The sequence below is a fragment of the Condylostylus longicornis genome, unplaced genomic scaffold, assembly GCF_029603195.1.
Source record: "Condylostylus longicornis isolate FDR11 unplaced genomic scaffold, ASM2960319v2 ptg000048l, whole genome shotgun sequence".
In the NCBI taxonomy this organism is placed as follows: domain Eukaryota; kingdom Metazoa; phylum Arthropoda; class Insecta; order Diptera; family Dolichopodidae; genus Condylostylus; species Condylostylus longicornis.
In genome coordinates, this window is record NW_026578017.1 from 5,173,521 (window position 1) to 5,245,609 (window position 72,089).

Sequence of the window (72,089 nt, forward strand, 5' to 3'; positions counted from 1 at the left end):
ACAAAAAAAATGGTAAACTTGTACTAGGTTTAAACTTTAAAATTAAATATTCAATTGTACAATTGTAGCAGTACAATTTGAGTTTCTAATACAACTTGGATTGCACTCCTATACAAAAGCATAGTCGAAAATTGAAAGAATATGTATGTATGTATATGTATATTAACCTAAGTAAAACATCCAACGCTTTCAAAGTGACCCAAAAAAACATGGCAAATTATAAAAAAAAATCTAGAATTTATTAGAAATATAGCTTTTAAAGAGATTTTTTAATAATTAATAGAACATAGAATTTATGAGAGCATATTTCGTTTTAGTAATGGCAGCTTAAACACAAAAATTTTGTCAAAATTTGTATAAAGCAGCGTTTTATTTTAATATTTTTTTTTTGTTTTAGTGACAATTTAAACAAATTTTCTTGTAATTAATTTTCTCTTACATTACACAATTTGCTAACTTTTTAAAATGTTGCAATATGCTGTGTATTATTGGTTTTTAAATTATTTAATTTTTCGATTGCCTTAATACCAAAAACGGATGCTCTGGTACCCTCAAACATGCTAGAAATTAAGATGAGCAAATAAATTAAAAATGAAGTTTTAATGAAATTGAGAATGTACAATTAATTATAATTAAACACGAAATTTAGGTATGAGATTAAAATTTTTGCAATTTTAAATATTTTATATATGTATATATGTAATTATATTTTATAACTTTACCATTTTCCAAATTATACGCATATATTTAATTATTTTTTAACTAATAACATTATGTTGCATAATTTTATGATTTTATATGGAAGTTCTTTTTCAATTATTTTTATAAATAATATATATTAGTATATTTTTATGTATATAGTAAATTTTTATTCATTTTTGAAACGTTTGTCTAAAACAGTTATACACATTCAACATTAAACTTTTAACCAGTTTTTGTTTTCATAATTTTTGCTGTATAAGAATAATATTTGATTTAATTTAATATTTTTTTAAATGTGATACATATTGTTATATAATACATATCTATATGTATAAATATATATATAACATGTATTACTTAGTATAAACTTTTTCTTTATTTTGTTTATTTCTTTTAGTACTAATAATATATTTTTTTTGTTTTAAAAATCATCTAAAAATTAATTGTAAAATTCTCTTTTTTAATTATTTTATATAATAATGATATGGTGTCTCTATATAGAACATTTTTTTTTGTTGTATATAATATCTAAGTATTTTAATTCTACATAATTAATTTATTTTATTTTCTTTTAATTTAATTTATTTATTTAGTTTCTAATTTTAACTGAAATGATTGATTTTTAATTTTGTTCTATATAATATTATTTATATATGGATATACTTATACAAGTTTATTTATATACGTATGCATGTGCTCATTGTGATCGTATACACACAAACATATATATATAATATATAATATATGTATATGTATATTCATTTATTGTATACAAAAGAATGTGAATATATTCTGGATCAGATATGTATTTAGTTATTAGTCTTATAATATGTATTTAATTTTTCTAGTATAATGCAAATTAATTTTGAAGGGCATGATCGTGCATCTAATTTTTATTTTATCCGTCATGTGTTCAGATATTGAGTTACTATCAAATATTTGTATAATGTGATTTTCGAGCGAGAGCCATTTTCTCGTATTTTATATCTCATTTTTTTCTAAAATTACACAAAGTTCAATTATTATTGGTTTAATTTGTTTTTGCAGGTGATAGGTTGACTCTAGAAGAGAAACAACATCAAAAATTTAGAAAAAACGGATTTTAGATAACGGTAAATTTGAACGGCCATTTTGTTTTTCTAAAGTTTAACTATATGCCACGATAGCAGAAGCAAAACACTGCCTTTCTGCGTTTGAAAAATTTAAAAAATGCTTATGGTTTCACTGCAACAAATAGTTAAAAAATGGCATAGGATTTTGGGAATATAACTTCGAGATGAGGGGAGATAGGTAAAAATTATGTTCTACGAAAATTAGTTTCTGGCAAAGATCTATGTACATATAATTTCAGTTTTCTATCTTCAAGGGTATAGAAGTTTTGTAAACATTAGCTAATAAAATAAACTAATAAGCACTTTTTTTCAAAAATTTTTTGAAAAAGCGCTAAAAATGAGTAATCTTAGTGGAAAAAGGGCATGTCCGAAAAATTATTATTTAAAAGTGAATAAAAAACGAGGCGAAAAAAGCGATTTTGGCAAAATTGTTATGTCAATTATGATTATTTTTCATTTTTATGAAATTCAAATTTCTTTAAATTATGACGGTGGTATATGGCTCCTAACTTGTAGCTGAAACTTGGTATAAATATATACACAGGGTGATTCTGGAAGTTATAAAACAACATATACCATTGGCTAGAAGATCGAAAATGGGTAAAACTTTTGTTCCGGACTAAGTGTCAAATATAAAGGGTTTCCGAGTTCCAGGAATTTTAACGAATTTTCACGAAATTCTCACTTGTCCAGGTTTTTTTGATTGTAATTTCGGTGCTGAAAAAGATAGGAACTTCAAACAAACAGTTTCAGAAAGGATTGCTTGATTCTGTATTTTAGATACCTTCGGAATGCCAAGTATTCGAACTTTGAAAATAAAATTTTTCCCTTGATTTTTTCAGTTTTTTCTAACTAGATAATTTCGTAAAAAATTTTTTAAAACCTTGAAATTTTTTTATAGAATTATGCCCAGCTGCTTAAGCTTTAATTTAAGTCCTCAAACATTAAAAAAACTTTACAGAAGATGTAGCACAAAAACCATTTCTAAGTGAAGATTTTAAAGGCTCTATTTTTCACAATTTTTGATTTTTATTGATTTTAAGCGCTGTAATTATCAACTATCATTAATTAAGAGCCATTATGTTCTAAAAATTACAAACCGCCTGAATTTTAATGCTTTTATTTAAATGTAACAAATAATAACAAAATTGAAACGAAATTTTATACAAACTTTTAATTCGAAAAACAAAAATTGAATTTAAAAAATTTGAAATTTTTGAAAAAAAAAATTAGAATTTTGTGTTACGAAAAACAAAAAAAATCTAGTAATCAAAAAATTTTTTTCGAAACTTTTCTTGGTAAATAAAATTGATTTGTTTTTTATTTTTGCCAGTTTTTATAAGAAATGGTACCTATATGGTTTGAAATTTTTAAATGCATTTTTCTCACATTGGGTGCAATTTAAAAATTTGAAAAAAATATTTTTAAAATCTAGACACCATTTGGCATATAAAGTTATTGAAATCAACCAGATGGAACGAATTTTTAAAGGCATGCCATATAAATTTTGACATTTATTTTAATTGAAAAAACAATTTTTTAGTAGGAAAATTTAGTTTTTTTGAACAAAATGGAGTATGTGGTATTTACATTATGTAGCTAATAAATAATAAATATATAATTTAATGCGATTAATAAATTTCAAACATATTTCTACAAAAGCTGAACTTGGTGTACGGTTGATGCAACTAAAGAGGTGTTCCAGTAAAGCAATCAATTTAAAACATGCGATTGAATTGAAATAGATTTGAAAGAAGAAAAACATAAATTTTTGCCGAATTAGGTGAATTTCATAGGAGAATTCGGTGTTTGTTTTGGGAAATTTGTAAATTTTTTAATAAAGGATTATTAAATTCAATTTAATTTTAGTTTCATTAACATCTGGTCTGATTTTAATTGAATTTGTGGCTCACAATATTTGTGGTTTTTTTACTATATCTTCTGTAACATAAATTTTTTTTTAATTTTTGGGGATTATTGTGAAATTAGGATTTAAAAAAAATTTTTAAATTTTTGTAATATTAAAAATTTACAAAAAAATCCTGTTATCAGTTTGTATGTATAATATTTGTATTAATAATGGTTGATTTTTGTCTTATTTTGTTTTTAGTTCCAATTCAATTATGCTAAATAAAGTAAATTTAAAAAATAATTTTGGATTTACGACCATCGGCCATTTTTGTGCGATTATACAATAATACGGTTAAACCAGACAACACTAAAGGATAATTTGTGCATTTAAATTTTCTTTAGGGATCTACATAAATGGAGTGGTTTAGTCAAAATGTTCTCATATTTGTACATTTTAAATCAAGTGATCTAAATGAGCTCTGCGCCTACGAGGCATATTGGAATTTTTGATTTTTTCATCGCACAGGTACATTTTACTTCTGTATTTTTGATTGTTTTTTTATATGTCAAGCTGACCTGTTTATTGTCAATGCATATAATATAAAGGCGGAACTTGAAATTTATCAAAATATAAAGTACTTTTGGAAAATCAATATCAGAAAATGCACTGTTCAATTCACTAAACACACATTTAGGCAGATCCCTTTATGACATATTATTTTTTAAAATTTGTTCGTATATATATATATGTGTATGTATATTTAGATTCACGCACAATATAGAAATATGTAAATATTATAGATATACATTAAAATTTTATATATATTTGTAAAATTCCTTATTTATATATTATTTTGAGTACATATTTACACATCTATACTTATATAAAAATTAAACATAATTTTTTATTTATCTTAAAGTTAAAGCTAAGCGTTTATTTTTAGTTTCTTTTTTTGTTTTCTTTGTAGTGATAAAATATGATTATGTAATAATAGTAATAAAAAACTATAATTTTTTTTATGATTTTCATTTTTATATAAAATAAAAATTTTTTTTGCATTATTATTAATTTTATTTATTTTTATCATTTATTTTTTTTTCTCTGATAAAAAGATACACTGATTTATCCTATTACATGTAGGTATAATTTATAATTTATTATCTTCAGTTTTTATCATAATGTATAGGTATAATAATTATGTATGTATGTATTACAAAATTATATTATTTTAATCAGATTACAAATCTCAAATAAAAAACATTAATTTTCTTTTAATTGTATAATTTTTTTTTTATGTAAGGAAAGATATTTATTAAATATCCTATGTGCGTTTCATTTACAAATGACATGTAAAGAAATATCCCTTTCTTATATATAATCTCAAATTTATTTTCTATATTTATATACATATATGTATAGTTCAAATTTATGCAATATAATTTATAATAGACTTAATATATGTATAGGTACAATATCCAAATGTAAAAATATACATTATAAATGTACAATATTTTTATGTATGTGTATATAGAAAAGTATTAAGAATATGTATAGAGTTTATTAAATTTTCATATTGTCAAATTCTCTTTGATTATTTCCAGTTTTAAAACTGAATCATTATAAAATAATTTTTGTGTTATTAACTACATACATATATAGAGTTATATTATATAAGCAGTATATGTGCAGTATAAATTTATGCATATATATATATATATATGTATATATATATATATATATATACACTATATATATATACTAATAAAATATATATACATATATATATATATATATATATATATATATATATATATATATATATATATATATATGTATATATAATATATACGTTTAGGGGTGTTCCTTATTTGGGTACATTGTCATATTATAACATAAAGATTATTGTTTTGAACAAGAAAACATTGTTTCGAAATTGGCCTCCATCAGGTTTAGCAGTGGGGGCTTTAAAAGGGCAACATGTTTTTTATTTTTTTCTTATTGGTAGATTTTTTTGAAAGTAGATTTTATTGAAAATGAGGCTAGAAAGTATATGTTTTAATGCCTTTGTACCATTTATAACACCACCATTTAAAAAATAAATTTTAAAAATTTTTTGGTTTAATTTTCAAATAGCCGGTTGTTCAAGGTGATACATTATTGCACCTTTTCGAAATTTTCTCCAAAATAGATTCTCCATGTTTTAAGCTTTTAGAGTTATACACTATGGTATAATATGTTAACACACTTTTACAAGGAACACCATATTTATTTGTATAATGTGGGAATAATTTTGGTTTGCATTTTCACAATGCTGTTTATATTAAATACTAAGTTTTTTTTTTATGAAACTCTTCATTTTTAATTTTTCGTTTTTATTTTAATAATATTGTCCTTCTTTGCAACCGTTTAATATAATTTTTAACATAAGTAATTAACAACAAATATTTTATATGAACAAAGCTTTTAAAAGCGTATGTTACATTATACAGCTATGCAATATATTTATGTACAAATATTATATATTATTATTTAGCAATATAATATGTATATATATATATATATATATATTATATACAATGATTATAATAAAATGTTCTGGAAAACTAAAAATTTCTTTTAAAAACCTATACGTGAAAGTTGCATATATTTTATTCTCAATCAACTTAATTATTTATTAATATCGTATATTATTGTAATTTTGAATTCAAGTATGTTTAAACTATTCAGCATTTTTTGTATGTCAAACAGATATTAGGCCATTATAAGAAATATTATTTGGAAGCTGGTTGCAAATGCGTCCTATTTTGGAATATAGTCTACTGTGATTTAAAAACAATTATATTGACTGCTTTTGAAAACTACGTTACGACTTACGGCTTAAATATTTATGAAGATTAATTTCAGATAAATTAGATATTTTTAAATTTTGTCATATCAAAATTTTTTATTAATTTATTTGAACAACAATTTTTCATATTTTTTGTAAAAAAAAACTTAATACATAATAGTTTTGCTAAGTCCAACAGTTATAATTGTTATGAAATTTAATTTTCGAGGAAAACGAAAAATATGTTGGATTTTGTTGGGAATGTTTATTTAATTAATCAAAAAAATAAAGGAAAAGTGAATACAATTTGTTTTGATTTTATAATGCAGTAACAGTTAAAAAAGGTAAATTATTTTTATAACTTATTTAATTAATTCAAACTTTATTTAAATTTCTATTTCTGTTGATGAAAATAGAACTAGATCCATAAATGAAAGTGATGCAATTTTTTATTGCAAAGTTTTGTGGATCAGAAAACAGACATATAAAAATTAAATAAATAATTTCCCATTTCCTGGTACATTTAATGAAATTCTGCACAAAGGTCAAATCATTGAACATAATAACAAATGTCTGAGCTGCGTGTGTATTAGTTTTTTTTGTTGTTATTTACTTTTTACTTTCTGTTCTGTTGATTAGTTTTTGCTATAAATCTGGGAGTTTATTTATTTTGCTTTTTTAACTTTGTATGAGAACTTTATTTTTTTAGGCCTTGTGTGAAACTTTTAGCTTTTTTTTATATTAGATGTAATTTTTTAATTTTTTCTATAACTTTTATCGTTTATTGGGATTTGATAAATAAAAATCAGTTTCGTTTATACAATGTAAATACAGCCATGCCTTCCAAGATCTTTTGGGTACCCTGTATAATGCTTTGTTTTTCCAAAAATTGAAAAATTATATTCAAAGGATTCCCTCATTTTAAGCGACCATTAACCGTCGATAATTTCCGTTAAGGTTTTCAGACACAATGTCCACGTTCAACGAATTTTCTTCACACCGCACACGATACAATTTTTATTTTGCTTTAAAGCTTTACTGCTTTAAAATTAAAGGTGCGCACTCTTAAATTTATTTAATTTTTAAAATTGAGGGCCGAATTATTGGTTTAACTTAAACTTAAAAAATGAACGTTAAACTTAAAAAATGAATTATTGGTTTAACTTTAAAAAATGAACGTCACTGAAAATTAGCGTACTCCAAAATACTCCTTAACGGATGAAAAACAACATTGTTCTTCAAATACGTTTGTAATTCTTGTGTTGTCTATAATTTCAAAATAAATAAGATAAAAATTTTAGTAAATGAAATTTACTAAATCGGTAAATAGACGCAATAAACGAATAATCAGTTAAAGGCTATTCTTAAATGTATGCTGTTTACAATTCCTAGGAATTAAACTGTGTAGTCATATACATTTGTTTATAAGTTCGAATGTACACATATTTAATATTGGGACATTTACTTCGTTTATATGGGCTGCAGAGTACTTGACTTGAAATTTTAATTTGTGTATAGTTTTACTGCACAAATTGAAATAAAATTGCTTGAAATCGACTTTAGTTTGACATTAGTTCACAAGCATTATATATTAATTTGTCACTTTCAATCCTTCGATCTGCGTATTTGCAGTCAATTTTTGAGTCAAGCTAACAATTTTATTTGATAGACTTGATTTGAAAATTTCAAGTCACGTAGCGAAATCGGCTTGAAGCAGGCTTCAATTTCCATACAAATGTATAAAGACAAATTTGAATCCGTAATTCCATAATAGTCATTCTTTCATCATTTGAACTTTTTGCTCTTTCGAAATTGAAAAAATTGAAAAAATAATTTCTAATTTTGTATTAATAAAATTTTTGTCTTTTTTTTTTGAATTGATTTTTTAAGGTGAACGTTTGAATCTACTAACACAAAAAAAAAATTTTTCTGCTTTTGTTTTCTTTTTTGTTATTAATTTTTTGGATTTTGAACGATTCACATCTAATTAATTTGCAATATCAAGCGGAAAAGCATATATTTTTTATAACAATACAAAGAATAATACCTATAAAAAAGAAATTGATTTTTAAGAATACAAAATTTGCTTTAACTTAGCTAATTTACTGGGAAATCTAGAAAATAGCCAGTAAGAAAAAAAAATTAAACGCTGATGCTTACTAGCGAACTACAAAAATATTGAATGCAATATAATTCTTTAGATCAAAATTAAGAGACCAAAAAAATGATGCATACATTTGTAATAGAAGAAATATGTATTGATCCTACTTTTCAAATACACGTACATACATAAAAGAATTTACATTTTAATGAATAGCGTGGAAATAAAACAGATTCAAAAATAAAAATTTGAGTGGAAAAAGCAAATTTGAAATTCAAATTCAAAATTATTGCGGTTACGTAAAATATGTACATATGTATGTACATCCAATTTCTATTTTTGACAACGACATGCATTTAAAGAACAGGCCTTAACAATTACGATCCAAAATAATTATGATACATTAATAACAATTTTTGCAAACGAATCTTGGAATTTTTGGATAAACATATTAATTTGACAGTTATTATTTATTAAATTCCTTTCATAAATAATAAAAGTCTTTTAAATTTTAATTTTTTTAAATTCTTTTGTTTATAAAGATTTTTGTTCATATACAAAATAATCACATAATTATATTTCATAACATTATGATATAAATTTTTTACTTAAGTAGTAAATAATATTTTAAAAAGTACTTAATATAATATGTAGATATATATATATATATATATATATATGTATATATATATATAAATAAATACATTAATACATGTGTTAAAATTTTAATATTTTATTTATAATGAAATTTGAAATTCTTTAAAGCTGAAACCCATGCACTTTTATCATTTTTATTGTCACATTTATTATTTTCTTCTGTAATTTTTATTATAATTTTGTCATAATTACTTTTTATTCACATCACATTCTACATTTATTTGTCAATATTATGTGAATAGAATCAAGTTTCTAGTATTACAAGGATTTTTCTTAGTGATATTCATGCATATTTTTATTAAAACAAAAATTCACATTTATTACATAAATATATTATGTATGTATGTATATGTATCTACTTATTGCTAATATTTTAATATGAAACAATAGCGCAAGTATATTTTAGAAATATTATTTTTAGTAAGCTCAACCACAGCATTGATTTCGCATCTGAACTAAATAATTCAATCTTTTTTGAATTCCATTGTAACTCAATTACTATTACTCATATTTAATTAAAATAAATTAGTAATGTTTTTAATTTTTAAAAGTATTTAAACTACATATAATATTTAGTTGGAAAAATTAGATTTTAGTTTGAAGAAACGGATGAAAATTTTTCTAATAAAATTCTCTATTTGATTTTGACATTCCATAACTTCAAAATTGTAGTAATAGTGTACCACAATTCAACATATACAACTGTTAACTGCTTACTTTGACTTTGCAATAGAATTAATTGGAAGCCGGATTCGATCAAATAAAAATTGACGTGAGAAGCGCAGTGGCAAAGCGACTTTAAAATATACTAAAACAATGCTCTAGTTTTGTCTTTTGACAATGGAATTTTATAAATTTTGAAGCTTTTTTATATGAGATTTTTTTTAATTAAAAATATTAAAAAATTAGAAAAAATACTTCTTGAAAAAGTTTATTCAATAATTTTAGAAAAATTGATTTCAACGAAATTTTTTAAGTTTATTATTTAAAATGCCACTTTATATGCACAACCAAAAAATTCGATTTGAAGAATAAACAAAATCGAAGGGACACTATATTCCATTACATCATAATTATGATCCGTTTTATAATTATACAAGTGTTTAATTATTAGAAGTGAAACAAACATTTCGCCATAATCTTTAAGCTGATTTCAAATACCGTATTACTGCCACTTTGAAGTCCGATATTTTTTTATTATAGTTAAATGTTTGTGCATTGAAAGAATAAAATTTACTAGAAAAAACAAAATTTGGCATTTAGGCGCAGATTCAGTGTTCGGAGTGGGATACAAGAAGTAGTGGAGATGTACATATAATTGAGAGAAGATGGATTAGAAACTTAAATAATCAAAGTTATACTTGAATAATAAAAAATTTCAAAAAATATTTTAATTGAACTTAAAATAAAAATATTAAATAAAATATTGTTGAATATTATAAAAAATTTCATAATTTATCCGAAACTATTAGTGAACTAATTTTTAATAAATTAATTTTTAATATTCCGCGCATTTGGTTTTGTCAAATTGATCGCCAAGGTGCAATTCACTAACGCCTTCAAACTTATAATACTAAAATTTTTGCAATCCTTTGATACAGGTTATTATCAAACAATTATTAATTACTCTTCTTTTTTTTCTTTTTTTGAAGCTTGATCATTAAATTTGAAAATTTTAAGCTTGATCAAAACTGAAAGTATATTCAAAATCAACCTCAAAAACTTGATGTCCACATAAAATGACGTTAAATTTAATAAAATATAATATGCATTTTTCTTTTTATTAACATGATATGAAATAAATACATATATTATTTAAATATACATACATACTCGTATAATATGTATATTAGGAATTAAAATTTAAATACGTCGTTGTCATCTATTGACAGTACTAATTTAATGCTATCCATCCGCACAAAATAAATTTTAAATTTTTTTTATTTTGATATTACAAAACAAAAAAATACCGAACACTAGAGTCTTATCAATTGAAATGTATCTAATATAGTTGAGAAAATCGACCTTCTTGTATTTTTTGCATAAACCGACACACATGAAAGCAGATGATGTCAAAATAAATCGCTAGTCATAACATAGGATTTTAAGTTTAATTCGTTTCTCTTTTTCTATTTTCACCTTAATTCATAAATAAAAACCATGACTTCCAAAACGGAGCATAAAAAGTTTCAATACAATTTAAAATATCATCTAAATAACTACATACAGTTTTACAAAAATGTGTTAAATATTATACAATATTTATGTACTTAATTAAACATTGTTTGTTTTTTAAATTTGCTTGTAAAAATCTTTGTTACAAAAAATATTATTTTTGTATTTAAAATTTTTGAAATAAGTCATAAATACGAGTAATAATAATAAAAAAAAAGTTCTAAAAGATAAAAGATTTTCTAAAACTAATTTATTGTCCTTGGCTTTGTTTCCTCGCATTTCCTCGTTGTTTTAAGAAATATTTTAAAATATTTTACTAATCTCAAAATTATTCTTAGAAGAACATATTTTTCTGAAAAATGTATTAATTTGGGAGTTAATAATCCCGGCAAATATTTTTAATGCATGTCTACAAAATACAGTCTCAATTTTTTCGCGGCACACTCTGCTTTTCTTTTACGTTCTCACTGCATATTTAATATATTTTAGAATAGTGTGCAATGTCAAGAGCTTTTAATATACATTTTCAAATATGACACATTGTAAATTGTAACCCTTTGACTGCGTTTTGGAAGTCAAAGAAACTGTAAAAATTATTATGTTATCAGAACTTTATATGTATAACAAAACAATGGAACTCCGTATCACTCCACTTCACTTTGAACTTTTTAAATATTTAAAATTTAGATGTCTTATTTAAACTTATTTTATTTATTTAATTTATTCATTTATTTGGTTTTATTAGTGTATTTAACTGTAAAATTCATATAAAAACTTTTATTTTACTTTATAATACTATATGAAATGTATAAATAGCATTACTGACAAAATATAAATATATACATATGTATAGTATTATTCAATTAAATTTATTTTATATATAGTTATTTTTTATAGTACATAGAAAATATTTTTAGTATTTTTCTTTTCATTTAATTAAGGTATTTTAATTATTGAAATTATTATTAAATTAATTATTATTTTTAAACGATTTCTTTTTCTTTTGTTGAGTATAAAAATAAATTTTTAATATATGTATTTATACGTACATTGTACATTAAAAGCTATATATTAGGTAGGTATATATATGTATATCATGCATTTACAATAATTTTGAATTTATTTCATATAACATATATTCATATAACATTTTAACTAATTTTTTTTTTTGTATTAATATAATAACTTATTTACATATTATTATAATTCATAAATATATATTTATTATATTATTATGATTTCTTAAAAAGCTATATCTACATACATATATATATTCTTTTGTTTTATAACTTTTATATTCATAATCCTACATACATATATATTTTTTATATGCCTACCATGTTTGAATGCAGTATAATAGTTTATATTTTGTTGATACTATGGGTTGTATCACTATTTTTTTTATTGTATGAACACCTACATTTTGAGTACTAAGAATATAATTTGTGTATATATAGAAAAATTATCTATTATATTTGTATATAATTCATATGTATGTATATGCATGTAATAATGCAACCTTAACTTCAATTGTACAGAATATATGCGTTTTAACTGCAACACTTCCTTTTTTGGCTGCAATCTTAATGTATTGTTGCTTGACTTACGAAGTGCAGTGATACGGTATTAATACACAATCCAGTTTATAAATGTGAATTACTGAATTGTGTAGTAGTACCGTATTATTGCATTTCGGAAGTCAACGATTGTAATATGCGGACACGACAAAAAAATTATATTGTTATACAGTTCTCCAGAAAAAATTCTGTTTTGTACTGATTTTTTTACTTTTGTATATTTAAGTTACTGTGACATCAGAGCTGTGCCAATGCAAAAAATTAACATGTATAAATTTTTGTCTACGCTCAAAATACTCGTTATTTGCACATTTTATACGCATAATGAACAACATTGAACTTTGGACTTTGCAGATTTTTGTGCTTATAATATGTGTATGTTGAACTGTAGACTTTGTTGTATTGTGATATACCTGCACAATTGAAGTCACTTTGACCGTTTTTAAAATAATTTGTTTTGTTATATAAATTATTCTTTTTAATTTTAATTTTATATTGTTTTTATGAATTTTCTGTCTCTATATTTTAAAATAAAAATGAAAATACCCAGGCGTTAAAGAATATAACAATAGTTTTTTTAGATATGATTGCAACAATTAATAATTTTTTATAAAAATTAATTAATTAATTTTATTTATATAATATAGCGTCGTAGTTTTTCTTCCTTTGTTCAAATATAAATAATAAACAATTAGTTTTATAAATATGTATTTGTATATATTGTAAATACGTATGAATATTATAATTAGTTTTTTTTGTTTTTATATAAAGCAACATTATATAACCTATGATTTATTGTCAATTTTATTTTAATTTCCTTGCTTTGTGTTTTAGTTTTCTAAATTTCATGAAATATAATTGATTTTTCTTTTCTTTTCTTATATTTTACTATAATAATTAAAATATTTAATATTTTTATTATATTTTTAGATTGTGTATTGTCTTAATAATTTTTATTTTTATTTATTTTCATTTCTTAATATTGTTTTAGTTTTCTATTTTTAATAATAAATTGTACAAATTTACAAAATAATAAAGGGTTGTTTTAAGAAATCAGTTTTTATTCTACTTACATATATGTACATATACATTTTATATATGTATGTACTTTTTTTTTGGTTTCTAATTTTCTATAATTTAATTTTTGATTTAACTCTAAAGTTTCATTAATATTTTTTAAACTTTAAAAGGTAAATATATTTAATTTGTTATTTATTTTTTGTGTAAAAAAATTATTATAAAGTACGTATATAGTTTAGATATACTTTTCTAAATAATTTTATATTTTCTTATTTATATTATTTTAAATTATGTATGTATATTGTCATTTTGTAATTTTAAAAATTCCATTCCAAAATTTTGATTTTTTAAATTTTAAACTTTCATTTATATTATTCCTGATACAAATATATGCATATATATACATGTCGACGGTTCCGCATACAACTATTATATTTAGGTTTCGAGGAGAGCAAATAAACTTAGCTTTTTGTTATAAACAAAAATATCGTTAAGAAATAAGAGGCAAAACATTTATAAAAATTCTTAATAGATTTTATAATATTTTTCTTAATAGATTTTATAAATTTTTTTTATTCCAATTATAAACTATTTAGAATTAGAATTTTCTTCTTATAATAAACAAAATATGGCAATTTTTACTGTAAGTTTATATTTACAATAAAGAACATTCCTGTACTGCGTGTGAAACTAATTCTAATTTGTATGAATTTGCAACATTTGTTATAAATTGCTTATTACCATTTTGTAAAATATTATGGAAAGCAATGTTTTCAAATAGGAGAAAAGTTGGAACAAACGCATGAAAATATCGCAATTTTTATAAAAACTTAATGTTTTTAATAGATTATTATTGCAATCTTAGTTAAATTATAATTTTTTTCACGCATTGTAAATGTAAGCTAGAGAATATTAAAAGTTTTACTAAATATGTAAATCACTTTAAAATAATATATAAATTTGTGTAAAAAATTTAAAAGTACATGGTTTAGAGCAAGGAAAAATTTTTTTGTAAGTCTATACTTACAGAATAGTTTTTTTTGGAACCGCTGAAATTTATTTGTAATGTATATATTTCATTTAATCTTCTCTCTCTTATGTATTATGTAATTCTGTGCTAAATTGACATAATATTGATTGACAAATGTTAGATCAAAGGTAGACATTTTTTTTTTTAATAATTTCAATTACTTATGTTTAATTATTGTATATAATTAACATATTTTTGCATTTCACATAATTATTATTTATGTATATGTAACTATCAAACGTCATCATAGCTATATTTTATTGAAACATTCATGTTTATAATTTAATTTTTTCTTAACTGTATATCATTAGTACGTAACATTCATATAAGTACATTGATTTATGTATATACGTAATATATGTAAAGATATACATACATAATATATATACATAAATAATATATATATATATATATATATATATATATATATATATTGTTTTTTATATAAAATTCCAGCTAGTATATTTCCAAAGAACTGAAAACTAGAACATATTTAAGATTTTTTTTCATTCTATTTTCTTACTAGCTAATAAAATATTTTTTATACTTTATTTTTTTCGTTTAATGCTAAATATAATATTAAAATATTTTCAAAAAATTTTCTTTTATAGTGATATTTTCATTTCTTTTTGGGTTTTAAATCCTCCGTATAAAATTTATTGTTCACAATTTTTTTATTTATTGTGTTATTTTATAACACATTTTGTTTTATTGTCTTTTTTCGTACTTTATTTCAAAAATACAGAATAACATTTTATTGTCAAATATCAATAATTAAATTAGAAAAATAAAAACATGTAATATAAAATTTTTAGACTAAAAAAAGTGTTGTGCATAACTTGTTCTATAAGTTATTCACATACATATGTATATATAGATTATATAATATTTTGATTTTTTTACATTATTTGTCATTATTATAGATCATTTTGTATCAAATCAAAAATTGTAAATTTAATTTATAAAATAAATTTTCTATTTTTTTTTTTTTGCTTTACTATAGTTTTTTAATATTTTTCTTATTTCATAAAATAATTGTAAAATAAAATTCATAATATGTTCTTAAAAACTAGTTATACTCAGATTCCATATCATTATTACTTCTTCTAGCATTATTATTATTGTTATTATTATTGTCATTGTTGTAAATTGTACTGTTAGAAGAATACTTTGTGTTTCCATTATTATAATTATTACTATTACCATTTTTAATATAAATATTATTTTTATTATAATTATTACTATTATTATTATTAAGGAATTTATTACTACCATTATTGTTATTATTGCTGTTATAATTTATATTAATGTTATTATTATTATTCTTTCTATTTCCACTATTAATATTTTTGTAATTATTATTATTATCATTTATATTATTATCGTTATGATTAGAGATATTTCTATTATTATAATACTTATTATCATTATTATTGTAACTGTTGGTATTCTTATTATTATTATTATTGAAATTATTACTATTATTTTTATTATTCATAAAATTTTTATTATTACTATTGTTATAATAACCATTATTGTTATTGTAATTTTTGTCATTCCTGCTACTATTATTATTGTTATTGCTATTATTATTATTATTATTTTGCCTGTATTTATTGTCATTTTGTTGTTGCTGCCTCCTATGTGGATATTTATTTCCATTATGGTTATAATTAAATGTATCACTTGAAGATCTTTTTGTATATTTAGCTATTTCACTTCTAATCCATGGTATATATTTTGGAACATTTGCATAAACTCCAGGTAATTTAGGATGTGCACACATTATGCCCCATGAAACAATACCTCCAACAAACCATTTATCACGTTCTCCAGGATACGGACATAATAGTGGACCGCCAGAATCTCCCTATAAAAAATTATAAAAAATTAATAATCAACTATTAGAAAGTTTAGAACATTATGCAGCACGGTGTCTCGTATCTAAGTGCGCAGTCGATATTGACTTTAAGTTTCTGTAATTCGAAAACTTTTGGCATGTAGCGATCAGTGTTCCCACTCAATAAAAACAAAATGTATCCAATTTCAAGAAAAAAATGTATCCAAAATGTATCCAGCCTCCTAAAGTAGAATTATTATACTAAATCGCCTTATTTTATACCAATAAACTCATAAATAATATTAATTTGCTTTATTCAACAATGTAAGTTTCGTTATTTATAGTAAATTCTTTTAAAAATCACACGCAATTTCTATTACATTTTAAAATTTAAGGTCAGAAAATATATGTTCTGTAGCTGTTGAACTATGCGGTAAAAACTATTCAGCACGAAAACGGGCAAATTTTATTTAGTCAGCAAATAACATTTTTTGGAAGATAATGCACTTAAAAGTTACAGCACTTTAAAAGTTTTCTAACATTTATTTAGTGTTCGAGAAAGATATGTATCCATATTTCAGATTTGAGTATCTTTGTATCCAAGCTAAATTTTAAAGCAAAAATGTATCCAAATGGATACAATTGTATCCAAGTGGGAACGCTGGTAGCGATGCACTTAAATATGTGATTTTCTCTATATATTGTACTACTAAATTCTATTGAATTATTGTATTCAATTAATTTTATTTTATTCAAAAAGTTATGTAAAGTTTGTCCAACTTTTTTGAGTTACAAGAGCGGTACAAGAAATTTTATTATATATTGTCCAACTTTGAAAACTTAAAATTTTTAAAAAATAACGTTACTTTGATATTATTAAAAAAATGTGAGGAATTTGTGCTACAAATTTAGTTTTTTCTCAATTTTATATTTGATTGGTGATTTGAAACTCACCTGACAAGCATCTTTTCCACCCTCTTCGTAACCAGCGCAAATCATACCATCAGTTACGTTTAATGATTCAAGCCATTCATCACATTTCTCTCGTTTTACCACAGGAACTTTAACTTCATTTACAGACAGTTCATATGAAGCTGTAATGGCGCTTTGATTTTTGCTTACTATAATGAAAAATTAAAATATACCACAATTTTTTAAGATTTGTATTATATTAAATTTACTACCATTTTTATCTTCACGTTTTCCCCAACCAATAACTGTACAAACTGTTCCAGCTTTTAATTCTTGTAAATGAGTCGGAGGTAAACATACTGGCAGTAAATGCTCATGAAAGGCTACCCGTTTTGAAAGCTTTTATTTTTTTAATAATGTGGAAAGAGATAAGTCGTATTATCAATAATCTATTAAGGAAAAAACAAATACCTGAAAAAGAGCAATATCATTATCATGCGCCACTTCCGTATTGTACTGTGGGTGAGGAATAACAGTTTTAACTTTTAATTTTTGTCCATAATAAGTATGAGAGTTTCGTCTTGTAACACCGAGTTGAATGGTCCAATCATTTATGTCTCGCAACGTATGACTTTACAAAAAAAAACAGTAATTGTAAATATTAACTCACAAGAGTGATAGGAATTCAAATAAAACTTACTTTCCAATGCAGTGTGAAGCTGTTAAGACCCACTGGTCAGCAATTAATACCCCGGCACAATAAAATATTTCCTCTGGGCCACCTAAAATTGCTGCCAGAAAAGGCCAATCGCCAGGATTTGAAGGCTCTCCACCAACAATTCTTTTTGAAATTCTATGCTTCTTATTTTTCACTTTTCCACAATCTGAATTTACATTAAGTAAAAGTATAAAATAAGTTTTTTAAAATGAATATGTTTTTTTACCGAAATTGCTACACTGTAGTTCTAACTTTGGATAATTTCCTTCAGTTTGACATTTGGAAAATTCTTTAATTAAATTAACATTTGGGCTTTTATTATATCGTCGATAAAATTCAGGAGATGCAGATCTCGTTCCATTTGCACCAATAACCGGTTTTGTGATTTTATGTCCATTTACAGAATCATATCCTAGCATCGAACATACCGTAGGAGGAGATACGGTTGAATCCCAATTTGATATGCACGCTGGAACCCATTGTTTTTTTGTTCCATTAACTTTATAAATTTCTAAAAATCCTCTTCCTATATCACCATTGCGTTCACTTAGACGTACTACAATAAATTTTTATTTACCACTTTACAACATAATTTACTTTTTATCGTTTTAACATATAAAATACTTACTACAACTTCTCTCGTCTTGCGCATAGGGACAATCGACTGTACCATCACACATTTGTTTTTGGCTCATACATCGATTTTCACCGCAATAAATTGAATTTTCATCACAAAAATCACAATTTAATTCGTCAGTTTGGTCCATACAATCAACATGACCATCGCATCGCCAATCATTTGGTATACATCGTGTTTGATCGCATAAAAATCCATGACACACTAAATTAAAGGTATATATATGTGCATACAAGTGTAGTGAAATATTTAAAAATATCTTACCAGGATTTACAGCATCTTCATATACTTTTCTTACTTGGCTATAGCCAACACATTCTTCTGGATTTTTGCTATCAGTAAATAAATTGCAGTTTAGATAATCTGGCAACTGTAATCCAAAAACATCAAAAAAGAATCCACAACGTCTCATTGTTTCCATGCATAAAGATTTACAAGGAGGTACCGTTGTGCCAGTAGACCCGCATTTTGGTACAAATAGTGTACATAAGAATAACGACACCAATTCGTAACACCGAACATCCACTAAAGCATCATATGCCTCCAAATCCTATTGCATTTTGAAAAATGTTTTATTATTAACGTAATTAATTACGAAGGATTTCTTGATTTACTTAAACGATTGCATAATAAATTTTAATCGATCATTTTTTTGACGCTTATGTTAATTAAAGTAATCAAATTTTCTTAATTACTCGTAAATGTTAAAACTCGTTGTAAATTAATTTAGCCCTTGAGAGATAATAAACATCATTAAATATTAAGAACTGTAAGCATGGTAATCAAGACTTCATTTTATTACTCAGACTAAATAAAATTGGAAAATGTTTTCTTTTTTCGATTCATATAGGCATTATTTGATATGATTATAAAAGTAAAAATAGCGGGTTAGCGTAAGTAAGGACTACTCAAAGCCATGGTTACAGAAAAAATATTTAAAATATGAAAGCGTTTTTGACAGCAAAAAAAAATTAAGTTGGGTTAAATCAATGGTTTATATTGTAGCACTTTTCCCTTGAACAACAAGTGAAAACACTGCTTTTAAAAACAATCTAAGTATACCTCATTATACCCGTACGAACGTATGTTCGAAGGGTATACTAAATTTGCCTTACCGTTTGTAACGCTAATTGGATATGATCGGGGTACCGGTTCGGGTAGCTGCCATACAACTTCAAAATTTATTTGGCTATATCTCAGAAACTATAAAAGTTGTGATATTGAAATTTCACACAAACGAATATATTAGTAGGGCCAATGTGTCTCATAAAAGCCGTTGAAATTACTTGGCTCCTTCTGGTACCTGCCATGCAACTCCAAAAGTTATTTGGCTATATCTCAGAAACTATATAAGCTTTGGTATTGAAATTTCACACAAACGAATATATTAGTAGGGCCAATATGTCCTATAAAAGTCGATGAAATTACTTGGCTCCTTCTGGTACCTGCCATACAACTTCAAAAGTTATTTGACTATATCTCAGAAACTAAATAAGCTATGGTATTGAAATTTCACACAAACAAATATACTAGTAGGGCCAATGTGTTTGATAAAAGTTGTTAAAATTTCTTGGCTCCTTCTGGTACCTGCCACACAACTTCAAAATTTATTTGGCTATACCTCAGAAACTATAAAAGTTATGGTATTGAAATTTCATACAAACGAATATATTACTAGGACCAATGTGTATGATAAAATTTCTTTGCTCTTTGTGGTAGCTGCCGTACAACTTAAAGTATTCAACTTGGCACACACAGTATTTTGAAAAACTCACAGTACTGAAATTTTACATAAATTAATATGGTAATACTGCAACTTCAAGTCATAGTCTGTCCCATAGTCAGTTATGGCATCTTTATTCGCACATAGGATAACAAATTCGTACGGGTATCACAGAGTTGACAAGGTCAACTCTATTTTTTTTCTCATATAGTATTAAAATTATTATCATTCATGTATGAAACTATTTCTAGGATCGCATAAATTTGGGATGAAAAGTTTATGCAGTTTTTGACAAAAACAAGAATTAATTTAAAGTGAGTTTGCCATAATGCTCGATTTTAAAGATTAGATGCGTGAGTTAAGAAAAATAATTATATTTTTTAATGTCATGAAATTTACCGTTGAAATTTACCGTACCGCTTTCTGCGTTCATAGAGATTTAATAAAGCTGGCGTTTTTGCAAATTATAAGGTGCCAAATATTCAAATTTTACACATTTCAAAAATAAAGCGGTCTAGAACAAAAACGGCATCAAAAATTTGCAAAAATCGGGTTTGAGATAACTGTAAATGTTAACTGCCATTTTGTCTTTTTAAAATTTAAATATTGAATGCCGTTGTACAAAAAACCATCCACTATATTCCTGCGTTTTCTAAAGTTTGAAAAATATTACGATTTCACTTTAATTAATAGTTAAAAAATGCCGTTTTTAAGGTTGGTTTTAGGGGGGTATGGCTTTATAGAGGGGGAGGAGATAGGTAAAACTTTTCTTGTAAGCAAATAAGTTTCCAGTAAAGGTCTATGAACACAAAAAATTTCAGCTTTCTATCATCAAGGGTGTAAAAGTTTTGTAAACATGTCGAAGGCCGGACGGACGACAAAGTGAAACTAACAAGCACTGTTTTTCAAAATTTTTTTGGAAAAGTGCTAAAAGAAGACCAAAATTAAATAAATATGAAAAGCAGGGCGAAAAAAGAAAGTATCAATTTTTTTTTCATTTGCGTCAACTCTACCAATTTAGATCAATAGCTCATAGTGAAAATACCTCTAGAGAACAGAAGCGCATTGTGCAAAAGAAGCAGAATATAAGGGCACAAGAAGTCCCTAAGTAAATCCACTTTCTAAACTTCATACAATTTTTTTCTGCTTTTCCACGAATTTGGGAAGTTACTTATTTTTTTATACTCCCTAGGTTTTTGAGAGTTTTGTATTATGATTAGAATCGATATCCTAAAATTTGTTCGAGTATAACTTCAAAATTAGTCCCAATACATTATATCTTAACAATAAGTTTTATTTAAAGTTTTATTCATTTTGGAAAAACTTATTGTACAAATTGCTAAAATCTTTTTTATAGAAAATTTTTTATAGAAAATCATGTCACGGATATTTTATTGATTCTTACTTTTTCCCAAATCATTTATGAGTGAAAATGTAAAGCCATTCGAGATCATATTAATGGTACCTCATACGATAATATTTGATTTACTTTTTTTAACGCCTCTTTTGAAGAAGATTTCCAAACATTTCTTTGTAATAATATAGGGTAATTAAAATTTTAGGAAGTTGCATAATGAGAAAGTTTTTAGTATTAGACAGGCGAAATGAGTTAAATATCAAGTTAACTGTCTAATTTTTACTTTAATTAACACTTCTATTAATAGTATCATTTGTCCACAAAAGACAAAAAAAAATGTAATGGTTTTGTACATTTAAATATAATACATATACATACATATGGTATAATATAACAAACATACATATATAATGGTACTCGTATATTGGGCTTTAGAAGTTTTAATAAATAATTTTACTTACAACTTGGGTTTCAAGTTGGCCAAAGTGTCCAATGTAATTTGGAAATACGGTGTAATTGTACGGTATATGAGTTGTTTGACAAAATTTAACTATTATTGGTAAACATATGCCAGGTGCTGGGTTCTTTCCTAAAACTATGAATGAGTGTATTTAAATTATTATAAAAATATTTTGTTAAATATATCGATTCCAATATTCTATTAAGTTTTATTTAATTGATAAATTATAGTTATTTACCTGATACCATATCAACATCCTTTGGAATTGCAGGCGAATATATAATGGTTTTGTTGACAAATTTTATTGTTGGATATGCGTTAAAGTATGCCACAAGACCGCCTAATTATTTTAAATTATTAAAATAATTGTCAAAAATATTAAACTAAAAATTCGTTAATATTAATTTACCAGCTATTGCAAGGAGAGCTAAGGCATTGACAAAAAGTTGTAATAGACGAAACTTTGTCCGATTACTCTGATTTGGATATGGTAATGCTGAGCTTTTTCGGCGGCTAATAATCTAAACAAAAATAAAGTAGGAGGGATATGAGTAGAATTAAAAAAATAATTAAGACTAGAAAAGTTTTGCATTCATTTCAGGAGCACTGTGTAAACGTTAATGTCCTTTTACTAAAGACAATGTGAAAGTTTTCTTTAATGAGCATGCTAAAATAGTATCATAAACAAATCCCTTTCTTAAAATATCAATTATTTAATGAATTTGAAATCTAAATCGAAGTTAAAATTTGGTTTTCCAAGTTCGTTATAAAATTTAATTTTATGGAACGTAGTGTAATATCTAATAAAACATTTTCAGTAACACAGAAGCACCTGAAACGTTTTCATTCATATATAAAACACGTCTTTTAGAAGAAGATATTAAACACGTCCTTCTTTTAAATGATTTAATCTAGACTTGTTCAATCGACAATGTCTTTTGTATAAATCACTTAAATCAATTTTGAGTGTAACATAGGTGAGTTATTTTGAAAGGGACGTGAATCCATTTACAATTTCAAAACTCTTTTATTTCCAAAGTAATGATAATGTCAATATTTGGAGTTGAAACTAATGTTTTCGGACAACAAAATAAATATTCTTCAATGTAATTAACCAGTTAACCGAATTTTTGATTTCTTTAAACCCAAACGGAGCAATTTTTTTAATTGAAATAGGTTAGCGTCACTTTCCAAATAAACCATCCATATGCTCATTATCATCCATAAAACATTGTTATACTCGTAGCCTATTAAAATATTAACAAATAAATCTTACAAAAATGTTCTTACATCTGCACTTGCAGAAATTTTTGAAAGGGTTTTATATTAAATTTAAATACCATGTTACTACCCCTGTATTAATGAAGAATTCAGCTAATGGATGTCAGACAATGGCAGAATTTTGTTGAGAAAGCAATGTCACCTATATTACCTTCACTACCAATTTCAAGTTTTCTATTTTTGTTGCCATACATATTATTTTTATTTGTCATGTTTTATCTTTAATTTAAAACATTTCAAAGCTTACCTTATGCTGAAGCGACATATTTGAAGTACCATTTTGAAATTTAACAACTGTCTGAAGACTTGCTGGTGTTGATGTACTTTTTGTTATTGGTGAATTAGGTACTGACATTTGATCTTGTTGTTCTTGAATTGTGTCGTTCGGAATTTTGAATGTTTGTTTATCTAAAATATTATGAAATATGACGTAACTATAAAATCGAACAATTGAGTAATAATAAAGATGAAAGAAACATATCGTAAAATATTTTTAATGGTAAAAATCGCATTTTAGTTTTATTTCTACTTTTTTACATTTATTTTTCGTACACAAGAACTCTTTGTTCAAGGTCAATGCATAAAAGAGTAAAATGCTGAAAGTTTGGATTAAAAGTAGGACAACAATAAATAAGTACAAAATTGAATATGATTGGCAGAAGATGGCACTAGTATTAAAAACAAAAAGCCTTCATTTCTGTTTTTACTATTTAAGCATTTTACTAACACTAATCTTGTCAACAATGTTTTATTGTTGTTAATGGTGAAATATTTTTCGGCTTCTTTCACCCTAAACTTGTTGAAAACAACTGTCTACATCTTCAACTATGGAAATTTTAATCTATACACCTTTAATTATCAAAAATCTTTTTTATTGATAATGTAAAGTAAGGAGCTAGCTATATGAAGCTATCAGAAAAATTCGTACGAAAAATGAGTATTAGTTGAATTTTTTTTAAACTAGTTGAAATGACCATATAATTCCACCAGAGGCAAATAAAATATTTCATGTTCCTTTTTCCGACAGCTTTAATTAGCGTCGAGGAAATGGTATGAGTTTTCAAATTTTTACAATTGTTGCGTAATACTTCAAGTTATTACGATTTAAATTTAAATAAATAGCTTGCTAGTAGGATTTGTAGTTCAGTATACTCACTTTTTAGTAATTTTTTCATTGTTGGAATCAAAGGAGCCTCCATAATTTTCGAGTTATATCCTGGACTAGAGGTTTGACTAAAACTATCACTCGATATTGTTGAATCTTGTCTGGTTGTAATGCGATTCGCTGGTGGTGGTGATGATATATTTGATGTAGATTTATTATTATTAAGTTTTGTTGACAATGTTCCACCAGACATGGATGATGATGAAGATAATGAAGAACCTGACGTTGCTGTTTTATGTCTTTCTGGAATAACAAAAGTGCTATCGATTTCCTCTTTACCATTATTATGCCGAATATCACTTTTCTTGATTTTCGATGCGTTTTGAATTAAAGGAGTTTCCATACTTTTAGAATTATAGCCGGGACTTGAAGTCATGGAGAAACTATCACTTGATATGCTTGAGTCTTGTCGCTGATGAATTTTTGGATATGCAATGGGGGGTGGTCTAGTTTTTGTTAATTTTTTGCGAAATGATAAATTATTATTTGTTTCAGTTGACGAATTTGTACTACTTGAACCGATATTTGAGATTGATGGAAGTTTACGACCACTACCTATCAAATTTGGTACATTTTGGTAATTTCCAATATCGTTTGATGGTTGCTGTCGTGTTGGTGGCGTAGGTGGAGTGGGGCGTAATTTACTCTTGTTATGGGCATCTTTATTGACATTTTCATTATTTGAAATTGGCGGTGAAATTTTAGGGGGTTGCTGATTTGAATTTTGTTGCTTAGATCCATTTCCACGCATGGGTACAATTGGTAGATTGCGATTTTGATTTTTATTAAAATTATAGTTTGTATTAGTCAAATGAGTTGGAGATGTAGATGCAGATTGTTCAATGCGAAAAGATTCTTTTGAAAGTGGTGAATCAATAGTTTTTTCTGTTAGACAACTATCTAATGAAGATTGTGTATCAACAGATGAAAATCGACTCCGGAAATCTCCATTGTTCCCACCATTTGCTGAAAAATTAATAGTAGTCAATTTTTAATTTCATAATCAAATATATTTATACAATATTAAAATTACCATTTGGCGAAGTTCTAACTGCACCTGAATCAACAGAAGCCAAATTTTTTTCACTGCCGTTATTTGATGATATATAACCGGTATCAATAGTCAATTGAGATTTATTTGAATCACTTGATGAACGATTGGAATATCTTGAATTGTTCATAATATTTTTACTCATTGTTGTAGGAGACGGTGATGGGGTTGCTGCAGTTGTGGTTATATCTAAACTATTCATTAATATCATATCATTTTGAATCATTTCATTACAGTTACGGCCGTTTGTTGTTGCGTTATTTCCGGATGACATAGATGATTGAGATGTATACAAATCATTAGTGACTTCTAATAAATTATTACTGCTGCCATTACTACTGCTGTGATTATTACGACTAGATGATTGTTTTGGAGAAATTGATGATAGTATTGAACGTGGTGATGGTGCCGTATTTATTGATGGTTCATCAAAAACGGAATTATTATCTAAACTCATATGATCATCATAATCATCCATATCAACATTACCATCGTCATCAATGCCGGTTTCATCATTATCATCAAACAATTCTGCTTGGTTACTCTTTTCATCTTCATCGTCAGCGCAATTGTCGTTATCATCATCAACATCAACTACATTATTTTGAATACTATTAAAATTTTGCATTTTATTGTTGTAATTTTTATTTTGGTGTAACTGGTACTGCCTCTTTATTAAGTTAATGCTATTCACTAAATTAATATCTTTTTTTGTGGATTGTTGCTGTTCATTATATAGTTGTTTAGGTTCTTGATTTTTTTGTGACACATTATAATGACCAAGGCAATCAATACTATTGTCATGATGATTAACAATTATTTTATTTGTTGAATTTGATTTTATTGCTGATGACATAGATGATGAAGAATTATTATTTTTTAAAACGTTTTGTTGCTGTTTTTGTTGTTGCTGTTGTTGAGTATTAAAAAACTTTGTTAATGGTTTTGTTACAATAGACGTTTCTGCACCTGAATTCATGTAATTATTTATTATTGATTGCTGTGGTTGATTTTGTTTCTGTGGTTGTTCCACTTGTTGTTGTTTTCTATCATTTATATTATTATGTCCAAGTCCATTATTTGTTTTGAGGGTAACTACGGAATTATATTTTGTTGTGTTACAATTTTGTTCTGAATTTCCATTAGGTAATATATTTTTGGGATTAAATGACAATTTATTGGAATGGTTTCCAATGTAATAATGATGTCTATGATCTGATGTTTCATCAATTGAATTATAGGGATAATCCATTTCTCTTGTTTTACCGCGATGATTAATTGAATGTTGATAGCTTTGACTTTGATTTTCACCACCTAAATCGAATACTTAAATTTAATTTTAATGGTTTTAGTATTAAACTTGAAACTTTTATAAATGAATTTATATTTAATATATGAAATATTTAATATTATGTGCGTTAATAACATATAGACTAAGACCAAGTTATAAAAGGTTTTCAAATTATTCAAAGTATATTATTAACTTTATTTAGCAGCTACATATGTAAGTAATTTAACACCCATTATAATTTGATAAAATCCATAAAATTTAATAAGTACTTACGATTTAAAAATTTTCCACGATTAAATGTTCTCTTTGGGATGGGAGGAGGTGGAATAGAACTCACAGCAGCAACTGCTTTTGCTGCTATTGATTGTACTATATTTACAGCAACTTGTGTTTTTGATTGTTGATTGTTATTCATAAGTGTTGGTGGGGTTTTCTGTTTTGATTAAATAATAAATAAAAAACAAATCCTTTTTCTTTATTTCTTCGGTAAAAATTTATTTGGAAAGGAGTTGCAAAGCGGCAAAATAGGTTTTTTAAATAAGTTCCCCAAGAAATTGAAAGTTTAAATTGCAAAACGGATATTGAAAAAATAAATTTTTCTTACTTAAAGGTAATTATTAAAAAATGAAGGTCAAGAAAAGTGGACTTTAATATTTATTTAACTTATAATTTTAAAGCTATTTATTGTGTCTTTACTAAGCTATTTCGAAATGAGAATTTAAACTATTCACGAGAATATGTATGAACTAATTTAGGGAAAATATAGTATGTATCCCGATTCTCTGCTCTCTCTTAAGTTACTGCCTTTTGAAATTTGTAAAATCTTAATTTTCCGCAACTTATACTTTCAAAACTGCAACCTTTTTCATATTTCCATAAATAGAGAAATCTAACGGTAAATGTCGTACCATCAAAAAATATAATTATTTTTTTTTAACTGACACAATTGACTTTTAAATTTGAGCTTTATTTTAACGCCCCTTCACTTTTTTTTCTCATCCTTAATGTATGCAATCTTTGAAGTATTTTAAATGATATATGAATGAAAGTAATTTTAAATATAGATTATTTGAAGAGCAGTATTTTTACTAGTTGAGGTGAAAAGTTCTACTTTATAAAACATTGGTTTCACCCAACTTTTTTTATGAAACATTTATTGGTTTTGCCGAAAAACACGGCAAATAACAGGACGACTAGAAAAAATTTCCTTGCTAGGGTATAATTTACTGCACGAGCCTGTAATATTTTTATATATATTTTATATATATGTATATATATATTATGTATGTATATATGTATTTGCATCTATAGATCTACACTTTCGTTTTTTATGAAGAGAAGAGAAGATGTAGGTCGTAAGTAACGATCTTTTTTAAAACCGAACATGCGATTTTTAAAAATTTACTTGCATTTAGTTTTTCAGCCTTTCGGTTTCAGATCTTTGAGATCTGATCTTTGAGGCTTTTAAGATTTGAAGGTGAAATAAAAAATTAAACGTTAAACGTACATGTTTTCTTTGAAATAAAATATTAAAATTCAATGACTTGCCTTCGGCTCCATCGAAATTGAATTATTCGATTTCAATTGAGTACCTTCTGATATTGTTGATGATGAAGGTGTTGTTTGTTCTCTTTGAATTTTCAAATGATTTTGATGGTGATATTGTTGACTTTGCTGATAATTAGGCGGTTTTTCTTTTCCAGAAAAAATATTCGGTTGATATTGTGACTGAGTTTGCTGCATCTGTTTTGATTCGTGATACATTTCTGGTTGTCGTAGTTTTGGTGTTTGAAAATTTATTATTTTTGATTGAGTTCCTTCTTGTAATTTTGCATTTTGATTTTGAATGTGATTTGAAAGTGATTGTTGCTTATTTTGCTCTTGTTTTTGATGGTATTTATAATTTCTTTCGTCTAATGTGGGATAACAATGAGCTGAATGCCTTCTAATAATGTTTGGGTTCGGTGTTGGCAAAAGAGTTGCTGAACAACACTCTTTTTGTTGCTTATCGTAGAAATCCAATAAAGAACTATTTGGTAATGCCAAACTTCCAGCACGGTTAGCTCTTTTATATTTAATTATAGGAAAAAAAATTATTGATATAAAGGTAAATTAAGAAATTAATTAGTTAAAAAGCTAAATTTAAAATATTCGAAAAAATTAAGGCTCGAACGCATATATAGCTATTTATATCGATATTTGAAATAATCCTTATATTTACCTTGTCCGATTTTGAACAAACTCCTCAAAAGAGTTGTGTGATAATTGATCTAACGGATCAATGTTTTTCTTTGGGTTGATAGAAGTGGACATTTTTCCTAAAATCGTCATTAAAAGTTTTTATTCTGAAAAATATAAAAATAATACACAATTTCAGGTAAGCTTTAAATATTTTAGGTTTTTTATATTTTGTTTTGTGTAATAGTTAAAATTTACACTATTTACACTGAGTTTAGCACAAATAAAACCGTTCGGACAAATTATTTTCAATATTCTCATAAATGTAAAGTAAAGATATATTGTAATTTTATGACTGTAATTAAAATCCACAATTACAGGTTGCTCTAGAAAAGGGAAAAGTACTGTTGTTATTCTTTTTCTGTTACCGTTCCTACCAATATAAAATAACAAAAACTTTTATTTTAATCGTCCAATTTTGTATTATGGAAAGTATTCAGTAAAAAAGCTTAATAGATCTGAAGTGTATAGCTTAATAGCTCTCAAATTTACCATTTTTACTTTAGTAATTTTAACCAAATTTACTTAAGTAATTTCTTAGTTAATACTATTTTTTCTTAATTATCTCGCAATACAAACAAATATTATCTAATGTAGCGCAAACGTTGTCCAGATCCTTATATGGTTACCTTTTTTAAGCTCTTATAATTGATGTGGAACTGAAACCTTTTGTCATAGAAATAAAGAGACACACAGACAGATAAGCAAGCAGAGTGAAATTAGTATCAAAATTAGTTTTTCTCCTTCAATATTAGAAAATGTACCAAGTAAAGGCTTAAAAATTTATCTTACATTTAATATGTAAGACCAGTATCTTTATTTAGTAAGCATTTCAATTAATTCAATTCTACTAAAACAGGCGACATTTATATAACTATTTACCTATTTTTATAATAGATATTCAAAAAATAATATACATACGTTTGTATTAACATTTTTAATATTTAATCTAATATTTATTATATTAATATAAGCATATATATTACATATTACTACATATTTAATATGTATATATTACGTATATATATATATACCGTGTTTATAAACATGTATAACGTGTTTATATTTATTAATATGAACTAAATGTCGAAATGTATAATTTTGTGTTAAAAGAATGGTCTATTTCTATTTACTTTGTAGTGCCTATTATCATGTTAAACAGTGATGATACCCTTCAACAGTTGAATACAATTTGACTCTGGACACTTACTTGAATACATGTACACAAAAAAACGATTTTTTTTCTTACGATCATATATTGTTTTCATTCTTATTATCAAAACAAAAAAGATATTCTGTAAAATTTAAATAGGATGCAAACTTTTTAAGTTATATGACACTGAAAATATCTTGAATTTCTGTTAAGAATCCTCTATAATTGGAAACATTTGCTCGTTTTTACATCACGCAAACAATTTTGTTAATTTTGCACTCCTATTTGGTGTATTTTCACATAACTCACCAAAAATCAAAATTTGAGCATTTCGTAAACTAAAATCAGATTTATACACACGTAATATGTTCACATGCAAATATTTTAGGAGAATTTTAGCTTTCCCATATTCCTATTATTGTCTCAAATTTAATTTAAATGAGAACAAATAAATTTCTTTAGTATAGCTCCAATAATTTGTATATATAAATAATAGACATAATGCCAAATAACTTCTGGAGCTGTATGGCAGCTATCAGAAGTGCTCATGAGATCTCAACAACTTTTAATGATATAGCTGCCATTTTATTTTGCAAAATTTCAATACTGTAAGTTGAACAATTTTTAAGATTTAGCCAAATAACTTTTGGCTAAATCTTCTGGCAGCTGCCAGAAGGAGCCAAGCAATTTTAATGATTTTTATCAAGCACAATGGCTTGATAGCTTTCATAATTTCTGATATATAGTCAAATAAATTTTTAAGTTGTATGGCAGCTACTTGAACCAAAATTGAGGAACCAACTAAGAATTCGACGCTGATCAAAAACATATATACCTGAGTCTATATCTTAGACCATTTGTAATGCTGAAAACGGTAAGGCAAGTTTAATACGGGTATAAAAATGTAAGCTGCTAAGTATAAGCCCTCTTTATAAGTCGAGGCGATAACTGCGCAAAACAAAGTGATCTCATCTAGCTTACGATTTCAGAAAGCAATAAGCTGATAAGGGCAGCATTTAGTTAAAACTTTTTCTTTTGTCATCCAATATTGTCAATAAAAATTAATAAAAATAAGAACAATTTTGAATGTAAAGTAGAAAATTATACTTTTAACTTTACTTTTTTGTAGCTATGACAATAATATTGTGAAAACAAGATTTTTCTCGCGAACCGGCTTCTACTTTATTTGATTTCATCACTCTTTGTGTGTGTATATACAATATGATAGAACAGTAAAAATATATACAAACGACTATTTGCATACCATTAACCTACCCGTATTTAAAAAGTTTTTAGTAAACCTATTCATTGTGTATTCATTCCTTTTTAAAATAAAAAAAATACAATTTGGTCCTATTTAATATCAAGATTCTGCGAGTATGAACATAATTATCCCATTCCACTTTATAGAGGAAAATGATTTTGTTTTTTTTTTTTACATTTACGTTTTTTATGGCAATTGATTAAATGATTTTATATCTTGTAGAATTTCAGTTTTATTATTTATATACAGCGTGATTGTTATACAACAACATATACCATTGGTTAGAAGATCGAAAATGTGTAAAACTTTTGTTCTGGACTGGCTGCCAAATCACAAATCAGAACAGGGTCTCTAGGGATTTTAACGAATTTTCACGAAATTTTTACTTTTCCAGTTTTTTTTTTATTGTAACTTCTATTCTGAAAAATATAGGAAATTAAAACAAACAGTTTCAAAAGGCCCTAGTAAAGGACTTAAAATATAAATGCTGCTTAATTCTGTATTTTATGTACCTTCGGAATGCAAAGCATTCGAACTTTCAGGAAAATAAAATTTTCCCCTTCCTGTTTTCAATTTTTTCAAACTAGATAATTTCGTAAGAAATTTTTTAAAACCTTGAAATTTTTTTACAGAATTTTGCCTAGCTGCTTAAGCTTTAATTCAAGTCCTCAAACATTAAAAAAGTTTTTCTGTTACAGAAGATGTAGCACAAAAACCATTTCTATGTCAAGATTTTAAAGACCCTTAAAGGAAAGGATTTTAAGCGTTGTAATTGTCAACTATCATTAATTTTTGGTGACAATAGTCACTCGAAAAAACAGTTGACATTTTGAAGCGCTGTTATTTTGATAAAAAATTTGAATTTTAATGTTTTTATTGAAATGTAACAAATAATATTAAAATTGAAACGAAATTTTTATACAAAATTTTAATTTGAAAAACAAAAATAGATTTTAAAAATTTTGAAATTTTTGAAAAGAAAAACTAGAATTTTTTATTACGAAAAACAAAAAAAGAATCTAGTAATCAAAAAATTCTTTCGAAACTTTTCTTGGTAAAGAAAATTGAAAGGTTTTTTATTTTTGCCAATTTTTATAAGAAATGGTACCTATATGGTTTGAAATTTTTAAATGCATTTCTCTCAGATTGGGTGCAATTTAAAAATTTGAAAAAAATATTTTCGAAATCTAGGCACCATTTGGCATTTGAAGTTATTAAAATTATCCAGCTGGAGCGAATTTTTAAAGACATGCCATATAAATTTTGACATTTATTTTAATTTAAAAAAAAAAATTCTTAATAGGAAAATTTAATTTTTTAGAACAAAATGGAGTATGTGATATTTACATTATGAAGATAATAAATAATTAATAAATAATTCAACGGGGTTAATGAATTTTAAACATATTCCTATAAAAGCTAAAATTTTCATACGGTTGATGCAACTAAAGAGGTGTTCCACTAAAGTAATCAATTGCGATTAAATAAAAATAGGTGTGAAAGAAGAAAAACATAAAATTTTGCCGAATTAGGTGAATTTCATAGGAGAATTTGGTGTTTATTTTGAGAAATTTGTAAATTTTTTAGTAAAGGAATATAAAATTGAATTTAATTTTAGTTTTATCAACATCTGGCCTGATTTTAATTGAATTTGTGACTCACATTTCTTCTGTGCCATAAAAAATTTTGTAATGTTTGAGGATTTAAATTGAAATTTAAGCAACTTTCTGTAAAAAAAAATTTCAAGGTTTTACCCAACCAATTTGGAACAAAAGTTTTACCCATTTTCGATCTTCTAACCAATGGTATATGTTGTTGTATAACTTTCTGTATCACTCTTACCTATCTGTATCATTGTTTACCTTAAAAAAGTTTCCAGTTTTTCAGTATAATAGTTTAAAGATCTATTTTGATTAATAGAAGCTATAAAAGCTTCCAAACAATCTATTTATCAAACGTTTTTTGAAAATATGTGCTACATTTTTAAAATAAATTAAAATTTAATTCACGGTCAAAACTCATTATACGAATAATTTATAACTGAACTAATCTAAAATTTATTGTGTATAGCTATTAAGGCAATTACGTTTCCCAGTATGTCACAATTTTAACGATCATGTTAATCACTTGGTTCTTTCGCAATTTTTGCAATTAAATTTTTAAAAATTAATTCAATAAAGCGGAAAATTTGAGATTTCAAATCCAAAATATTTTCTTTATCAATAATTTTGTCTCATACGAAAATCAAACAAATGGAAAAAAAACTATAATAACAATCAGTTGCGTTTGCAACGTATATTGGAATTTACGATGCACGCGTATTGTAAATCCAATATTACGTATATTGGATTTATGATATGCGTGCCTCATATCGCATTGGAATTTATGACTAACGTCAGTTGCGCGCATTTGACATACATACCGGGAAACCACTTAAAATTGCATTTCTAAGTCAATTTCAGGACTTTGATCGAAAGAAAAATTGATATTGTCCTAAATTTGCTAAAAATATTTACTCCTTCTTATTTTATTATATTGTTGGAGTTGGTCTTACGGCAAATAAAAACATAGTTGCAAAAACAACATAGTTTGTGTCAACAAATATTAAAATGTTCTAGCAACATTTTAACAAGACATTAAATTTTTAAAAAATGTATTATTGACTTATCGACAACGCAGTAACCATGTCCACTTAGATATGTAGTGCATCCCAAAAGTTTATTTGTTTTCATAAAACTTAATACCTGTATTTCATATAGTCCTTAATTTCGAGTGCTACTATCGTATCTACAAACTATATTGTAATGCAATTTTACACGATTTAGTGATGCTATAAACTCAGCGTAAATTGTTTTTTCCAATAACTTAAGAACAAAATATCAACAAATTGAAAAAAAAAAAAAAACAAAATAAAAAAAGAATCCTATAGTTACTTAAATTGCCACTAAATTTGGCAACGTCAAATTTTTTCATATTTTTTGTTTTCTTATTCTTTCAGTTGTTGTGTTCTACGTTACAATTTTTTGGTTTCTATTTATGTTTCTTTCGTTTTATGTTCACGGATTTTTCACATCATTTTATTTTATGATCAAAAAAAGACCTTCAAAAGAAGAAAATTGCGTATAAGAATCCTAGGTAAATTGTCCAAATATTATTTCTACATGTATAGATATATGAAAATATGGAAGAAAAATAATGGCATAGCTTGCCAATTATAAGGTGTGTTTTACCATCGAATAAATTAAGAATGTCGATTACATTTTTGTCTTTGAAAATGGGTTTTTTTTATAACTCAATGTGTAATGTGTTTATCTTTCAAAAAACGATTCCGTTCAGAAAATAGTTAGTTAGTGTCTAAAAGGCGTTATACCAAGCTTTCGAAATTAATTTGTGTTATGTGCAGAATAAATCCCTTTCTTATTTTAGAAACTAAATTGCATTTGAGTGAAGGGAAAATTATGTAAGGGTAAAATTACGTTGTCTTCGATCAAAATAATGCTCCGAGGGAAGAACACAACAGCCATAGATCGTATATGATATATTATCCAGATCCCGTATTTTTTTATACGTATTGTAATTAAAGCTATAAAATCTTTAATTGCAATACGTCATCTAATGTATAAAATAATTTTTGAAAACGGGCAGTTTTCAAATCCAGAGCAGTTTGCTGAGGAACACCCTTAAAATGTTATTCCATATTTCTCTAGTATAAGAAAATTTTTTAGGATTATAAACGAAAGAACAAATTTATAACAATTTTCAAACATAATTTTTTTTTTGTAGATATAAAATTTTGAGCATCAACAATCTTCCAGCGATAAGTAAAATTTATGAAAATTATTTACTTTTATTTCACTTCGATGGTGTTGAGCTTTTATTTTTACAAAAGTAATTTCGTATACTCAATGGCTTCTTATTTATTTTTATTACTTTTTATATATTTTTGTGTCATTGAAAATAATTTTAAGGATGCTTCAAATTAGTTAGGAAATTAATGCGATTATTTTAGAGTTAACAACTTGTTGGTTGTGACTATTTTATCATTAATATTTATTTTTTTATTTTATTAGCGCCATTTTTATTGTTTTCGTAATTTTTTGCTTATAAGTTGATTATTTATTTAGTTTTTTCTAATTAGATTGAAAATATTACGTATTGACTATAAGTGGAAAAGGAACAAGTACGTTTTTGATGCCACGAATTGGAGAAATAAAATTTCAAAACAACTTAAACGAAAATTTTTTTCACACCATTGTTCAAAATATGAAAATAACTTTATTTCTAGCAAAGCAAATGCCTAAAGTGCCTTTTACGTAATATTATAATTTTACAAATTTAACGTAACCATATTTCTTTCATGTTTAGTTTGTTTTGTCAATCATAAGTGAACAAATTTACAACAAGACCGAGTTTCCATTTATTTTGCTAATAATGAAAATTTATTACTAAAGTATTGGTTACCAATAGAAGTTTTGAATGAAAGTTATCCATGAACAATATAGTTTCTCAAAAAAGGGTGCGAAATTTTTGGAAAGCTATCCAAAAATTTATTTTTAACGCAATTCCCATTTCTTTAATTCAATTTCTGTGCAAGCATTTAGTAGTCACGTAAGAAGAGTATTTTCGCAGTTGCATATTATTGTACTAGCTGAAGTTATGTTATACTCGTATAATAGGTTATGTTTATATAAGACAAAATCAATATTTTTGATTTCATTTTCACAGTGCAAATCACAAGTCAAATATATACAAACCAAATCTAACTTTTTAGGTCATAATCAAAAGTCACCAAATACATATATTTATATTTATTTTCACACGACTGGGTAAAGAAGTCATGAAGTGTTCGGCCAATTTCGTTTGAGTCTTTTGAAAATCCACCTTACCAGACTCCAGGTCCATAGAAGAAGAAGAAGAAAGAGAAAAGTTTAAAAAAAGTTTCAAAACCATCATCCGTTAACCACCGTTCACTCAAAAATTCCTTTAAAAATTTCGTTGCAGAAGTTATTTAGAACAGAGTACGTTCTCTTATACGCCTTTATTGTATTAATGTTGTTCATTCACTGAAAACCTAATAATTTTGGTTATAATTAGAGAAATAAAAGCAAAAGTTGCAAACACTTTTCATCGCAATTCTCTTCTATGTTTATCATATTATGATAGTTGGGATATTAGTGACCTAGCCACAAAAAACTGTTTTTAGTTAATTTGTTCCATGCTTATTTCATCCGCAAATTTCCCTGTAAAAATACAAACGTATTCACAATTCCTTTTAAAAACCGGAAAACGGGTAAGTTTTAAACAGATTGAAAATTCATTATCAAAAGGAAACTTCTTATTAATTTTTAAAAAATATGTTAAAAATGAATAAAGTAAAAAAAAATTAAAGCACTGCAGAATCAAAGAAAAAGTTTAGTGAATGTTTTTTATTTTTCTGTTCTCTTTATTCAAATATTGCCACAATAATATACAATACTTATGTAATACATGTATAACCTGAAATATAAATTTATATTATACTGTGTATATACATACGTTATACAGATAACTGGAGAAGTACGTAGACATACCTAATTTTGAAATATTTTAAATACTCTCAGTTTTATCGAAGGAATGTTTCAAATTAGAATTCAAATACCTTTCACAAAAGAATCTTTTTATAAAAATTTTTATTGCTTTTTTTCTTTATACTAAAAGGCATTTAATTTTATAATATTATAAATGGTGACCATGATGTACAAGCATATACATATATATAGTAATATTACAAAGTAGTTATAAATTATATAATGTTAGAAATATTTTTCAATGTTTTTCATTTGATATTACCATAAATTTTATATTTGTGTAGGTACGAGTACTTGTGTATGTTTAAAATTCCGAATTGATTTTGCATATCACAGCTTTTGTAAATAATTTAAGTCAACTATGTAAATTTGGAAAATAGTAAAACATAACTGTATACAGTTTGTTCAGCCTTTATAACTGATAGTATCAACCAAAAATTACATTATTATCATTTTGAAAATGCCCCTAACTTTATGCAAAATTTATCAAATATCAAAATGAAAATAAATATTTAAAAATTTAGATAGCGCAACAATAATTATTGACAAGTGATATTTCTCATTAAACTTTTCTATGCAGAAATAAAAAAATTTGAGCAAAGGTAAAATATAAACTGAATATTTCTCTTTCATATTCATATACTTCTTAAAATTTATTAAATGTTAAAAACATTGAAAATTAAGTTTATAAGCGCAAATACCAAAATGCACAATTATTAATATACCCTGGTACAACAATTTACATGACTTAATAGTACACTTATTGACACTCAAATTGCATGCTTGTACGCCTGTGAGAATACATACATATATATGTGTTCTCAAATATTGGATATATCACAGGTTTTAACAATTATTATTATTAATTTTATTTTACTAGAATAAAGTTTCTTTGCAGCTTTTCTCTCTGGCAAGTTACTTCTTCTTAAAAAATTTCGAAATGTTAAATTTTTAGATGTTGTCAACAATAATTGTACTTTTATAGTACATAGCCACTAGAAAATGTGATCAATTATTGACACCATTAATAATTTATCTAGTCAGTGCATCCGTCCTTTCGTTTTTCTATTTGTGACACTATCTTTGAAATTTTTAGAGTAAGCAAAAGTGCTTACATTTCCCATCCAATATTTAAATATAAATTGACTTGCTTGAATTAAATTTGAGAGATAAACATTTTCAAAAAAGTTAAAATATTTACTGTTAAACACAGTCATATCATCCTTAGGCATTTGTCAATATACATTGTTTTCAAATCGATTAAAGAACAAACTCAAATTTTCGTTTTCACAAGGGTTTATACAGAATATGAACTTTTACCCATATTCTGTTAGTCTCATCACTTGACGTGATGGATTATAAGTTGAAAATCTTCCACGTTTATGAAAAAAATCAATTCCGAAATTCAAAATTTTACATTGAAAAATCAAATTTTTTTTCAACTTAAGTGATGCGACTAACATAAAATGATTGTTTCACTTTGAAATTTCAAAATATACAAGAAATTCCATAAGAGCTAGGAACTCCATGAATAGCTACAAAGGGAGCTAAACAAGAGCTTTATTGAGCTTTTAATAAGATTTTTGACATTATAAATTGTGAAAATATGAGCTTCGTAATTAGCATATATGTATGTATATACAGTAAAAAAATATTTTGTCTATTTTCTTTATCAAATATTTTGCTTTTATAAAAACTTACCCGTGTTTACTTTATATCCAAAAAATTGTGTTAATTATAATAAAAGCCAATTTATAAAATGATTTTTAAATTTCTTACATATTCTTACAATTTTTTGTTATTAATTTTAAAAAATTAAATTATATAAATTATTTTAACTTGCAATAGCATGAACTTATTATAGGTTACTGGGCATACAAGCTCCAATGTATATTTTAAACTACTTAGGTCTTATAATTATTTTCAATTAATTTATTTTATTTTCTTATACATAAATTCTCATTTATTTTTTATTACATAGTTAAAAAATTTCTTTTAATTTTATACTAATAAACTATTATTGTCATTAGGTTCTAGTGTTCATTATTATCATAATTTCTTTATTGTCGAAGTTATTGAGACATAAAATTTGAAAGCTTTTGTGATTTAAATAAACTAAAGATTAATTTATTTCTCCTTTTACATCCTTTTTAGTTATTATAAATGCAACAAAACAAAAAAACAAAATGAGTAAAACCCGGAAATAAAAAAAAATTTTTAGCAATTAAGTAAAAAATAAAAAAAAAATCCTTTTTGAACACAATTTCGAAATAGTTAATTAATTTGATTTTCTTTTTGTTTTTTGTTTTTTTATTAAATTTTTTTTGTTTTAATTCGTTTGCACAATATAAGCACAAATATACCACTTTATATTCAAAATAGTTATAAAGATTTAGCTCATTTTGTCACCCTGCAAAATTGTAATAATATATTAAAGATAATCTTGTATCATAATAGTAGATGTCATGACATTCAACGTTATACCGGTAAGATATAATATTGAATGCTATAATGTATATTATTAGAAGGAAATGTTATTTGAACGCCCATCCATACACACATTATCTTAAAATTAACTACACGGTTATCATAACACTACAAAACTTTTAAAAGGAAAAATATGGTAAGCGAACCGCGACTCACTTACAAATCCATATGTAAATTTGTGTATCATCACTAATTGGTAGGAAAAATCATTCAGCCGCAAAGTCGCTCTTTTTGATTATGAGATTTCCATAGATAAAAATTTTAATTATTTAGAAAAAGCTATAATGTGATAAAACTGCTAAAAAACGAATCTAAACGTAAGATCAAATTTATGACAGGCTACATTTTTTTACCAGGTAATTTTTGGCTTCCAAGGGACGATATGCAACACTTAACAACATAAATTGATTGAATTATTTTTCATTTCATATCCTATGATTCAAAATATTTCAACATTTTGACGTAAAAAACATCAGCTCCGGGACCTTGGTTCAATATTCAAAATTTGCGCTCAACGTTTTATAGAAATTATCTAATTATGTTGTTTTAACTGTGAGTTTGTATTGATGCAAGATTGAAGATATTATTTTAAAAAATTTAAAACTGCAACAAAATTTTTATTACAATATGACCTTAACACCCCATATTAAATAATGCAGGCAACATTTTTAAGGCACCAAATTATTTGTTTTATATAGACTTTAAAAAACATAAGCTTTCAATTTCTTAAATTTTATAAGTTCTTGAAATTAAACAATTACAATAATTCACACACATGTATGTTTAAACCTGACATACTTTAAGTAACTTTTTTTTTCTTCAACCTTCCCTTTACGAAACTGTATTAGGTAATAATTTCGATTTATTCCAGTGATATCTTAAGATTCAATGGGTGTTTGTTTTTATGTCCACTACGATGAGAATAGGATTTAAGGTGCTAACTGATAACTAAAAGTACATTTAGCTATGGTGAAAAAAGAGATATTTTTAATATGCCGGCAAAAACCTTGTTTTGCCTGTTGTTCTGAACGAGTTTTTGAAACTCAAATTTAAAAAGAATAACTTTAAATTATTAAATTTAAGTAATAAAGGTAAGAAGAAATTAAAATTTAAAAATTAATCTGGTAATATAGAATAAAATCTAAATTATTTTAGATTATATATTTTTACCTTTATGGAACTCTTCTACGATTTTTTCTAAAAAAAACTTTAGCCAGGAAGACTTTTATATTTATAGATCCCAGTTACATAAAAATTAATTTTAATTTTTCAAAATATTTATTTAAAAAATTAAAATTTTCAACCAAAAACTAAAAGTATATAACATGTATTATGACATTATATACGTCTTGGATACATATCCGTATGTATATAACTAATATAAGTATTATATACTGTATATTTATGTTTATATTAAAAATGCAAACGGTAAAGCGCTTATCTACATAAATATTATATTTTCAGAGCATTCTGTGGGATATTTAAATAAATATATTATATATACAGATACATATACATATATATATTTTACATATTGTGCATACATATCATATATATATTTATATATTGTGCATAAATAGGTACATAACTATATATAATTATATACCCACATATAAACGACGTACATATTTTAAAGTAACCATTTTTTTGGGAGTAAAAACTTTTTTTTTGTAGGTATTGCAAGAACGGTATAAAAAACAATAATTTTTTCATCCATCAATACATACGCATAATAATATATTAGTATTCAAGCATAAAAACATTTCTACAGACATATTTATGAATACAAAAGTATATACTACTTCTTGAACAGGAGAAAAACAAAAACAAAAAAATATGGAAAGAAAAATTATATCATAAGTATATAGAGTAACCATTTCAAATTGAAATTAGAGTTACCGGATGACTAAAAATTTTTGGTGAGTTCAAATGATTTTTACTTATATAATTTTAAATAATTGCAATATAATAATTTTTTTTATTCATTTATTAAAACTGCTTGAGAATTTTATAAAAGAAAGTTAAAGTGTATATTCATAAAATTATCAAAAGTTTATAATATTTATAGGCTTCTTGGCTATTTTATCTCAGAGCAGATTGAGATCTATGAGTAAAAAACGATCCATGTCCCATTCTTACAATCAAAACATGCTCAAGTTGCATTCTATGCGCTGCTGAAAAAAATTCAAATTTCATAGAATTCAAATTAGACAGTTTTTGACAACTAAACATATGATGTATTTCTATAAGCAAAATAAGCATTGGAAAACTTTAATTTTGCAAACTAGTTAATTTTTAAGAAAAATACTTCTCAAACTAAAGTAAAAGTTTATTTTGCTTTAAAAATCACTTAAGAATTTAAATTTGAAAACTATATCGACATCTCTGACAACTATATATGAATCTGTAAGTTTTTTATCTAAAAAATTTATTGTGTTTCGAGCTCAGCTGTCCTTAATTTCTCAGCTAAAAAAACAATCAATAACTCCCTTTTGTTTACAACGCAATTATTTTGAAACGAGACGAGATAATCCTTTTGTATAAAATTAAAGACTTTCGATATAAAAAATTGATGAAAGAATAAAGAATCTAAAAATTCTCTAATCGCAGAATTGAAATTATTCTGCAAAGGCTACATTATCCTGATTATTAATTAACTTGAAAAAATTAATATAAAATAATTAAATGATTTCCTTTTGCTTTTTATTTTATTTTCTATTGTCTTATATTAAAAAATTATATGCTCACTTCATATTACGAAAATGATTAAAAAAGTACGACCGTTCGCATCTTAAAATCATAAAAAGAGTTCGACAACAAACTATAAGACAAACAGATTCAAAAAAAAAAAGTTTTCTTTCAAATTAATTTTTTTATCTTATTCTTGCTTTTCATTTTTATACATGTATCCCTGTACTATTTCTATATATATATGTAACTAACACATACACATATAGCACAGGGTATAAAAGTATCCAATTTGACCATGCATTCAAATTTACATTGTATATATAATGGAAAGAATAGGTATGTGATAGGGTATAAGGTATTTTTTACCCAAAAAAAAGGAATAATCTTTTCTAAATATTTAGAACCCTTTTTTTTCCTATACCTTAAAAGTTTGAAATATCAAGAGTACTGAAAATGTTCCTCATTTTTTTTACCTTGTCTTATTTCTTTTAAGGATTTTTCCGAATTTATTTTTTTTTTAAAATAGCGACACTAAAATAATTTTTTTTTAAATTTGCACTGAAACACACTTAATTATTAATTTTTTTTATATAAATTTAATTTCAAATTAAATTTATTGTGTTAGTATGAGAAGTATGTACACTGAAAATCTTGTTTTTCAAAAAAAAAAGATGTCTAAAGATATGCAATAGTTATTTGTTTTATAATATTTTTGTATGTAAATTCCTAAAATTAGAAAAAAAATTAGAAGAGCTTCAAAAATTGGAAGACTCTCAAAAATGTTGCATACCATTCAGGCTGATATTTTTTTTTGTTCTTTTATAAATTTTTAACCAACGATTTTTAAAGTTCATTGGTACTTGCTATTCCTATATAATGTGAACAAATGTTAATATGTATGTGCACTTTATATGAATATTTTAATTTTAAAAGGAACGAAAATGTTTTCCAAAAAAATTAAAATTTTTTGTACGAAAGATTTTTTGAAAAGGAAAAAAATTAAATGAAATTTAAATGAGATAAAGGAAAATTGAGATTTATAATTTTTTCAAACACAACAAATACAAAAAATGTCCTTATTTCCGAAAAAGAAATATCGAATGAATAGAAAAATTATTTAATTGTATTTACATAAATAAAATTTTTCAAAAAAATTTTCATTAAATGAAAATTAATTACACTTTTGTTTCAAAGTCTTGTTTTTTTTTCTTTTTTTTTCAAATAATTAAATTTTCCATTTTCATTTTTTTCTGCTTTTTGTTTTTTTCTTTTTATTATTTTTTACTATTATAAACTTTTTTTTTTTATTTTCTTTATTTTTTTTTTTTGTTTTAAGGAAAGAAAGCGTAGCACGTGGTGGCTACGTCTACGACAACCGCCTACGCACTGCAACTGAATTTACAAATTTTACTGGTGTTATATTTTGCCTGGAAAATCACTATATTTGCTTAAAGTTCACCATTATTTTTTATACATATCGATATACATAAACATATACATGCGCATATATATACATAAATATATGTAAACATATATTATATAAATTTTTAAATATATATATATATATATATATATATATATATATATATAGGTTTGCGTGTCGCGTTTTTTATATATGAGTAAAACATTATAGATTATTCACCGTCGTACACCGTATATATTTTATATGTTGTTACTGTTGTTATTGTACTGCTGTTGCTACTGTTGTTATTGTACTCATATTATACCCTTAGTATAATAAAAAGGTATATACTTTATATATCGCATGATGTTTTTGTTATTATTGTATAATTTCTCAATGTTGAGAACCGAAATTTCGGGATTTTTTTATTTTTGGTTCCTTTCTCAATTTGTTTTTTAAAATTTTTTCTTTTGTTTTTTTTTGGTTGTATTGTAAATCTTTTATTTTTTTAATGGTTTTTTTAGTTTACTAAGTTTTACACGCGGAGGTGAAAAATAATAATTTTAAATGTTTGTACAATATATAGAAGCGGGACATCTACACGAGAACGTTCATAGGTATGTATGACATATTATGAGAATTAAATGTATGAAAAGTACATTCGAAATCAAAGATTTTAATTGGAAAAAGAAATTCAAATATTATTAATATTTAATTCAATTCAATTAGAAATTGATTTTACTTGTTTTTAATAAACTTGTTTTTAGGTATTCAAATATTCGATTACTAATGGAAATTATTAAAAAAAAAATTTTAAGATATTAAAATTTCATATTGGCTATTATAATTTTGGCGGCCAGTTTTTTCCTTTTATTTCATGAAAAGGAATTAAGATTAAATTACAGTACTGAAATTAAGCACAAGCGAATTTTATAATAAAGCCAAAGTAATTTTAAATTGGGTTACCAATATTATATTAACTATATTATAATTTGCCGTAATTTAAAACTAACTGTTATAAGCCGGTGGCACTATTTTAACAAAATATAATCAAAATATTTCAGCAGATAGCTATTTCTATAAAATAAAATTTGGATGCTTCCTATGTCCATAACAATATAACCGCATAAAAAATTTAATTTCAAATGATCACAATATTCTCAATCTCAATATTGGCCATTCAATGTGATTATATAAACTTCAATATTTATTAAACTTTATTTAAAAATTTATATGTTCCTGTATACATTTGAAAAAATGTTAATAAAGTTGTTGAAATTGTTTTTATTCTAAAAATTTTTATCTATATACGTAGCTATATGAAAAGCCTAAATCATGTGATTTATAAGAGATGGAAACAACAATCTAATAGTCCTCTATTCATAACACAATATTTTTGGCACAATATTTCCTTTTTAGCCCCATATAACCATGTAAAGAAAGCCACAAAACTGAAAATCAAACGAGTAATCCTAAAGTATTGAATATTAAAGCTTTAGAATAGCCATAACTTTATGAAGTTCTAACTTCCCTTATGGTAGTTGTAATTTCCATTAGCATGCATACTTATATAAATGTATTTTTAATTCAACTATAGTAATAAAAATTGAATACAAGTACATAAATCCTAGAAGTATGCAATTTTTTTAAATTGTTTTAAAAGCGGACAATTCAACAATATTTAAATAGCTAATCAACAACATGTTAATTTCTAATAGCTACCATATTAATTTCTAATTTTAATAACTATTTTTTCTCTTACAATTATGTAGGGTAAATTATTTACTACAATAAATTCATAATAGCTGGCTTGCTATTTAAAAGAAAAATTATATAAGCTTTAGTATTAGATCATTAAATTTAAATTCACAATTTAATTACTCTGTTCAAACTTTTCAAATACAAAATTAATTTATTCGCTCAAATTTTAGTTAAAATAATGTAATAATTAATATTCAATAATTTCTTTAATAATTTTCAGGAAATTGGTTTTATTTAAATAAAAACGAAAAATTTATACATAAAATATGCGGCGACCACAATCACAACAAAATTCCGAATTGAAATTCCATATACTATAAAGAATTTGTTAGAAACTTTCTCAAAACAACGTTTATTAAAAAGAAATCTAAAAAATATAAAAAACAAACTATGCAAAAAAAAAATTTGAAAATTTATTGCCATAAGTTGTAAAACATAGGATATTGAATTTTACTCAGACCTTTTTCGTTTATATACCTACCATCTATAATGGAAAATATTATTGTGCATATATTATGTATTTATGTATATTTAAGTTCATGTGCTTTTCTATATATGTATATACAGAATTTTCAATATGTAAACAAAAAACAAAAAAAAAATTAAGGTTGTTGCTAAACGTGTGGATATCCATTTGTTTTTGTTTACTGTTTTTTGTTTGTGTTTGTGTGTGATTATTGTATATTTGCTTTCTTGCACCTAAATTTTTTCCTTCCCATATGATTATTCCAATTTTCTTCAGCCAGTATATCAGCCTTTCTCTTATTTTTTACTTTTCCTTTTTCATTATCACAGTTTTCTTCATATATATTTACATTTATTAAACCATACATTATAGATAGTCAAGCTGCATACAGAATCATAATACATAATACAAAATCCTACATGTAAATAACAAGATAATTGTAAAAACGAAGATAATGTACCTAACTATTATTTTATATCTACGCCTACAACTATAACAGAATAAAAGATATTAAGCGAATATGAACCCAAAAAAAAAGGAAAAATACGGTACGCTCTCAAAAACAAATAAATAAAATACTCGTACATTATTACAAAAAAAAAAAATAAAATAAAAGGAAGTAAAATACACAAAATAACGAGCAAAAGTTGTAAAAAATATTTATTCACCACAGACAGCTGTTATATAAAAATAGTATTTTTAAAGGACCTTATAAATTTCTCTCTCGCAATATTTTGGATCAATTTTTTTATTTGGTTCTCTTCATATATTATTATAAATGTGTGCCATATATCTACCAGGGTATAATGAAAATTATTGTTGAATTTCTTATGGCACATTTTTACTACACGAATACTAACTTGAACGTGAACATATCTACATATACATAAATACATGTTTATTTCTATATTGTCAAATTTTTGATATAATTAATGAAACAAAAAGTTATTAAACCTGCTCTAACTTTAAAAATATTGACTACTCTAACTTTAAAATCAAATTATATTCATGTTAATTACAGGACAGAATAAATTTTTTTATTTTTTGTACATTACTTTATTGTACATTAGAAACACACACAAAAAATTTCTTCTATAACCAATGAACTTTATCGTTTTCATTAGCTAAACGTCATTTAGAAAATATTTATTTTTTAGTACCTAATACATATACATGTTCAAATTGGTATTCTTAATTTTAGTCGCAAGCTATTAAGTTTGCACATCAATGCAGATGACCCTGATCATACTGAAGCTGGAATTACTGGACTTACGCATATTGGAATTAAGAAGCTCGAGTATCAAGTTCAATTTTTGTGCTCATTATTGTATTTTCATAAATATTAAGAATAAAGTTAAATATTTACTTGAAAACCAATACATTATTTAGTGTCAAATTTTAATTAATCAATTAATCAAACTTATTAAGTCCTATGTGGTCCCAACGACCACAGAAAATCACTCAAGACGAATTAATAGAATCCGAATACTAAAAGATCTTACGCAATTTCATCGATTTTGATTTAAATAACTTATAGAAAGGTTAAAATATACAAGTATTATTACAATCTTCAATTGCAATTATATACTAAAAAATTTAATATCATTGAATTATTAAAAAATCTTATGTTGAAATAATTTTTAAAAACGAATTCTTAACAGTGTTTTCGCTATAAAACTTGTTATGCATATTGTAGTAAATTTACTATATATCTGAACCATTAGTAGAATTATATAGCATTTTATTTTATTCTATGTATGTGTATTTATATATATATATAAAATTAAAAAAAAAACTCTCTATATTTATTTCATATATATTAGTATCAAAATTATTTCTCCTTTTCATATATAAGAGAAATATGAGCTAAGAAAATTTTGAGAAAAGAGTCCGAAAAAGATTGTATTTAAATATTGTATTGTACATATATATATATATATATATATATATATATATATACATATATATATATATATATTAGGCTATATTATTTATATATGTTATATTGTAGTTATATAATGCGAAATGAGAGCAATGGTGACAAAACAAAAAACAAGGTGAGAAAATAACCTTGTTATATATAAAGAGAAAATTTTCAACGGTGTTGTAATCGGCCATATACCATAGGTACATAAAACTATTATTGAAAAATATATAAAAATTTTACTATTATTTTATATATACATATATACTTACATTATTATGTTACCATTTATATAAATATAGACATGTAGACTTGTATATAAAACATTTATCATATTTAGAAATAAGAACTCTGGCTTGTGTTACTTGTTGTCTTTAGTTGCATATTATATAAATTATGTATGTATATATATAAAACCGGGTTATGAAAATAATAAGTATATATGCACATAATGAATGATATAGTTTTTGCATGTAATTTAACACATATACTGTGTATATTCAAGTTGGTTATGTGTTTGAACAAGTATATAATGTGATATGTATATATGTATATATTATTACTATTAACATATATGTAAGTAATATTGTTGTTTTGATGAAACATATATATATGTATATACAGAACTAAAATGATAAAAAGAAAATTAAGTATGTAAACTTAAAAACGGAATGACTAAATAAAAAAACAAAAAAAAAGAAAAAATTTAATGAAAAGGGAAAGCCAAATAAATTAACGGATGTATTAAAAAAAAAAGTCCTTGCAATTGCACTTGAACTTAACAATTCGAAGGATTTTTACATAATCCGCAAGAACCCATTTCATTTATGTATAGTTCGCACACTATCATTTTATAATTTAACGTTTACAAATTTTATAACCGCAAACAAATTTTGTTTATTTTACGTATTCTTGCAAAACTTTAATCCTTTACAAAAATATTCTTTTATATTTTAAGACTACAAATAATTTCATAATTTTACAAATTCCAAAATTGATTACAAAAGCGTTTTTTGTCATTTCTCTTTGCATATTAGTTTAACTCCAGATATTGACTGCCAAACAACTTTGCATAAACTTAGGAGGAATCTTTAAGTGATCATTTTCAAAATAAAGCTTAAATTGTATTGCTAATTAGCTTAGATAAGCCGTAAAGGTATAACGGGTATAACATTTGGGTAAGTGGACGACAGAGAGAATATCAATGCGCTATTTTCATATCCTTTAAAATTTTTATACTTGTATATAGATTTTATCAAATTGTTTACTTGTTATATAAATTAAATTTCAAGTGATTAAAAATTTCATTCATAGAGATTATGAATCTATACCGTAATTATTAATTTTTATACTCAGCAGTAAATTTACAATTTTCCTAGCTTCCGTTTGAAATTAATATATGTATGTATGTGTAATGAAATTCGTGATAGCGATATTCTTAAATTCTACATTCTATTATTCTTAGTATATACCAATTCAATAGTATGTTAATTTTTGAAGCTTCATTACAGAGTAACTATACACCGAAGACTATATATAACTACTATTATTAAAGTACTATTGTACCTCTACAATTGAAGAAACGTAATGGTAGTAATGTAAACAGACAGAATAGAGAGCGCTTTCTCTTTCCTCTAACATTTTTTAGCATATGATAATACCCTAATTATCAGCCATTGGTATATAGTATTATAGTTCACCTATCTCCTTTAAATTTTAAAAGCCTGCCTTAGATTTTCTGTAGTACTGCAGGAATAGAATTAATTTTCGTTTTTAAATTTTAAGAGAATGGGCTCTCTTTATTTGGGTCGTTACTCAAAATTATAAGTTTCTTAACTTGTTCATTACGTAATTTTTTTCAATACATATGTACGTACATATATAAAAGAATATATTAATTAAGTGAAATCAATAGTCATTAACGCGAAATGTAATTCATTGTGAAACAAGTAAATTTCCTAGAACCTGTTCATATGGATTTAATGTTAATTCACCCATACTTGGATACATATATATGCAAGTAATTTTATCATTTGACAGAAGCTCATTACAGTTAATTCGAATTTTTCACAACATGACATACTATGAAAATTGTAATTTTCTCTTATATAACAGAAAATTATAAAGCTCATATTATAGGAAAGCCTCATTATTTTATAGAACAATGGGAAATTTCTTGAAAAATTTTAATTATAATTCCCTAATTTTTCTAAGAAATTTAACATTGTAATTATAATTCCCTTATTTTACATTGTATATTGCGATCGAAAATCAATAAAATAAATGAATTGAACGCAACAGGAAGAAATTTTCTAATTTTTTACGATGCATTTACAGTTTTTACTTTTTTTTCTGATGATGCATTATTCACAATCACAATTTATCGACATTCTATATAGAAAAAAGTTTATCAAAAATTTTCTTTAATTTTGTAGTCATTTCAGCAATAAAATTTATTAAATTTTTAAGAATACTGCAATTTTGTACTAAAATGGAAATAAACAGTTTTAGCTTACACAGCCGCATATAACATATTTGTGTAACCGTACCGCTATACATACATATATAAAAACAAATTACGCAGCTTAATGTAACCTTCAAAATCGAAAGTCGAAATTTATTCTCTAAATTTCGAATTGTAAGTTTTAATTATTAAACTGTAATTTTTTCGACACAACTATAGAAAAGTTAGCACTAGTGAGGAATATTTTTATTTTAAACAAATTGTTATTGTAATAAAATGCAAGTTTATATACACATGAAGTTTTGCATCAGACTTGTGGAAGACTCTAGCTGTACAAGCATATTTCCATAAATTTTTCCAAAATTAATTTACTAAAACCAATATGTATTACAAAAGGCGTATAATTTTCATATCCAACTAAAATTATTTTAATGCTTTGTATTTGTTTCTTTTAGAGCGGGCCAAATTTGGCATGTCAATTTAAATCGGAATTTTAGACTTTTCGTCTTAAACGTTCATAAGAAATAAGGTAATTTCAGGGTTTTAATTAACTTTTTGCAATTTCTTTTTCACATGAACTCACAAATTCAATGTTAGATTGGGATCAGGACTTTGCCGTACTTTTGTGAAAATAAGCAATCTCTGACCTTAAAAGATTTATGATAACGGGAGTTGTGTATATTCATAAAATTTTAGATATGGAATCAAGAATTGAAACAGATAATTTTCTAAATACAATCATTGATATAAAATTTTTGTTACTTATCGCCTATATACATCGCTATAGTTGTTTCTGAGACAATATAAAATTTTTTGATGAAAGTAAGAAAATGTTATATTACAAAATAACATTAAACTAAGTTTATAGATCTTAAGGCTTGACAAAACCTTAAAAGGCCTTAAGGTTACACAAAACCGTTACAATATGCATTTTTTTAGTTCTTTAATATCAAAAAATATGAAAAGGTTTTCTTCAATTTAAATTTTTATTTATGGCTTTTAAGAAGATTTTGGCATATAGTAAAGGAAATTGTTTTTGTTTTAATTGGTTCTGTTCTGTTTATATATATATATATATATATATATATATATAAAATCTTTATATTATTATATACATACGTATACGTACAACGCGTCGTAGCTAATATAATTTCTGTTCCTCTTTAAAAGAAATTACGGAACCACAAAAAAATAAAAAAATTAATTGTTATTTGTAACTAAGTATTTATTTAACTTTTAGTATTCTCAGATCAGTTAATGAGCTCAAAAAAAAAATACCATAAAACAAAAAACAAGTTTGTTCACCTGTTCATATCAGAGAAATCTTTATATTAACATATACATACATTCACACGTAGCTTATATGTATGTATACATGTCTACAATATAAATTAGCTACCATATTTTAAAGAATAATAAACGTGATGGTATAATTTTTAAGGATTTATCTTTGTCATAGTATACACATGCCTACATACAAAATATATAATTGTGTATATGTGATAAAGCACACATGAATATTAATAAATATCAATGTACGATATACGTATGTACGTACATATTACAAGTTATGAATAATGGAATTTTAGTTACTTTGACAACTTTTACTTTCATAATTTTTCTCATTTTTTTTTTCGCTTCCTTTTATGTGTGTATATGTGAACATAATGTACATACACATGTTATGTTTACATTGTATAGTATGTAAATATGTACTATACTTCAATTGTTCCTTAATATTTTCCCATTACTACGATTCAAGGACTAAAAGACTTTTTTAGAATTTAATAAAAAGTTCAATATAAATTAAAAATTTCTGGGGGTAAAATCATTTTTCTTTTTAAATTCTGCATGCGTTGTTTTTGAAAAAGTAATTAAAACAATCCTATTAAAGTGTCAAAATCAAATAAATATTGAAAAGCAAGATTAAAAAAGAAAGGCATATGTGCAGTGTGATTAAAAAACAGACAAAATTTAGAAATTTAGAATGCGGAGAAATCAACAATACAACACCATTTTCTTTAATTACAGTAACTACGGTTATTTTTATTTCAATTATAGTAAAACTTACAGTTTTACTTATTTATAATAAAATCTATACATTAAACACTGCTCATGTATTTTGTTTAGTTTGATGAAAATTTAATGAAAGTTTAAAGTGTGAATTTTGTTTGAAGGCCAAAACGGTAGATCATCCAGTTTTCATCCAGCAAATTACAATTTCTCTTACACTTAAAGTGCTCGTATAAAAGTTTGCTTGTATAAAATTAAGTTTTGTGAAAAATAATTACGACAACTAGCTGTAATACAAAAAAAAATATAAAACGAGTTTAAGCAATACAGACACTTGTGGATTTACATATATCATGAGTTCCTATGCTTTGCACGACTTTAGGTTTTAACAATATAATGAAATTTTAGAAAATATTAATTGCTGCATAGTTGTAGAAAATACTTTTCATTTCCGGAAATGCTATTTTGCTCTGTATACTATGTCGTTTTAAAATATTTTAAAATCACATTAATTTTTTCGCAACAGATATCATTAAAAATTTAAGATGTAGACTAGTAAATTATGCGTTTTCTAACGTATACCTACATTTTAATTCTTATACTTTCCTCAGTGGACAACTGTTAGACTTTAACATTATTCTTAATTACTCAACCAGTTTTTTTAGTATATTGAACCAATGTGAGGAAAGTTAAATTATCTATCACAATATTAACAAAAATTGAATATTTTGATTCTGATCTGAGCTATTAAAGGCTGAAAATAAAAATTTATAATATTCCACACGCTTTTAAACATGCAATTTTTAAAGCTATAATTTTACAAATGTTTGAATTTTTGTTTTACAAAAAGCATGGTTTTCATGGCGCCAGTACCTTAATACCTCTAAAAAACCTTAAATTATTACCTTTTAATAAAAGATTAATTGATTTTTATTAAATTTGTTCCTCTCCTGGAATTAAGGTAAAAAATTACCAATCGAAGAATTCAGGAGAAAGAAGATACATATATGTAAATATAATATAGTGAATATAATTCTTTCAATAATCAATGTATATATGAATGGGTTATTAGCAAAATTTTTTGAATTGATGACATTATTCGCAATACTTTATGACGAACCCGAAGAACCACTTGATTTTAATGAGTGATAATAAATCTACAATCTGAAAAAAAAAACATAAACTCGCTGCTTATATGGTATTATTTTTAAGCTAAGGCAAAGGTTACAATATAAAATGACACAGTTCAAAAATTAAAAGTAAAAAAAATTAAAAGATTTTTGCAAAAAAAAATTCAAAATATAATGTAATTAAAAAATGAATATAAAAGCTAAGTTATAGAATTTAAACAGTATCAAAAGTTTCATATCCTTTCCCCTTGAAGAATTTCTCTAAAAAATTTTCTTTTTTTTTTGAATATTTAAAAAAAGGAAAACTTAGAAAAATGCTGGCATTTATCCTTAATAAAAAATATCGCAATAACATAATATACAGGGTGATACATTAATGAGCAGTTTATCACATAACCATTATTGATGGCATTGGAAATTTTCATTTAGATGATGAACCAGAATTTTTTGAAAGGAATTACAGCAACAGAACTTGAAATTAACATTGTATATACTCTGTTTATGTATTATATAATTGCAAAAAGTTGGAATTTTTCGGAAATTATAATGCTAATGTCATTTCAAAAACCCAAAAAATCTGTGTTTCATATACATGCAAACTTTAATTCTGTGCTCCTTATTAACCCTTTAAACTTAAAACATTCTTGGAACGAAAGTTATACGTATGCACATAGGCAAGTTCAAATTTTGTGATATTTTCATAAAATTCTCATAGTTTGAAAATTACTTAGAGTTGAGTAGCTCCAAGTTCACTTAGCTCCAAACAAAAATTTTACTAATTTTCGATACTCTATATATGATGGTGTATGATAAAACACTAATAAATAAATCACCTTGTGTACAACAGTATAAGAATTTGTTAATAGAAAAAATATGTTCAAAGGATAATAAAATAAAAAATAATCAAAATCAAAAAAAAATATCAAGTAGAAACGGATGGGATAAAAAAATCAATATGAAAAATTACAAATAACTTTTTAATTTGGGTTGTTAAGCATAAATTTTCTTTATTGTTTGATTATTACAATATCGTTTATTCACACATATACATAAATTATATGAAAATTTTATGTTAAACTCATGACTTTGTGTATTTTTGTACGAATTTTGTTGAAAAATTCATTTTAAAGCGTTCATAAAAAACGAAAATTTAATAATTTTTTTTATACTATATTTCTGGAAGATATACATACGTTATAATTGTGATTCATGTACCTACTCATAAGTATATAATTATGTACATAAAATATTATAGTTTATACATAAGTTATATTATGTAATGCCGTGCAGCCTAATATATGTACAAATATGTATATTTGAGTGTGTATTTCATGCAATTGTTGTACGGAAAAGCCAACCATGAAAACACATGCATATGTGCATATCTACATAATGCCATAGCTGACTATTGGACAGACTATGACTTTAATTTGCCGAATTAGCATATTAATTTATGCGAATTTCAGTATTGAGTTTTCAATATTTTGTAAGATATGGCCAAACTACTTTTGAAGTTGAACGGCAACTACCACAAGAATTCAAGAAATTTCAACGATTTTTATCAGATATATTGGCCCTACTAATATATTTGCTAGTATGATATATCCAAATAACTTTTGAAGTTGTATGGCAGTTACCAGAAGGAGCCAAGCAATTTCAACGACTTTTATCAAACACATTAGCGCTATTAGTATATTTAATTGTACGAAATTTCAATACCACAACTTTTATAGTTTCTAAGATATAGTGAAATAAACTTTGAATTTGTATGGCAGCTACCCGAACCAGTGTCCCGATTAATACCACAATAACCGACAAGTAATTACAATCAAAGTATATCTACTAATAAGTAGTTCGACTCTCCATTTACATCACACTAATGCAATCACTCACTAATATTTGTATTATCTTCTTATTTTCATTTTTATAAACATAAGAATGTTTGGGAGAGGAAAAGAATACACAATAGATGTCAACCTGTTTTTTTATAATGTATTTTGAAAGGCGGCACTTTATTATTTGCTCGTATATAAAGTATAGGGAAAAATATTAAGAATTTTAAAAGCGACACAATAATTTCTGTAATTCATTCCAGTACAAGGTGGCAAAAAAGGTGTATTCATATTACAAAAGCGAAGTGGAAAAAAGTGTTTAAAAAAAATTATTATAATTTATATAATATTATTTTGAAAAATAATAAAAATAAATTTTAAAAAGACGTACAATATTAAAAAAAAAGTTTAAATAGTTGTGAAAACAAAATATTTTACAGTTTTTATTAACCATCCAAGAATTTCATGGATAATTTAAAGATTTTAGAAAAAACTTTTATTAAACTTTTTAATAATATTTGTACAGAAAAAAATTTAGAATGTAAAATATATGAACCCTTAAAAAATAATTTCAACTATGAATGTTGTGAGAAATCCGACAAAACATAATATTTCATTAAACTGTATATTAGAATTAGAATTTACCACATAATAAAAAGTTTTAATAAAACTATAAGACAATTTGATTTGAAATAAAAAATTTTTAGTGTTAAGAATTTGTAATTAATAATTATTAATAAATAAAATAAATAAATTATCTTTAAATTTTTTATTTTTATTTCAATCTTAATAAATTTAGAACATATTTCCCATGAATCGGTAATATCTTAACTATATTTCATAAAGTAATCAGTATGCATACACCTTTTTTTCTTTATAAATTACTTTATTTCTATATCACTACTTGATACTGTGTATCTACTGTACAAGGTACATGCATGTGTACATTCATACATGAAATTTCAAAATCTTTTGCTATTATACATTCGAATTTTTTACCTAACTTTAATAAAATAAAAAATAAATTTTGTTATTATCAAAATAAAAATAACAAATTATTTATCTAACTTTATTTAATTTTATTTCGGTTCAATGTTTTTGATACACTCGTTTGTTTACAATATTTTGTTTCCTTTTTGACTACACAACTCTTATTACCATCTATTTCTAAAAAAAATGAAATATTTTAAGAATTTGGAAGCAAGAAGGAAATGAAAACTAACGGAGTGGAACGAGTCGAATTACTTATTAGTAGATATACTTTGATTACAATATGTAATTAAATGACAAAATAAATCTGACAATAATTTGTCGGATTTGTAAATCAAAAATATTATATATGTATTCCAATTTACCATGGTATTGTTGGGCTCAATTTTGATTACTTATGGCAATTTTATAATGTTAGGTTGGGATCCCACTGGCTTTCAATTTAAATCTTAGATTAGAATATATTTATAATATTTACGTTCCACTTACGTGTAAAACCACGATATATCACGCTAATTTAAGTTTCACACATTAGCACTTGTATAAATACATAGATTTCACGCTTTTTCATCAGGTTGTTACTTTTCTTTTAGCATGATTGCTTGTGAATTTATGATAATGTAAAACAAAGTGGTTCTTTTAGATTGCTTTTAAATTTTTCAGCTCCAAATTATTTATTAAATTATAAAAAAATTTTAAATATCGCAGAATATACTTTTTTATTTTTAATAATTTTCCAACATAAAATAAGCCATACTTGTCTGGAAAGAGCATCTTGAAAAAACAATGAAGCCAAATTTTTTCTAGTTCTCTTTCTTTGCTCCCAGCATTGTCAAAGTCGTAACAGGACCGTATTTATTTTATTTTTTTATCTAGCCACCATTATAAAATATGTGTAATTTGTAAGAAGGATATGTTAAAAAATACTTTCAAAGTAAAGACTAAAAAATATTTCAAAATAATTTTGTCATTTAATGTATCTGCAAGAAAAAAATCAAATTTAAACAAAACTCATTATTTTTTTTTTCTCCTTGAATAAATTTATTTTATGAATTTTAAAAATATATTTTGGTAAAATATTTGAAACGCAAACTTTTTTATTAATAATATCAAACAACTTTCTTTTCATTTAATTACTTCTAGGAAAATTATAATTATATAAAGAAAGACCAAATAAAAATATTGTATGTATGCTATATTCATACAATATTTTGTATGTGTGCTACGAGTATATTCCATGGTGAGGAGGGAATCTCGGACTGTCTTCGTGCAGCCGCTGCTTTCCTGTGGTCTGCCTTCTTCCGCCGTGGGGGCCAGTTTGCCTGCCTGAGTGGGGCTCGGGGGTTACTCCTGCTCCACTCAGTTCCCTTGAAATCTACAATGTACACTATATTTTATCAAACACAAAATAATTTTGCTTAGAATTAGAAAAATCCGGTCCTGTTGAAATTATGTCATACGCGGTAATTTTAATTTAAAACAAAGCAAAACCTGATGTTTTCTTTGCAAAATTAAAAACCTAATAAAATTACAAATTGTGAATTAATCGAAACACTGCTGAATAAATATTTCTTTTAATTATTGAAATGAATAATATTCACATGTATATAATAAAACTATTTGTTTTTACGAATGGGAATAACAATATAGATCTATACAACTTTTTCTTTTTTAACACATTTCTTCCACTTGTTTAATTTTTTTATGAGTTTTTATAAAATAGTAATCTTTTTTAAACACTTACTATTAAATATTTTGTAATTTTTATTTACAAACTGCACTAATTTTATAAACAAAATAACAAAATCTTCTTTGTTTACAAAAGAAAAAACACAACAACATTTGGCATTTAATGTTAGCTTCAGTTTGACAATGCTCTGAGTAAAGAAAGATACTTACCTGAAGTTTTTGGCTTAACTATGTTTTTTTTTCAAGATACGATTCTTCGGGAGTATGTGGGAGATAGAAACAAACATGATCCTTTCTTAAGTATTTGTAATTTGTTGATTGTGCAGTTAAGTTATTTTTTTCTGGTAGGTGGAAATAGTATTCCTAATCTACAACACATGGATTTCGAATTTTCAGAGTTATTTTGGCATTTAATTTTTATATTCAAAATGACTTTTTTTAATTAAGTTGACAATTGAACAATAAAAAATGAGCTATATGCAAAAAAAAAATGTTATGTATTTTGACATAACAAAAATAATTCTGGCAGCCGTTTCCATGTTCGTATATAGTCATGATAAAAGTAGTTTGAGCACGAATTTATTTAAAATATTGGCAACTATTGACACCTTGAAACATTTCAAAAAACAAGAACAAATTTAGTAAGTTTTAAATATGTATTGAAACATGTTAACTTTGTAATTTATTATACATTACAAAAGAAAATAAATGAAAAATATTGAATTGAATTCACATATTCAAAAATAATCAATATCAAATTATTCAGCAATATGTATGACACTGAAGTAAAAACTTATAAAAAAATAAAAGTATAGTATTTTGGTATAATAATAGATAATTTTTTTTTGACATAATATTACCTTCTTCCTGACGCTCTATGCATTTTGTGGTAATGATCGAAATTTCTTTTTATATGATATAAAAATAAAAAGAGGATTATATATAAAATAAATAAATAAATAATATAAATGAAAAGAGGACTATAAAAGTGAAAAACATGAAAGTTAAATATTTTACATGACTAGATTCAGTGACACATCAAATTAGTATTATTTCGTTTGTATGGCGAATTGAATACTCGACTTGAAATTTCAATGCGCTTGTACAGTACAGATGGAAATACTATTACTTGAAATCAACTTAAGTTTGACATTAGCTAAGAAGCATTTTATATTAATTTAGCATCTTCAATCTTTCAATTGGCATGTATGCCGTCGATTTTCAAGTCAAGCTAATAATATTACTGAACGACTTAACTAGAGAATTTCAAGTCAAATATCTTTTACATAAGTTTGAATGAAATCTGTTGAACTCGGCTTCACGTTGTATATAAACGCAAAGTATACTTATATTACATTTGTATCAAATTCAAATTTGTTCGCAGACTTTGTCGTATTTGTGAACACTATTGGATATTAAATTTGTAGTATGTTGGATACTTTTAAAAATTAAATTTGTTCATTATATCAATCAAAATCAAACGTCACAAGCTAAAAAAGGAAGCATCTTTTAAGTAAAATAGTAAAAACGATTTTATAAGAATGGATGCTCAAAATAATATTAACAAGATGTTAAATCAATTGTCAAACAGTATGACTAACTTCGCATCAAAAAAATTAAGTTTTGATGACAAAAAAAACTTAAATGAAGATAGTTCTTGTGAATTAACAAGTAAGTAATATGTTAGGTTATGTTAGTTGTGGCGGCGTTTCTTTAATTAAACTTAATTCATAGTGAGTAAAAAAAGGAAATTATCAGAAGATAAAATTGATTTACAATCAACAATCGTTGCAAATGAAAACCTAAATAACAGTATTAGTAATGAAAGTTTAAATACTTCTATTGGACTACCATCAAGCCCATGGGAGACTAGAAGAATGAAGGCCGATTTGTTGGAAGCAAAATCTAGGGTATGACTGTTTAAGCTTTGTATGCTAAGAAAGTTAGTATTTTATTGCCATTTTTTAGATTATTAAGTTAAAATCAGAAATCGAACAACAACATAAACTGCGTATAAATATGGAAAACCTCTACAGCGCCCAAGTAACAGAGTTGAAAAAGCAATGCGAATTTTCTTCTGATAAGGTTTTGGATATGGAAAAACATTTGAAACTTTTAAGGAAACGTGAAGCTACAGCTAAACAGGACCTAATTAAAATAAAAGGCGAACTAGATCAGATGAAGCAAAGCTATGAAGACAAGGTTTATACTTTGCAAAGAACTAATTGTGAAATGGAAGAGAATACTCGTCACCTGCAACATCGACTTACAAATGAAATAAATGAATATAAAAGGGTTACTGAAAAATTGCAAATCGTAAGTCTACCAAATTTACTCTAATTTTTATTTTATTTTTATTTTAATTTAATGGACAAGGAGCTAAATATAGTAAATGAAGAACTTGAAAATATACGAAATCATCAAGATGAGATGCAAGAAAAAGCCTTTGCTTTTGATGAACTTCATTCCGAATTAGAAGAAGAAAGGCAGGAACATGAATTGACAAAATCAAAAATAAAAGAATTAGAATATCAGATTTCTTCTTATGGAGATTATAAGGAATTATCAAAAGTAACCCTTCGTTTAGTAAAACAGCATAAAACTAAAATTTATTTATTCTCAGACAATGGAAAATCGGTTAGCTAATATTCCAGATTTAGAGAAAGAAATAATAAGACTACAGAAGGAAAATAAAAATCTTCAAGAAAATATTGGTGAAAAACTTTTATTAGAAGAACAAGTACATGATCTAAAATCCCGATTAGAAAGGAGTGACAATGCTTCTTCAGATGCAGCAGCTTTAAGGGTATTGCATTAAAATAAACATTTAATAACTATTGTATTCAATTATTATCAATTTAAGACACAAATATCGTGTTTAGAACGAGAATTAAATGATTGGAAAAATGTAGGGAAAGATCATTGCCTACCTCACCAACCTGTTAATCCTAGCACATTAAGATCACGAATTGAGCAAATTTTGCAAAAGGATCTAATTTTGGCATCTGAAAAAGGAAATTCTAAATCCGAAAAAGAAAGCTACCAGTTGCAAGTACAAGAACTTAAGGCTGTAAGTTAAAACTTTTATCAATACGCAATAATATAAGTTTCTAACATTTAATTAGTGTTATTAGTTTTGGCAAAACTTAAATATATAGATGAAAAACTAATTTAGCATCATTAAACAAAATGTCTTAAGAAAATTATTAAAATGCATTATTGATCAAGATTTTAGTTTCAAAGATATTTTGGTTTCTCAAGCCGAGTGTATCAACATAAATTAAAAAACGAATCTTATCATTAATTTTCATGAAAATTTCAGCATAATAAACAATAAAACTATTGGTCTATATTTGATTATTTGATACTTTCAAACATTAAATTGATTGTGTTTTTTAAAATGCTTGAGAAAACTTTACCCAAGAAATTCATTTAAAAAAAAATCAGAAACTTTTTTAGTCAGCATGAAGAACCTTTTCAAATAAAGGTATATAACTGCATATCTAATTTTTTAAAAACTATCAAAAATCGTTTGATGGTGGCCAATTAACACCTTAAGTATTGAAATGAATTTGTTGACAACTTCTGATATTTCCAAACAATTTTAAATGATGTATTATTTTATCATACATATAATATTTTATCATTTGTCGTTTTTATTATAATAGCAGTTTTTTAATTTTTTTTATTTTCTTATTAATACAATTTCATCATTTTTTATGATTATTGTTACTTATAGTTTTTCTTTCATACTAAAAGAATTTTCGCTTTTCACCTAAGTTTTGTTTTAATATTATGTATGTTTTTTTAAAAAAACTTTAGTTTAACTTTCTTTTACATATTTTGTAGTAACATGTTTAATACAATATGAAAATTTAAATGTAAGGGAGAATATGATTACATATATTTTTTTAATTTTGAACAGCAAAACGAAATATTATCAAAAAATAACAACAGTTTAAAGGCTGCATTGAAGCAAAGGGAGGCAATTATGATGAGAGCAAAGAAAAAGTTATTAATGGTGGGAAAAGAAAGAGATTGTTACAAGCAATTAGTAGAAAATTTTGAAAAAGATATGACAAGTATTGTTAAACAACTTCAATTTGTTTAAAGCAATTAAAAATGAATTTTTGATTTTAAATTTTAGTTTCTGGGGCATTAATCGACACCATGAATCCTGATTTGCAAATTCGTACTCGTTGTGATATTTTAGAAAAAAGTTTAGTAAGTTATAAGGAGTTGTGCACAAATTTGCAAAAGGAACTTGAATCGGTTAAACAATATGCTGATTTAGGAATAACAGAGTCTCCCATTATTAGTGAGAGCTATGAACACTTAAAAAAAGAAATTACAGACTTGCGATTCGAAAATGATCGTCTTAAAAGGCGTAAAGAAGAACTAGAATTAGAAATGGAACATAGATGTCTAAAAGGCGATTTTAATATTGACAAATACAAAGTAGTTCACATGACAATGAATCCAGCAGCAGAAGCATACGAAAACACTAAAAATGAAATCGAAAAACTTCAAGCTGAGGTATATTTCTTCTGTTGTCGAAAAAAAAAATTTAATAAGATAAAATCTATTTAAGATTGAAAGATTGAAAAGACGAAATAGGAAATTAGAGGAAGAGCAAGAAGAAATGACACAACGTCTCAACGACACCAATAATCTTACAGTAAATATTAAAGAAGTGCGTTAATTTTTATGTTTTTAATTACCTATATTATTTAATTATACAAATTTCCTAATTAGCTTAATCACTTGCGTTCCAAGTTAGAATCGGCTGAATCAAAAATGCAGCATATGAAAGAAGTTTACAAGTCAGCGAATTTGGAGTTCCGCGAAGTATGCTATATGCTTTTCGGATATCGCATAGATCGTGTTGGCAATTCAAATTACAGGTAAAAATTATGATTTTTTTGTGCAACTTTTTTACGTAAATTTTTGGTTCTAGAATATCTAGTATGTATGCTGATAGCGAAGATGAGTATTTAAATTTTCGTTTAAATGAATCAGGTATATTGGATATGTTAGAAACAGATTATTCAATTTCATTGAATGAGATGGTTAGTACACATTTAGCAGCACATAATTCCCTTCCAGCGTTTTTAAGTGCATTAACATTAGAGCTTTTTAATAGAACAACTATTATGGTATAACTTTCAATAAACTTTTTTTTATTATATTATCTTGTATTAACGAAATAAAAAACTTTCCATCTAACAACTTAATATATTATAAAACAACAAATATCATAAGGATTTAGTGAATAAATACATTCTTTATTTGAAGAATTTCTAGTACCGTAGTTTAAGAAAAAATTTAAAAGAATAATTTTAATATATTTTCATACATGTTGTGGAGTAGTGTATAATACTAAGTGTTTTCGATAAAATAATGAAGTATAAGTAATTTATAGAAATTAAAAAGTTTTCGTATAAGTGAAGATTTAAACAATATAGACGCAACATTCTAAGATTTAATTTTATTTAATATACAAATAAGGTTGATTTCATTTAATACGCTATATATGCATAATTTTCAGAAAATATGCATATTTATACATATACGTATAATAAACATACATATATGTGTATGTATATTGATTAAACTATTTGTTTGAGAATATTCGCAAGCATAAAGCAAAACTATTGTTTACTAAATCTTGACTAGAGAAATAAAATAATCAAAAATAAGAAAATTATGTTAATTGTCCAATTTCGTTAGTGTAACGATGCTTTTTCCGTCTTACAGTTTAAGAGATGTATGTTAGAAAGTAATGGAATACTACAGGACGGTTAAATTTGGAATAAGATGAAAGTTGTCAAGCTAAATAATTAATTATGGGACTTCATTTTTATTTTAAAATTTAGCATCAGAGATCGAAATTTACTTTTTAACTCTTGGAATTTTATTTAATAAATGAAGCATCTAGATTTGCAGTACCACGAATGTTTAGTAATATTTTTTGTAGCCTGTTGTATTATATTAATTCTGTTATGTCGAGATAATAGATGTATTTTTAATAACTTTTAATCTAACATTACTATTATTCTGAAACTTAAATTTCCATTTTAGTTTAATTTTTTGTTAGTTTTAATTTTAATTTGTTTCTCATTTTAATATCGTAAAATTTATTAATTTCCTTTATAAACGGTGTGAAAATTCTACTATCTTATAAGAGAAATAGAATGCTCAAAAATATTGAATTTAGTTTTGGCTGAAAATAAAAAGCGATACCATGCCTTCTTGAATAGTACATATGTTCAAAAATTTAATTAATTCTATGTTAGTTCTGTGTTTTATGTTATGCATCTCGTTTCTTCTGCGATGGCCGAATGAAAGTACTCCATTTGCCAATTTACTGTGCAGGTGTATGGCGGTGTTGAGTATTTTTAGTTGAATCTTCAGCATGAATTTAATGCTGGCGAAGTTGAATGTATCAAGCCCAATTTCTCGATGTAGATATGTTAAGTTGTTCAGGTTGCGTTCAGTAGTCTTGTATCTAATGAGTTTGACCTGTTCATGTTTTTAAAAATTGTCTGTGGATGTTAACATTAATTTTGTGCAATCGCGTAAATATCTATGAGGTTGTCAAAATATATCCTGTGTGTTACGGGTTAGGTTTGTTTAACTGTGTATATCGCTTATTAATACTTATAAATACTTATACTTTTCTTATATCCTTATTAATTAAACTTTTGCAGTAATTATAACTTAATTATTTTAAATAAAAATATGATAGACGTAAAAATTCTTTGACTTTTTCTTTGTTACATTTGTTCTTTAATATTTCTTTAAACTATGGAAAATCACCATGTTGCAATTGTACATTGCAGAGGTATAATGGTATTTATTATTATTTGTTTATTTTAGTATGCTTTTTAATACTTCATACTTAATTGTACTTCTTTGAACAATTTGTTTTCGGAATTAATATAACAAAAGCAATTAATTTTTTTTCTTTATTTAAATTATTTATGAAGCTTAATTATAATCGCAACTTGGCAGCAGTTTCAATCAAAACACAATTCTTGAATTATTAACTAAAAGTTTTATTTAAATCAATTATACAATAATTTATATAAACTTTTGTTTTCACAATTTGAATTAGCCTCTGAATCGATTTTACAGTTATGACAAACATTACGTAAATTTTACACCATTTTTTTCATTTTTGAGAAGTGTACCATTACCATATCTTTTTGAAAAATTTAAAAAACTTACAAAGAAATATGGAAGAGAATGGAAAAAATCTCACAAAGAATTGTTTTGCGTTTCAATTTGCTAGAGCTAATGTAACAAATAGTTTTTGGCCCTGAAATTTCCCTTCCGTAATGTCTATTCAGAAATTGTTGATCTAAAGGGGGACTTTTTTAACATCATAGATCTCCCACAAGATCAACTTTTTAAAATTTTTACTAAGAAAAAGTTTAAATTTTAAATTTTTATTGCCCAAATTTTATACATTCTTCTTAAAACTAGTACATGTGCAGTGGTTTAGTTTATTTTAATACTTTTCAAGCTGTAATTAATATAATTCGATAGTACATGAATGATTTATGAACTATAAGTCACAATAATTTATTGAAGCAAAGGAAAAATGGCAAAAAAAAAACCTTTCGAAAAATTTTATTATTATATTAGTTTTTTTTTGTGATTTTTTTATTTTTTTTATAAAACTTACATCTAATTCTTATAACTAAAGTGCAAATCTAAAGCAGATCAATATGATAAATCTGATTAAATATAAAGGAAAATTGAAATATTTTAATTTAAAAATCAGGCCTTCGTTCCACACAGAGTCGAATGCTTTCTCTATATCTAGCGAATTACGTTGTTTTCCTTTTATCGTAATAAAAAAAGAAATAATAAAAATAAGAACAACAAAAATTTAGATTTTAGTTGCTTATTTTATTTTCACTTAACTTTAATCTTAAGACTTACAGTAAAATTGAACTTTTCCTTTTAAAAGCAAACTTAATAATAATCAATTTGAATCTAAAATTATTTTATTAAAATTAGTTACTTGAAAGCATAAAGTTATTTAGTCAGCAGTAATTATTTTAAGTGTGTAAATTTTATTAAGTGTAATTAATTGATATCTTAAACTTTATTTGAAAACAATTTTATGTGAAAATAATTACTGTTGATTATGAGTTTTTGTTATTGTGCAAATTTAATATGAAAAATAAGAATTACGAAATTTATGAAAAGAAATTTTGTTATTTTTAATTTAAAGGTAATTTTTATTAAACTTTATAAAAGAAAGACGACGGAAATGAAGTGTCGTCTTTCGAATTAATTTTATTTGAGTTTAATGACATAACTCGCGAACTCGAATTTACCGTTGTTAATGAAGAAAGTTTTTTTCTCTATGTCAGAGGATTTGAATTGAATTTAAAGGAAGCCACTCTTCAAGTCGATAGTCGTAAAAACTCTATTCTTTCCCAAATTCGAGAGATCCTCGTTAATCTCGGGTAAAGGATATTTGTCAGGTATTGTACTCGGGTAAAGGATATTTGTCAGTGTCAATAAAACAATATTTATTAGTTGCACATTTTACGCCTTAAAACGAAACCCATACTTAAACATTTTGTTCAAAAACAATATCTGTGACTGCACGTAAAATCAATAAAAGCAAAAGGAAGAAGCATAAAACCATAAGAATAAAAGCAAAGGATCTTTTTCTTTAGTTCAATTTTTGTCAATATGCGATTAATTTTAAAATTGAGAAAATTGTAACAAAACAAAAAAAAAATTTCATATCAAAAGTAATAAAAAAATAAATACTTCACATTAAAAATAAAAACAAGGTTTTATAATAAAAAATTAAACCAATTCAAAAAAAATTGGTAATTTTGTATTAGTTGTTTTTGAAAAAGCTATTGATTATAAACGTTTCCATTTAATTTAAATTTTCAATAAATTTTGTGTTTTTGGAATGAAAAATTTTTCTAATATGTCTTTGCCGTTTAAAACGTCGTTAATTTTTGCATTTTCGACACAAATTTCTCTGTCATTGTCATAGTCACTAGTTTCAGTATCCTCATTAAAAGAAATGCCAGAACCTTCTTGAATTACACTGAAAAAAGAAATATATTTTTATGAGAGTAAGCGGTATAGTGGAGATTTTTTAGAATTATTCCTATTTTTTTTTGGAAATTTAGACCAGTTTGTTTAACAAACGCTTAATATTTTTTTATAACAATTCTCGCGCTAATAGTGATAAGAATAATTTTTTTAAGAATATTTCATAAAATTATATGAGTTTACACTAAAAATTTTGAAAATATGGGAATTAGATACGAAAATTCCAGAGCAATTCTAAAAAATTTTAACAAAATTTGTCCAAAAATGTTTAAAATAAGCTAATAAACAGAGAATTCATGCTTTAATTGAAGTAATGCTTGTTAAAAAATGAACAATATTTACTAACAAAAGTAGGAACAACACAGTATCAATGTAAGAAAGATTGCCATAAATATAACAATGTTTCTTAAAAAACTAGTAATACTTCCTAATAAAAATGAGAAAATTTTAATGCCAATATGAGAAATATTACTATAATAATAGTAATAATTCCAAAAAAGAATGAATAATTAGCTGAAAAAAATTAGGAAAACTTAGTGTTAATCTAGAAAATTTCTCCTAATTATAGGAATGTTTCCTGAATGGTTCGTGGCATTGACTATTAAAAATGAGACAAATTTTATGTTAACATGAGATGTATTACTAAAACAATAGCAAAGATTTTTAAAAAAGTTGGATTATTAACTGCAAAATTTAGGAAAACTGAGCACTAAAATAAAAAAATTTCTCTTATTTGTTGCAGTAATCCCCAAAACAGCTAGCAAAACTGATAAAAAAAAAGGAAATTTTATTACAAATATAGCAATGATTCTTATAAAAAAGGCTTTCTCAACTGAAAAAAGTAGGAAATATTGAGTATAAACATAAGAAATACTAGTGCAAATATAATAATTTTTCCTAAGAAATTAATAATATTTGCTGAAAAATTGAAGAAAAATCCTTGAAATTCCGAGAAGTTTTACTATGTGAGTTCTATAACTTTTCTTATTATTACAGGAAGTTTTTTCTGTTTTTGTATAGGCATATATACTAAAATGAAAACATCAAATATATATTGTTTTAAAAATAACGAAATTTATTTAACATTTTTTAAATACTTACGATCTGATTACATCAAATGAACTATTATTCTTAAAAATAAAAGTTTTTACTTTAAATAAATAAAAATTTTTCAAACTACTTAATTTGATATTGACTTATAAATAATATATGTATTATAAAATTTAATCATTTTATTAATTATAAAAATCATTATAATATTTATAGAAATTTAATTCTGGAAGCAAAATTTTTCAATCAAATGTAAAACAGAATGGATTTTTATTTTGTTAGTATCGTTAATTTGTTTAATTCTAAATATTTCTACTTAACTTTTTTTATGTAGCTTTAGCTTAATAAGTAATAATTTTTTAGTAGTAAAACAAATTTAAGTTCAAACAATTCAGTCAATTTTGTATAGAAAAAGTTAATTATGTTTTAAAATGCTCCTTACTTTAATTTGCTGCATTACCTCGGGAACACTTGTCGATGTTTTTAAAAATTCCATATACTTTTTGTTTTTGCATAAACTACCAAACAGGTTCACGATCCTTTGGGATGAAAAATTTAAAATGCTGCATCAGTTGCAATTAATCCGGCAGAAAACTTGTAACGCACAGAATTTATAAGTATGTAAGCTTTTGAAAAGTTTCCCCAGAAGCAGAAAAATAAAAAATAGTTCTAAGGTTAAGTTATATTTAAAAAAGTTTTCAGCGACAAATGACAATTATTTACAAGATAATTCTATAATGATATGAATTTTAGTTATTTAAATTATTTAAGACAATTGATTTTATTAAATTATTAATACGTTGATTCAAGATAACTCTGGAACTTCCGTATTAGTTAGTTTATATCGTTGTTTTTCTGGTTTACTTGAATTTTTTTTATGCACCGAAAAGGATAATAAAAATGGAGAAACAGCAAATCCGTTAGAGGTCCTTCACGTATTTTTAATTCAATTTTTTATTTACTTCTGCAAATAGTTTTGCAATATTTATTTCTTCTCAGCAACAGAAAAACATGTTAATTTTTTTTATTAATTAGCGAGCAATAAAATCTAAAAGCAACAGTTCAATTCCTTTGGCAAGCAAGCGTAAGGCATTTAAAATTTTCAAAATAATCTTGAATAGTAGAATTAAATTTTCGGTTCAGTCTGAAAAAAAGAAAAATGCTTTTTTATGTGAAGTGTATAAAATTATGCGTTGAAATAAATTTTAAGAGTTAATAAAATAAATAAAAGAAAGATCGTTATTAAAAAAAGAATTTAAATCGTTTTTACTAGTGTAAGTTTTTACTTACCCGTATACTAGTATTTTACTAGTATTTATCCAGAAAAGTTTAACTGTTTCCCATCGCTCAATACACTATTTTTAAAAATTTCAGTTTGTCTTCCATTGTTTTATCAGAAGCAATATTAGTTGAAAATTCTGTTTTTGAAGAAATGAAGCATTTTTTTCCTGCTGGTGCTTACTGTGTTGGTTCTGAAGAAATAATTTAATTTGTAAGCATAGTCTTATGTATGTACGAAAACTTAAAGAAACATTTTCAAATAAAAATAAAGTAAGCCAAAAATTTATAAAATTTAAACTTTATAATATTGCTTACCTTAAAAATCTTCAACAAGTTCAGACAAGCCCCAATCCTCTAATTTATTCACAACAAACGCGTCCATTTTATGCAAGGTTTTGCCTCTAAACACACTTTTTAATAACACTTTTTTTTCAAATAATTTTAATATTTTTTAAATCAAAAATTCACTTAAATTTTTTACTTTATTTCTTTTTAATTTATTATATTAAGTAATTTCTATTACTTCTTACAATATTTGTACTTTTATGCTATAAACTAATGAACCGGTTAACGCTACAAAATTTATTTCACGACTGAAGCGAACCTGTACATTTTTAGAGAGTAAAACCAAAACACGCTTTCTCTTCTTTTTAGGAAAGTCTCTCATAATTTTTGCAGCGATCTCCTTGATTTTAGTAGAATTTCCTATATGTTTACAACGGTCGCTTTGATTTAGGAAAATTTACTATATTTGTTGGTAAGCGTTCTTACTTGCAAAAGAAAGCATTTTTACTACATTTTTAAGAATACTTGCTAAAAATATAGGAACCAATACATTGTTGTGTTATAATTTAATGATACGCTAGAAAATATTTTACCTATTTCTTTTATATTTTAAACGAACATTGAGTTTTCGAAAAATTTACTATATTTATTTGTTTGAATAGACTACTTACAATAAAAAACATATTATTACAATTTTGAGATTATCTGCTAAAAAAATAGGAATCACTATTTTGTTTTATTAGAATTTTTATTAATAGGAAGAGAAGTTTTCTATAAAAAAATATGACTTTTCCAAGTATTTTAATGATGAATATTAATTTTTTAATAACATGTTTTGAAAAAGTTTTAGTAAATATTCCTATGTAAAAAGTAATTCTAGCTGCAATAAACTTATCACTTACATAATTAATAGGAGATATTATAGTTTTATTCGATAAAAATTCCCACAACTATTAGGAATTTGTGATACTTTTTTTTATTCTGGTTCTCAATAAAATAACAAACTTGTTCAAATGTGAATTTCTATTACGTATATTTATAAGAATTATATTATAAATATTCTTATAAATATAAGTATTTTCGTTTGTTAAAATATATTATTTGAAGCAGACTTATTGCAGTATATGGTAAGAACGATTATTATTTTATTTAGCTACGCATCTAATAAATATAAGAATAAATACCAAGTGGCTAAATTAATATTGCTATTGTAAAGGTTCAAAAAGAAATAGGCGATTGTCTCAAATATATAACAATTTGACTCAAAATAATTGGAAAATTTACAAAAAAAGGGGTTCTCATAAAAATGGCAAAATTTATTATCCACTTTGTTTTCAATGCATTTCCTGATCGTTACGTTTACAATAACAATAAATTTCTTCGTCTTATAATAGATCTTGTTCAACTTGTCCAACAAAATCAAAATCAGGAAAACATTTTGCATCTTCATCAAAATTTTGACTTACTGGTTCATTGGAGGTAATAAATTTAGTCTAAAAAAAGTTAATTGATTTGTATATTGTAATAACAAATTTTATACTTGTACTGCAATTAAATTAGTTACTTTTTTGAAACCACTCGTAATAAAAATTGGTTTAATAAGCAACCACACACTTTTAACCGTATGCAACCTATCAAGTATATTAATATTCTTCAAAAACTGGGTAGGATTTTCTGCTCCTTCAATTCTCTTTCACGGAAAGAAAAAATTTCACGGAAAGAAAAAAAACGTGTATTTCAAACGAAAAATTCGACAAATAAATTTCGTTTATGGTTTTCATTGGTTGCAAACAAACTGATTTTAAAACCGAGTGAAAA

At 24.8% G+C, this 72,089-nt stretch overlaps 2 protein-coding genes across 2 annotated transcripts; one reads left to right on the top strand and one right to left on the bottom strand.

Annotated features, from left to right (window-relative positions):
• Window positions 1–16,122: 16,122 nt before the first annotated feature.
• Window positions 16,123–39,895, bottom strand: LOC129610807 (uncharacterized). The gene is made up of 19 exons (XM_055523535.1): window positions 39,412–39,895; window positions 29,710–29,833; window positions 29,037–29,553; window positions 27,762–27,921; window positions 26,180–27,523; window positions 25,138–26,112; window positions 24,229–24,389; window positions 23,110–23,221; window positions 22,939–23,040; window positions 22,702–22,835; window positions 19,425–19,710; window positions 19,152–19,364; window positions 18,750–19,079; window positions 18,506–18,689; window positions 18,277–18,436; window positions 18,078–18,204; window positions 17,848–18,014; window positions 16,348–16,923; window positions 16,123–16,221 (listed from the first exon to the last, which is right to left on the bottom strand). The coding sequence occupies exons 2-19, from the start codon at window positions 29,817–29,819 to the stop codon at window positions 16,123–16,125; spliced, it is 5,757 nt and encodes a 1,918-aa protein (XP_055379510.1). The 5' UTR covers window positions 29,820–29,833; window positions 39,412–39,895.
• A 20,149-nt stretch (window positions 39,896–60,044) lies between these two features.
• LOC129611111 (mitotic spindle assembly checkpoint protein MAD1) lies at window positions 60,045–63,814 on the top strand. Its single transcript, XM_055524065.1, has 11 exons — window positions 60,045–60,230; window positions 60,294–60,469; window positions 60,528–60,875; window positions 60,936–61,130; window positions 61,183–61,365; window positions 61,423–61,629; window positions 62,485–62,641; window positions 62,707–63,095; window positions 63,151–63,252; window positions 63,315–63,463; window positions 63,517–63,814. Exons 1-11 carry the CDS (start codon window positions 60,101–60,103, stop codon window positions 63,719–63,721), a joined length of 2,241 nt encoding a protein of 746 aa, XP_055380040.1. The 5' UTR covers window positions 60,045–60,100; the 3' UTR covers window positions 63,722–63,814.
• The last annotated feature ends 8,275 nt before the right edge of the window (window positions 63,815–72,089 follow it).

Bases quoted from the DNA above. Each gene is read 5' to 3' on its own strand.
- LOC129610807 (XM_055523535.1), bottom strand. From the start codon at position 29,819: ATGACGATTTTAGGAAAAATGTCCACTTCTATCAACCCAAAGAAAAAC. The intron at 22,836-22,938 runs GTAAATAACTAT...ACTCATTCATAG, and splicing joins GGATGTTGATATGGTATCAG to TTTTAGGAAAGAACCCAGCA. The intron at 18,690-18,749 runs GTAAAAAAACAT...ATGTAAATTCAG, and splicing joins ACTACAGTGTAGCAATTTCG to ATTGTGGAAAAGTGAAAAAT.
- LOC129611111 (XM_055524065.1), top strand. From the start codon at position 60,101: ATGGATGCTCAAAATAATATTAACAAGATGTTAAATCAATTGTCAAAC. The intron at 61,131-61,182 runs GTAACCCTTCGT...ATTTATTCTCAG, and splicing joins ATTATAAGGAATTATCAAAA to ACAATGGAAAATCGGTTAGC. The intron at 63,253-63,314 runs GTGCGTTAATTT...TTTCCTAATTAG, and splicing joins TTACAGTAAATATTAAAGAA to CTTAATCACTTGCGTTCCAA.